The sequence below is a fragment of the Panthera uncia genome, chromosome B4 (genome assembly GCF_023721935.1).
Source record: "Panthera uncia isolate 11264 chromosome B4, Puncia_PCG_1.0, whole genome shotgun sequence".
Lineage (NCBI taxonomy): Eukaryota > Metazoa > Chordata > Mammalia > Carnivora > Felidae > Panthera > Panthera uncia.
In genome coordinates, this window is record NC_064809.1 from 127,165,751 (window position 1) to 127,234,336 (window position 68,586).

Genomic DNA, 68,586 nt, shown 5'->3' on the forward strand with positions numbered 1-68,586 from the left:
GGAAGCGAATCACTCAGTTCCACTCACACTCGGCAGGAGGGGAATTAGTCCATCTCTCTGAGGATGTATCAAAGAGTTTGTGACCCTGTCTTTAAAACCACCACGACACAGTTTTGGGGACGCAGTCAGTACTCAATAAATGACTAGAAGTTGGAATTGGTTTAGCAGACAAAGTCACGTCTTGGTGACTCAATTGGCTACGCCCTCACTTTCATCAGACCAAAGGACTTGGGGGCTCCACAGTGGGTTGGAGATTACACCCAGGGAACCTCCACAAGAAAACGAGGATTTTTCTCTTTCCTTTTCTACCACTTGGGGAGGGGGGATGCTTCCAGAGATCTCCTCTCTTGTGCTGGGTCAGTGAGTCTAAACACTGCAGGAAAGGAATACACATCACTTAAAATTCCCTTCTCTAGACTGGCCATGTCTAGTCCCTTGACACTGGGTGCAGGGGTTTCCCAACTTGGGAGAGGGATAAAACCATGGGCACCCCCGGGACCAGGGGCAGAGCATGTCCCCTGGGAGGGTCACCCCCCGCCCCCCCGCCATCCTCTCACCCCTAGCAATTTTAAATCCCAAAAGCAGAGATGATTTTTTATTTTTTAAAAAACGAGAGGGAGAGCGTGAGAGAGAATCCCAGGCAGGCTCTGCATTGCCAGCTGAGAACCCAACTCGGGGCTCAATCCCGTGACCTGTGAAATTGCGACCTGTGCTGAAATTGAGAGCCGGCTGCTTAACCAACTGAGCCACTCAGGCATCCCCCCCAGAGATGATTAAAAAGAAAGAAAGTATTTATTTCACTATAGAGTGTAACCACAAATTTGGACAAAAGAGAAAGGAAAAAAAAAAAAAAGCCTCCACAAGCCTAATACCACTACTGTTGACATTTTACGATCTGTCCTTGCCAGAGTCTCCCCTGTGGGTGGCTTTCTAGTTTTATATAGTTCTAAGTAGTTCACAACTATAATTTCATGTCCTGCTTCTTTCCGCTGGACTTTGTCACACGTGTATCTTTACCGCACGGTCTTCACCTCTGGGCGTTTTTGAGAGCCGCGTAGTATTTTGTTGGGTGAATGTCCATAGTTTGCTTGGCTAGTCCTTTTTCTCACTGGCACAGAGCCCAACGCGGGGCTTGAACTCACGAACTGTGAGATCAGGATGTGAGCCGAGATCAGGAGTCAGGATGCTTAACTGACTGGAGCCACTCAGGCGCCTCTACCCCTTTAAGAGTCCCATTAATGAAATATGGCTGGGGTGGGGGTGGCTGGCTGTCCTGGTTGGTGGAGAGGAGGACGCTTGATCTCGGGGTTGTGAGTTCGAGCCCCCCATTGGGTGTAGGGATTACTTAAGGAAAAAAAAAAAGGAAAAAAGAAATTTCACCTGAAACCAATATTACACTATATGTTAACTAAGTGGAATTTAAGAAACTTAACTATGGGCTGGAAATGTAAAACCTTTTCCTCTGGGGAATCATTTCATGGCTTCTAAACTTGGGACAGTCCTTTCTTTTGTCATAGCACCGCTTCTCCACCTCCAGTTTTTGTGTGGCTTTTTTTTTTCTTTTGTCTTTATTTTTGAGAGAGAGAAACAGTATGTGAGTGGGGTAGGGGCAGAGGGAGACAGAGGCAGAATCTGAAGCAGGCTCCAGGCTCTGAGCCGTCAGCACAGAGCCCGATGCGGGGCTCGAACCCACGAACCATGAGATCATGACCTGAGCCGGACTTGGATACTTAACCAAATGAGCCACGCAGGTGCCCCCAGTTTCTGTATGGCTTTTAAAAAATTCCTCAGGAATTAATTTCGAAGTATAGCATGAACTAGGGGTTTGAAATGAGATTTCTTTTTGAATTTTTTTTTTTAACATTTATTTTTGAGACACAGACAGCATGAACGGGGGAGGGTCGGAGAGAGAGGGAGACATAGAATCCGAAGCAGGCTCCAGGCTCCGAGCTGTCAGCACAGAGCCCGACGCGGGGCTAGAACTCACGAACTGCGAGATCATGACCGGAGCCGAAGTCGGACACTTAACCGACTGAGCCACCCAGGCGCCCCTATTTTCTTTTCCAAATTACTTATCAGTTTTACAAGGAAAATACCAGGGAAGGCATCTCTAATCAGCTAACCCATGAAACCATGTCTTATGAAACACAAACAAGGCTGGCTGAAATTCTGATGGAATTCACGATCTGGCAGATGATGGGAGCAGATGTCACACAGGCATCAGTGAATTATTTGTTGAAGGACCTTGAACTTTTATTGGCACAAGGAGCTTACCGCCGTTGGTAACTGGTTAGGTGTGTGATGTGTGTGACCTTACAGGACAGTCTGAATTCAAGGATTTGTTTTACAAAACGTTTTGGAAAAGGGCGGCCAGGCTGACGGGCCCCATATCTGGTTTACATGTAATTTGTATGAACTATGGCGAACCCAGCCCCCTGGGGTTAGAGAGAGATCCTTAGATGGCTCAGCCCTGGACAAATGATGCCAAGTATCGTCCCAGGGAAGTACTCCCCTCCAGGCTCAGACTGCCGAGTGTCACTACTGTAACTGCACGACTGGAGGGAGAGGGGTCTGCAGACAAGCAGTGGGCCTGGGGGCGGAGGCTGAAAGAGGAAGAGGATGTTCCCAGAAAAGGGCCCTGGATCCAGAAAGCCTGTGTCCCTTGAATTCTGAACACATACGTGGACAGTAAGAACCAGTGAAGAAGCAATCATTTAGGGTCCTGAGCTTTGAAAGATCACCATGATTATTTTATGTACAAATGCTTTCCTTTCCATGATCTACTCCTAAATGGGACGAAAATGCCTGACAGGAGTGTAGGAAGGGAGCAGATCTCTGGGGAGGAAGAAGAGCGAGAAGAGGTAAGAGAACCAGAAAGTAATCGCATTGTTTATTGTACAAATGCAGTTGGAAATGCCTCCTTGCTGAGCCAGGCTCCGTACAAACAGCAGGCGAATCACCTCAGAAAGAATCCTCTCTGAAAGATAGCATGGTGACAGTTTTACAAAACGTGCTCGGGCAGGCCAGAGGCAGAGTGTTGTTCGGGATGCCAGAGGGCAAGGGCACGGTGCCGAGCAGGAGGGAAGAGAAGAGAACGCAGAGGTTGAAGATTAAGTCGGGGAGTGCAGTCTTGGGGCGGGCGCAGCTCTGAATACAGCTGCTCAGGGAGAAACCTGTTTAGATAAGGTGGCTTGGCAGGAGCTGTCCCGTCTCTGCCTGGTGACAGCGGCTGGGCCTAAGATGATAAACTGGGCTGGCCCCCCTGGGTTCTGGGAACAGAGGCCGTGCTGAGGTGGGCAGGGTGGAGGCCTCAGGGCCACCCCAGACAGGGGCTCGTGGGAGTCACCTACCCTCTCTGGGCTGATATCTTCATCAAGGGTGACAGTCCCACCTGCCTGAGATGGTTGAGGACAATAGAGCGTCTGCTTTATAAAGTGCCTGCCACAAACCCTTAGGAAGATGAGGACAGTTCCGCCTGTGACACGATCTGCAGGCGGGATCCTGGTTCATCTGAAGAGAAGACCAGAAGGAAATGGAACCGCTGGGTGCTTGACGGGGACGGAACTGAGCCAGCCTGGTGCTCAAGGACAGTCCACTTGCGGATGGGCCTGGCTGTGGGAGGCGACCCCGCCTCCCAGGCACCAGACCGGAGGGGAGACCACTGGCTGGCCTCCCTCAGCCTTGACATGCCCCCTGCGTGTTCTCTTGGTCACTGTGACAATCTGAGTGGTCTTCGGCAACCACAATGGTGGGACAGAGGCGCAGCTATGGGCCTGGGTGGGAGAAGGCTGGCTGTCACAACTCTTCCTTGTTGCTGTCGTGGGGCTGGAGCAGCGGAGGCCCTGGGGCCAGGGGGCCACCCTCGGGCCCCTGGGCCCCGTCCTCACGGCGCCTGCCCACGGTGGCATAGTCCTGCGGGAACCTGCGCTCCGCTCCGTGCCGCCGGAGGCTCTCAGTTCCCACGAGCCCCTGCGTTCTCAGGTACCCCTGCTGGCAGAAGGGAGGCAGCTTCTGGTGTGTTAGGGCAAACAGGAAGCAGGACTCTACACAGAAGCGAAAGGAGATAAATGAATAAGATGGAAGAGGAGGAGGGGCTGCCGACGTCCCGGGGCCTCACCCAGGCCTTGAGCTGGGAGCTCACTTTTGTGGGTACCTCCCATCCGATCTGAGTAGCCACGGATCTCGTCCCTCCCCGAGGTTCCAAGAATAGGAGGCTTCCCGGACATTCTGGAAGAATAAGGCTCCAAATGGAAAGCAAAAACCACAGATATGACTCAGCTCCTAGGGGTCTGGGCCCAACATGGTGCTCTGCAGGGAGCCAGCCCCAGCTGGGAGCTCGGCCACCCTGAAGCAGACCCCTCAGCCTTTTCTTCTAGAAGCTGGCCTGGCTGGGGCCAGGAGCTGGGTGGTCGGTCAGTCCTATTCTGAGCTCAGAGCTGCCTGCGAGGATTTATCCACCTCAGCAATATCTGGGTTGCACATACCGTGTGTAAAGCACTGTGCGAAGCACGGTGTTCTAAGCACCATGCGGGGCGGGCAGAGGAAACTGGCAAACCCTCGTCTGTACCACAGCAGAGAGTTGGCACACAGATCCAGTCTGCTCTATCAGGAAACAGCTGTGGATGTTTATGATCCAGAGATATGAAGAAACCACCAGAAGAGCGAGAAGTAGTTCCTTCTGGGGAACGAGGGTGTAAGTGAGAAGTCTTTTAGCTAAGCGCTTATGTAACTTTCACTTACAAAACAGAAAAGACGAAACAGATAGGGGCTCAGTCTTCTCAGGGATTTAGAGACAAGATGAGAAGGAGCAAATGTCCAAAACTGTCTTGAGGCTTAGATCTCAAAAACAAAAAACAACCCCCTCCCTCCCCCCTCCCCCGCCCACCCCAAACAGGCACATTACAAAGGACGTTGTGAGGCTTGCATGGGTGAACAGGCTGTAGGGAGCTACACGGATAGTATTTCCTATTTTATTTCTGACTTATGCACGGACGGCCCATGGGAGAACGGCCCTGAGCAGGGAAGACCGCAGGTGCAGGGGAGGACGGCGGAGCGGCAGACTTTTGGCAAGCACCACCTTCCGGTGACATACGTCACCCCTTCTGCAGGGGCCAGGGGGCGGAGGAGCCCAGCAGAATCTGGGGCCAAAGCTAGCAGCTGCACATCAGCTAAGGGGGTCGAGGAGAGCCCGCTTCCCTGCCAGCTGGCCCCGAGGCGGGAGGACTCTTCCAAGGTAAAGGCAGTGAGGCTCAGTGGCTTGCAGTGCTGAGCAGGATCTGGGGGGTGGGAGCCAGGAGGCTGCAGGGCCCAGATGAGGCACTGTGGTGGCCGTGCCCCAGGGTGGGATACACTCCCTAACAGGCACGGTCGTCTTCGTGTACTCCCAAAACCTCGAGAAACAGGCAGGGATTTTGTCGCTGAGATCTTTAGACCTGTATCACGTAATTTCCTGTGCAAGCGCGTGGTCACGGTTGATAGTCTGCGGATGCCAGCCCTTCAAAGCTGCTTAGCCCTGCGTTACGAATTACCTCTGAGCATCTACGTATATTTAGACTATGAATTTAAACTATTGTTTCAAGCCATCCCTCTCTTTAAAAAAAGTGTTTTTTAATGTTTATTTTTGAGAGAGAGAGAGACAGACAGACAGACAGACAGACTGTGAGTGGGGGGCGGACAGACAGAGAGGGAGATACAGAATCTGAAACAGGCTCTAGGCTCTGAGCTGTCAGCACAGAGCCCAATGCGGGGCTGGAACTCATGAACTGTGAGATCATGACCTGAGCTGAAGTTGGATGCTTAACCGACTCAGCCACCCAGGCGCCCCAAGCCATCTCTCTTAATATATGCATTTTGATTTCAAAGTTGACTGAGGCTGTTGAGAGGACACCGACCATCTGTAACCTGATTTGATAGCAATAGTGCCTGATATACAACTGATGTTCAAAAGATGTTTGCTGAACACAAAAGAGTGGATGTCCTAGGCATTCAGGGGGGTTTAAAAAAAGACAAAAATTTGGCTTGTCTCCCTCTGGATCGTCAGTTCTCCCTCTGGATCGTCAGACTTCTGTCAATGCTATCTTCCAGTTCACCAATTCTCTCTTCACCTCTGTCTAAAGCGCTACTTTATCTTTAGGTTGAGTTTCTAATTACACATTTTTTTTCACTTCCAGAAGTCTTACTTGGATCTTTCTGAAAGCTGACCAGTCAATTATATTTTTAAGAATCTGTTTGTTTCCTTATATGTTTAATTTTTTAAAATTTATCTTAAAGTTTATCTATTTTGAGAGAGTGAGAGTGAGTGCACATGCATGAGCAGGGGAGGGGCAGAGAGAGACAGAGAGAGTCCCAAGCAGGCTCCATGCTGCCAGTGCAGAGTCTGACTTGGGGCTCAAACTCCCCAACCGTGAGATCACGACCTGAGCTGAAATCAAGAGTCAGATGCTTAACTGACTGAGCCACCTAGGCGCTCCATTTTTCTTACATATTTTAGACAGACTTTGTCTCCTCTGTTTGTAACTGTTCCAATTCCCACAGTTTTTTTTGGTTTGATCCCACAGTTTGTTTTTTCTACTGACGCTCCCTCATGGCTATTTGTGTCCTTATATGTTAAGTGCTTTTTGCTTGGTGGGGGAGGGACACGGGTTCACCTTAACCTGGAGCTTCATCTGTGGGAATGTTTTTTTGAGTCCTAGTTTTAAAGTGTGTTTCTTCACAGAAGACTTGCATTTACTTCTGTGATTTTTGCACACCGATGGTGTGAAGTTTGGCCCCAAACTCACATGAGCGAGGCTTAGTGGTTAGAAACTCTCAGGAGAGGGGCGCCTGGGTGGCTCAGTCAGTTGAGCGTCCGACTTCAGCTCAGGTCATGACCTCACGGTCTGTGACTTCGAGCCCCGCATCAGGCTCTGTGCTGACGGCTCAGAGCCTGGAGCCTGCTTCGGATTCTGTGTCTCCCTCTCTCTCTGACCCTCCCCCGCTCGTGCTCCTGTCTCTCTCTCTCTGTCAAAAATAAATAAAACATTAAAAAAAAAAATTAAAAAAAAAAAAGAAATTCTCAGGAGAGATTCTCCCTTACTCTACCCAGAGCCCAAAAGCATGAGTCTCCATCATCTTCTCTTGGGAGTGTTTTGTGCCTCCTAGTGGATCCACTGAGATCCAAGCTTATGTGAGAGTCTCTAAACAGACTTCCTACCCTGCTGCTTTACCTTCCCACCCGCAAGTGCTGTCAGTTACCCAGGCTCTAGACTACTGATAATTGGTGACAGACCATGTCCAGCAATGGCCTTATGCTTTTCTTAGCATCTGGCCTCTGGAGAGTTCCCTTTTTTTCCTGCCGGTTCTTTAAAAGTGACATTTGGGGCTCAGTCAGTTGAGTGTCTCTTGATTTCAGCTCAGGTCATGATCCCAAGGTCATGGGATCGAGCCCCGCATCGGGTTCCACGCTGAGCACAGAGCCTGCTTGGGATTCTCTCTCTTTCTCCCTCCCTCTGCCCCTCTCCCCAGCTTTCTCTCTAAAATAAATAAAATGAAAAAAAATTAAACAAAATGACATTCAATTCAGCAACTTCAGGTGTGCTGTCCTGGGAGAGATTTCTGCGGACATCTAGTCTACGCCGTGGATAACCGAATTCTCAAGTTTAGATTTCTAGATGTGAATCCTGAAACCTCAGGGGAAACGGATCTACCTGGTCTTCTTTCAACCTCCAGCTCACCGACTCTGTCCTTCTAGGAACTGAAGTTACCTGCATAGAAGCTTCGCAGATCGGTGTCCAAACAGTTCTCCAGGAAGCGCCTCAGAGGTAAGATGTGCCCCACCGGGGCGGTCCAGTCCGTCAAGAAATCTTCCACGATGTGGTGGATGGCTGTGGGCCGAGGCAGGGCCCAGTCGGCAGGGCGGAACCTCACCTCCTGCTCTGTGGGGACGAGAGGGGAGACGCGTCAGGGCCCGGTGGGCTCCCATCCTGGAGCTGACAGCGTGGTTCCCACACATCCCAGGTGCTTCCCGCGCTCCCTCACGCTCGGCTCGCCGGCCACACTCTGCGCTGGGCAGCGGCCGGCCTGTTCAACGGCCATCTCTGTGTTTGCAAGGTTGGCACGAGGGAGGGACTGGATCTGTTCCCTGTGGTATCGGAAAGCGGAACCAAGACTAATTACTTGCACTTGGTATTTTTCTAAGACGCGCATGGACTGAGGGCCACGGTGATTGCTTCAGAACTGCTCTTTCTCTGAGGAGACTCGGAGGCCCCGCGAGAAGGGTCTGGGGGCTCATCTAGTCCAGCCTCCCACCTGGTGTGGACTCCCTTCAGTGGTGTCCCGGACAGACGGCCATTAAGTCGTGACTCGACCATCCTCGTACTGGGAAACTCGATGTCCGGGGGCGACCCGTTCCACTGCTGGACAGCTTTGAGTATGAGTCACTCCTGATTCTGAATAGAAGCCTGCGCTCCTGTCACTTTGACCTGCTGATACTACCTCTGCCTGTTTTTAGAATACGTCTTCCCAGGGACAGCTCTTTAGTTTCTGGAGCAGGAATCGCGTTCCCTAGCGGGGAGGGGGGGGTTCATCTGTTGGTAGCTACTCTGTGCCAAGCACCGTGCTGACATTCTGTGTTTTCAGTTTTTGTTTTAAAGACCTTATCTTATTAAAAAAAAATTTTTTTTTTTTACATTTACTTGTTTTTGAGAGAGACAGAGAGACAAAGCATGAGCAGGGGAGGGGCAGGCAGAGAGAGAGACACACACACACCCCCACAGAATCGGAAGCAGGCTCCAGGCTTTGAGCTGTCAGCACAGAGCCCGATGCAGGGACTGAACCCATGAACTGTGGGATCATGACCTGACCTGAAGTCGGATGCTTAACTGACTGAGCCGCTTGGGTGCCCCAAGACTTTGTTTAAAAAAAATTTTTTTTAATGTTTGTTTTTGAGAGAGAGACAAAGCGTGGGCAGGGGAGGGGCAGAGAGAGTGAGAGAGCAAGAGAGAGTGAGAGATTGAGACAGACACAGAATCTGAAACAGGCTCCAGGCTCTGAGCTGTCAGCACAGAGCCCGACACAGGGCTCGAACTCATGAGCTGTGAGATCACTGGCCTGAACCGAAGTCGGACGCTTAACCGACTGAGACACCTAAGCACCCCTATTTTATTTTTAAGTAATCTCTACGCTCAGTGTGGGGGCTTGAACTCAAAACCTCAAGATCAAGAGTCGGATGCTCTACTGAGTGAGCCAGCCGGGTGCCCCACGTTCTGTGTTTTTTTTTTTTTTAATCTCGTTTATCTTCACACAATTCTACTGTTAGCCCCACTTTACAAATGAGGAAGCGGAGGCTCAGAGAGTGTAGGTAACGGTCCAAGGCCACACAGCAAGGAAAAGGGCAGCCTGGGAACGCTGCCCGGCTTTTCCGCGCTTTTTATGCTGCACGCCTGTGTTAATCATGTCCAGCTCCTATCCCTGCGCCCTCTGAGAGTCAGTCTCCAGGTCCCCTCCCTCTCCACGCTCAGCCTCCCTTGGAGACACAGAGCAAGACCGTGGCGCCTGGAGGAGATCACGACACTCCACGTGTGGCCTGCCCAGGTCACGGTATGCGCCAGAACCTGGGAACGTCGTTTCTCACTCGTGGACCCTGTGCCTCGTTTGCTCTGTGGGCGGAGTCCCCAGTGCCCTCCCCGCCCCGTGTCCTCCTGTCAGCTGAAAGTGCTGTGTGAGGGCTTAGCGGTGACGAGGTAACGGGCAGCGGGGGCCGAGCGGTGTCGGGGGACAGCAGAGGCCTGGCTCACCGGTGGGGAGGTGCCTGTAGTAGTAGATGACGGGGTGGAGGAAGTTGGACTGCCACGCGTCTTCCGTGTGCCCCACGGACCGGTCATGAAAGAAGACGTCCTTGTCGGGCCCAGAGAAATTTCTGCCATACTCCATGTTGATGACGAAGAGCCCGTGCCTGGCCCTCCTTCCTGTGATGGTCTCCAGCTGGGCCAGCATCTGCACGGGGAGCTCCTCCAGGTACTCAAATGCCGTGGCGTTCCTGGGGATAAGGGCAGCGCGGGCCGCCAAGACCCTCAGTGCCGCGGCAGAGGTGGGGCGGGCGCGCGTGTGCCTCTCGTGCAATTGCCTACGGGCTCCGATTGTTGTGCACACACCTCACTTGAGCCTTACTGTCACAGCTGAACCCCGACTTACACAGGAGACAGATCCCAGAAAACTCTGAGTAACCTGAAAGGTATCTGGGGAAAGGGTGACCCGGGCTGAGAGGCCAGTCACGGAAAAGCCCCAGGAGGGAGCCTGGGTGTCTTTGAGGGACGGGAGGCAGGCCGGCCTCGAGCGGAGGGGCAGGAGAAGGGCTGGGGGCAGGTCGAGGAGGGCTTGTGGGTGCCATGACGGGAACACTCGGTTTCACGTGGGTTCTCCCACTCGCTTTCTCCCTGAGAAGTAAAGGCCACCGGCCCCTAGAGAGTGCTGCGCAGAGATGAACGTGTGTGACTCAGGTTTTAAGAGGACCGCCCGGCCGCTGTGTTGAAAGCAGACCACGGGCAGAGGTGCGAGGCTGTAGGTGGTTCAGGTGAGAGATGCTGGGGGACTGGACCAAGGCGGCGCCACCGGGGCGGGTGAGGGGTGGTCAGATTCTTGACAGAATTTGAAGGCAGCGCTTACGGGGTGTGGGGCGAGTCGGAGTGTGGAGAGTGGGTATGGAAGAGAGGAGTCAGGGTGCGGGGTATCTTGTGCTGAGCACAGGCGAATTCCTCGCGTGTCCTTGAACTTGGCGAGCTGTCACCCTCCCTGGCTTTGGGTCGGGCTGCTCCCTCTGAGAGATGCCCCCTGCATGTGACCTGTCCTCTGAGCACCCTTCTCCATCCCTGCTCTGCCGTGTGTCGTCTGTGATCTGCCACCTGTCACTTAACTGATAAGGAGACAACACGGTCCTGGCCTGAGGGAGACCCTTCATCCGCATCGCTGCGGTTTACTGCTCATCCGCTCAGTGCCAAGTGCGGTCTACCAGTTACCTTTACTCCTGCCTGCAACGTAAGGGTTATTATCCCCATTCCGCAGATGTGAGAAAGGCTCAGAGAGGCTAAGTGACTTGCCCAAGGTCACACAGGCAGACGGCGGCAGAGCTGGGAGGCACACCCAGGTCCGTCTGTCTGTCGAGCTTGTGGTGTTGATTTCATTGATTTCCACCACCCCCCCCCCCGCCCCTGCCCCCGCCCCCTGAAGGCTTCACTTAGGAGGGAACCACTGGGCCACTCCATGCCAGGGATAGGCAGAGAAGAGCTCCGACCCGTGAATGGTGGAGCTGGGCTACTCACTCCTTCAGCAGGACGACATCGGCCAGCACGCCGAACATCTGGTAGAGCCCAGAAGCCTCGTTGATGCGCCGGACGATGGAGCTCGTCAGCTGTGAGACGGGGTGCTCGGTGGAGGGCCAGGCGACGCCGTGGTGGCGATGCTCCAGCAGGCGGTGGACGGCACGCGCTGAAACGGCCAGGGGGAGGAACAGCATGCCATACTTCAGATTTCATCTTTCACCACCCAGAGGGATGCACGGCCCCTGCCAACTTCTTGGGGCTCAATAACGCTTGTGTGCGGGGCTCCAAAATGCCTCCGGCGGGGCGCCTGGGAGGCTCAGTCGGTTAAGCATCCGACTGTTGACTTCGGCTCACGTCATGATCCCACAGTTTGTGAGTCCGAAGGCCGTGCTGGGCTCCGTGCTGGCAACTTGGAGCCTGCTTGGGATTCTCTCCATCTCCTCTCTTGCTGGCCCTCCCCAGCTCTTACTCTGTCTCTCAAAATAAATAAACTTAAAAAAAAAAAGAAAAAAAAGAACATGCCTTTGGAGCAGAGTCAGTCAAGGTTTCCCACCAAGGGCCAGATGGGCCGTATTTTGGGCTCTACAGCCCGGTCGGCTGCACTACTCAGTTCTGCTTCCGGCGTGAAAACAGCCCGAGTGGGTACCTGAATGGATGGGAGTGGCTGGATCCGGCTCCAGGCCAGAGTGGGCCCGGCCCCGCTTTAGGGCCCCTGCACGTGGATGTCCCACGCTACCCCTCACAGGTGCTAGGTCAACCCCGGACCCTGAGCCTCCCTCTGACCCCGCTCCCCTTCCCGGGGCTTTGTTCCCCTCAGAGACTCCCAGCTGGGAAAGCTTTCAGTGCCTCCCGTCCTCCAGAGTCTAAATCCAAGCTGTCCCTAAATTCTACTGATGGAAGGACAGCACAGTGACAGCTGTCTGAAATGACAGGGAGATGTTCTGCCGCATATCTGGGGCTGCCGTGCACAGTTGTGGAATTGGGCTTGCTCTTCCAAAACAAATCAACACGATATCCAAATCCGAGAAAGGCAAGAACACAGACAGACCACGCGCGTGACGGGAGACTCAGCTCGCCAACAGTCACGGGAGAAGCTGTTCGGCCTCCCCAGACACCCGGCTCTGGAGGAAACGATGGCTAAGCTGAGTTTTGCACAAGGTCGAGGAACTGCGCAGCCAGTGGGGTCTGGGGAGGGTGCCCTGACAAAAGGGGCCACAATCTTGGGAGAGCCTGGCACGTTCTGAAAAGCAGGCAAGGGACCAGGCTGGAAAGGTGAGCTGGCAGGGGCCTGGCAAAGCTTGGAATGGCACGCCAAGGAGCTGGAGCCTTCCCTGGGGGAGGAGGGGAGCCACTAAGAGCGGCTTAAGCTGTAAGCAGGGGAAAGAGAAGATTTTTTGTTTATTTCTAGAAAGGGTGTTTTGGCAGGCAGCTGGAAGAGATATAGGAGGGGGCCGGGCCGGGCGTCTGGCCTGTCCTTCCGTGTGGTACTGGTCTGTGCCGTTCACATTTTATCTTCTGTTGCTTTCCTCTGCCTTACTGTTTGCTTCTGGTCTCCTGTGGGACCCGTTTCTCAGGTCTGAGCAGGATATGTGGGCCACGTCACCCCTCCCCCAGCAGGATCCTCAGCCGGTAGTAGTGACCACACAGCAACCCAGGACTGCTTCCCATTTGCCTGGAGCTTCGTGGTCGGCTGTGAGCTTTAGAATCAGACACGTGTGCATTCGTATTACCCTTCTGCCAACTGGCTCGGTGACTCTGGGCAAGTTACTTAAGTTCTCTGTGCCCCAGTTTCCTTATCTGGAAGAATGGTGCAGAAATAACAGGGGTGCTGTGAGGATTAAGTATGTGAGCTGGGGAAAGGTCAGGGGACCAAAGGAAGGAGGTGGGGGGGGGCAGGATCTGTCAGGAGAGCAGGTGCAGGGAGGGTAACATGCATGGGAACAATGATGAAGGTTTTTTTTTTCCTGTAAGAAAATTTTTTTTAACGTTTATTTTTGACACAGAGAAAGAAAGCGAGCAGGGGAGGGGAAGAGAGAGAGGGAGACACAGAATCTGAAGCAGGCTTCAGGATCTGAACTACCAGCACCGAGCCCGACGTAGGGCTCGAACCCACAGACCGTGAGATCAGGACCTGAGCCAAAGTGAGATCATGACCTGAGCCGAAGTCGGACACTTAACTGACTGAGCCACCCAGGTGCCCCAAGGATTTCTTATCGGGGAGACACAGCTAAAGGGACAGATGCTTCTCCTTCTGGGTGTGTGTGTTTGTATTCGATCTGCGGATATTTTGGCTTATAGATGGCAAACACTCTCTCTGGTTTCCTTCTCCGACAACACCCATCACCCGTGGGCCATAAAATACATTGTCTGGAAATCAAACATGGTTATTTTTCCCTGCCAAACAGGAAGGATAGTCAAATGCAAAAATGAACATTAAGCCACTGGGAGTCATCAAATTAAACACGGAAATGCCAGGATGCGGGAAGCCTCGTGGTGTCCTATGGCAGAGTCAACTGGTCCACATAACACTCACCATGCAATCAAGTACCCATCCAATAGCCCGCCTGAGGTGCAGAGAATTTATACGCTCACGACTGGTTTAATTTGACCGCAATTTTGACTGAAATTTGTTGGTACCCAGAGAATCTGTGTGTAATGCTTCATAGCTACAGGTCCCCGGGTATTGCCTTATTTAGTCCTTACAACAGCCCCGAGGGCGGAAAGTTCACCTCGATTACATCTCTGATGTCAGGCCGTCCAGATGAGGCTTCTAGAGAGGTCATAAAGCCTCACCTCTCAGACCACCCAGCGGGGGAGGAACCCACATCAGCACCCCCCAAGCTTGGCCTTCTTGCCAATACCTGGTACCTCGCTGGCACGGGACTCAAGCATGTAACTTGCCAACTCCCAATGTACTTAACTTTCATACCTCATCTGACACTTTCCTGGACAAATTCTCAGACCACAAAAACATGCTGCCATCTGTCCCGGACAGATCGACCTATCGACTACTGATAAGCAATCTCATCGAGGCTGCTGGAAATCAGGAGTATGTTTATAAACCCTGGGGTTTATTCTCTCTGCCGGGCTCACCTGTGTATCGGAATCCATGAATGAAGCCCCCGGCCGATTTCCGGTAATCCACCGAGTGGCTGGCGGTACCCAGGACAAAGAGACCCCGGCTTCCTTTGGACTCATAGCTAGCTTTCACCAGTGGGTACTTCTTGCTGAACTCACCTCCAGAAGACAGTCGGAGGGACCTGTGAGCAGAAAGTGTGGTTAACAGAAATCACTGCTGTGTATGAAACACGTATGCTGCGCTCAGCCCTGAGCTAAGTCTAAGTGCTTTATATCCCTTGTTGCATTTAAACCACACCATGACCTTGGAAGGTGGGTATGATTATCTCCATGTAACAGACGAGGATAACCGAGGCTCAGGTTGAAGTTGGGGCGGGTCAGGGATGGGGCCAGGATTCAAGCCTGACTGGAGGCTTAGGCTCTGGGCTCTGACTTAATGGGATGGCAGTCTGGTTGAGGCCTTCCAGCTTCTCCTTGTCCGCCCGTGCTCTGGCCAGAGAAAAGTGAGACACTGGACGGATTCTTTAATACCAAACCTTGCCAAGGTACTGGGGCAGCGATGTCTAAAGCAAGGTAGTTCACAATCGTAAGTGACGTTGGCAGCCACCATTTTGTTAAGCATAGAACATGTGCCGAGTACTTTCTGGATTAATCCTCACAGTGGCCCTGTGAGAAAGTATGATCCCCGTTTTAGTGATGAAGAGACCGGACACAGCACGGTTAAGTAACTGTCCCAGAGCCCGCAGATTTGCTAAGTGGAGAATCTCAGGCCGACACCAGTGCCTGTGTCCTTAGCCACCTTGCAGCAAATTCACCATTTTATTCTGCCTCGGCTCATCTTCCCCTCTCTCCGGTGGAAGATCACAACGCAGAAAAAGACCCACTGTTGCTGCTGCTACCCGATGGAGGGCCTCAGGGCCATCGGTCCCTGTGAGGGCAGAGAGCTCATGTCCTGGGTGGGAGATGAGGCAGCAGCTACATCCACTGTGACGGCGCAGTCCTGAAAGCCGTTGCTGGCCCACTGGACGGTGACTCTCCACCCCTCCCCCCCCCGCCCAAGGGGAGATATCAGAAGGGATTTGCTAAGTGATCCCAGCTCCTCCCCCGTTTGGACTCACTTGTCGAAAATGGAGAAGTCGAAGTTCCAGCCCAGGCAGCGGATGACCCGGTCGTAGGCCACGCGCATGGCGAAGTTGTCATTGTCGTCCTGGGGGAGGGTGATGGCGTCGGCGCTCTGGTTGCCTTCCTCCAGGAAGAACTTCAGGGTGACGTGGAACTTGCCCTCACGGTCCTTCACGATGGCCAGATCCGTCAGGTCGGACTCCAGCAACCCGTCCAAGGACTTCAGCTGGTAGGTGTCCAGCAGGCCGTTGTTGATGGCCCTGGGGCCCAAGGGAAATGCCAAGAGAGAGAAAGGAGTCCATACAGGGGACAAGGAGGCTCAGAGGAAGGGGTGGTTGGTCCGGTGGGGTCAGGAAGGGCTTTCGATCCACAAGCAGCCACGCAGCATACCTGAGGTCTCCAACATAGTGGGTGGCCCAGGACAGCCGGACGCGGGAGCGACTCAGCATGTGGATGAAGTTGGTGACACCCAAGATGTTCTCTGCTGTCTCAAAGGCAGAGTTCCCCCGCCCCAGGATCAGCACATTCTGACCCTCGAAGTCCTTGGGGTCCACGGACACAGACTCGTATCCCTCCGTGTATTCGGAGCCCGGGAAGTCAACCTGGTTGGGGACCGACAAACCGGTGGCTACCAGAAGGACGCTGCAGGGAGGGGACAGAGGGAAGATGGCTTAGTCTCTCAGCTGTAAGACTACTACGTGAAAAGCATTCCTTGGATTAGCTGCCTGGCTCACCCGCCTCGCGCAGACTGCTGGCTCCTAAAAGAACACAGGAGAACGTCCATTCCTTCATCCATTTAGGGACCCATCCCCGAGTATCTGAGAGACGTGACCCCCACCCTCACTGAGCCCACCCTAGCGGACAGTCTCCTTTACATGTTCCTGGGATGATCCCAGACATGAGAATCAACCTGACTCCCTGAGGTGACACGTGAAAAATCGAATCGTTCACCTAATTTTGGACACAGCCGTTAGGGCCACTGTCACCCTCAGGGGTGACAATGAAACTCAGTGGTCTACTTTCTCTTTTCTGACCAGCCTGGCAGATGCAGTAGTTTCCAGGAACTAAGTGTTCCGTGCATCAACTTACTGCCTAAAGCAACCGTGAGTTGGAGTCATCTGGCTTGCTTTCCAGGTGAGGAGACACAAGCCCTGCAGGCCCACGACAGCGAAGCCAGAACCTGAAACTGGATCAGCCTGATTCCCGAGTCTGGCCCTTCATACTGGTGGGCATTACAGTCCAGTAGGGGCACAGCCGGGAGCGGGATCCTGCGGGGCCTGCAGGTTGGTTTGGTAACAGGTGGTTTCAAAAACAGAACTTCTGACCCTTGTTCACGCAGCTCGGATCCGACGCCCCCATGGTGTCGCTGGGTTGTCTAAGTGCAAGGGTCCAAGCTGGCACTACCCTTCTTTCCCCGGGGCTGTAACAAGCAAGGAGCAAGGCTGGGCCTCCGGCAAAAGGCATGAGAATTTGAACTCTGGGCACCTGCCTGGAGTCGGGTGTCAGGCTAATGGCCAGGAAGGGAGGGAGCAGTCTGGTATAGCAGAAACAGGTTTTGGGGGTCAGGAAGACACAGCCTGGGTCAGACTGCAGCTGGATCGCTTATAAACTGTGTGACACAGCGCCGGTTAATCAACTTCTCTGGGCCTCAATTCTTCATCTGTAAAACTGGGACCAGAGAACTCCCTGCCAGGGTCCTTGCGGGGATTAAATAAGGGCAGTGCGGTGCGTGACCCCGAGTTTGGGCTGTCTACACAATATCAGGCTTTGTCCCAAGCCAAAGCCAGCCAACACCGAATGCTGGTGGCACTGCCTGTTGGACCTCTCACTCTTGTTCAGTCCTGAAATCCCACTGGTCCCATCCAACACTTGCTGGATGTTTTTCCCACAATGTATTTTGGGGAACACCAGTTCTAGGAGATGCTCTGCCAAAAGAGCTTTGCGGGTACATATGTTTAGGCAATGCTGAATGCCCAGTGCCAGAGTGCCACAGTGAACACGAAGGTCTTAAACACTGACAAATGCTGCAGGAAAGAGCTGGTAAGTATCTTCCACGCACATTTGGTCATAATTTTTTTGGACACATTTGGGCAACATTGGGTGAGCTGAACCTCTTAGCACTGGATTTCAGTGGGAGCAAGGAGTGGCAGAAATGCGCGTATTCTCTCATTTCTTCCAAACTTACCAGCCAACCAAGGGGTGGCAGCAGATCGGCTCCGGGGCCAGGTTCCTTACCTGCACCGGTGTGCGTGGCCCATCTGGTCCGTCAGGATGAAGTAATGGCCGTTCCAGGCCTGCCGATCCTTGTTCAGAGTGATGTGGGCAATGGTCGTGTTGTACAGCACGTGGAGCCCCAGCCTGTCTGCGAAGTCATCCAGGTAGCGCACCATGTCGCCCGCATCGGGGAAGTAGGCGCTGGAGTAGTGTCTGAAGAGCAGCCGCGGGTCGTGGCTGAGCAGAGAGTTCCAGTCGTGGCGGAGGTTGAACTCGGCGTTGGCCTTGCCCGTGTGCCGCTTGTTGATGCTGATGAGCTTGCGGTGGCGTGGGTAGCGCGTGAAGAAGCTGCCGGGCCGCGGGGCGCGCTCAAACACCGCGTAGTCCCTCCCGGCCCGCTGCAGGAAGTAGGCCATCTGCAGGCCCGCGGGCCCGGCGCCCAGGACGCAGTAGTCCCGGTGCGGGGGCCCGGAGGTCGGGGCTGGGCGCAAGCACAGGGCCGGGTGCAGGGCGAAGGTCAGGAGCAGCCCGGGCGGGCCCCACAGCCCGGCCGCGGCCAAGAGGCTCATCCTGTGGCAGACCAGGGATGTGGGGCCTTGCACCCTGGTTGGTCCCTCCAGGACCGGGGAGATGGGCGAAGGGCTGGGGACCGAGAGAGGGGCAGGGGCTCGCCCACCGCAATCTGAAGTCGGGCCAGGACCACACCCAAAGACCCTCTGAGCTCATTTGCCTGCCTTCATCCTTTCAAGCTCGAATCTGGGGCTCCCCCCAGGCATCCCTAACGCCTCCATCTCCTCCAGGGCCTCGGTTCCCAGGGGCGCCACCCTCCTTCTTATTGCCATAGTAGTACGAGGACGGGTGTTCCCCCATTCCTCCCCTAATTTGAGGGTGCCCAGCACCCTTCCCGGGCCCTCCCCAGCTGAGACCCTCGAGGTACGCTTCTTTGGCCACGCCCCCGTCCTCAGGTCCTGGACCGGAGGAGGTGTGGCCTGCACGAGCCCCGCCCCCTCCAGGTGCCGGGCGCGCCGGGCTCCCCGGTCACGTGACAGGGATGCCCTAGAACACCTGTCGCCACGCGGCGCTAGGCCGCAGTCCTGCCGGCGCGGGCTCCCCGGGGGCCGCTCCCCACGCGTGCGCGGTGCCCACGTCTGCAGCACCCACTTCCCTGCACGGAGCGCGAACGTCCCAGCCGCACGGGAGGCAGCCCGCAGTCGACTGGGGCCGCGCTCTGCCCGCGGGTGCCCCGGCGGCCCCGCCCCTCCCGCCCGGCCAATGGCAGAGGGCGGGGGTCACGTGCGCGGCGCGCAGCACGCCGGGACGGGCGGGGGGGCCGCGGGCTCCCGGCGGCGCGGGACGGGCGCGCACGTGCTGCCAGCGGGCTGGAGCCGCCAGAGGCTGGTGGCGCTGGGGATCGCGGCGCTCTTGGGGCGCCGGGCTCTCGTTTTAAAGCTGTACGTCTCCACGTGTAGGTGAGGCACAGGGGCAGGTGACTTTTGGAGATAAACCCAGTTCTTACACTCTGCTATTAACGTCGCCAAAGACTTGTTGGCTACCCAGTTTGGGGAGCCTGGAAGCCAGGTTAGTGAAGTCAGGACAGAAAAAAGAAATTAACAGGTGTTTGCTACAGGGTTTCAGTCCGTTGTTTGCAAAGTAACATCCGTGATTGGCTGACTGTCCCACCAACCCGGAGAAGCAGGCGATTCTGTTTCCTACATTGTGTAGCCACTGGCCAAAATGGAAGTTTAGGAGCGATTTGCTTGAGACCACCCAGTTCGGTGGAACCTGGAATTCACCCCTCCCCTTTTACTCCAAATTATGAGCTCTTTCCAAGAAGTTTCTAATTCATGAGTCACGTGTTGTGTTCTTGGTAATGTTGTAAACAAAGGGGCCTGTGATAGGCCAGTATAGACGCAAATCCACTGCTAATTCACAGCAACTGGGTGTGGCTGAAGCACGCAACGTGGATGGATGGCCGGATGATGGAGAACCGCTTTTCAGGTGAACTGGCTGATGGAGGTTGGCTTTGCAGAGGTGGAATGTGGATTCTGCATTAGATTTACAGGGCAGAACATATGCAGTTTTGAGAATACAGGAACCTTCAAGGGGGCGTTAAGCAGTTCGGTGAGACGGGGCCAAGAGTGCTCCTGGTTAGGGCAGTCATGCCTAGTGTGGAAAGAACTCTGCGGTCTAGCTTCGCATGGCTGGAGCCTCTAGTTAAAAATTGGCCCTGGGTCCTCTAGAGAAGTCTCCCTCCATCTCTCAGAACAACGTATCCACTAAGGAATGCCACTCATCTATTTATAGGTTGTGTCCACATGAGAGAAAAGTTCCATAGAGCAGAAATGATCTTATTCACTCTGGTGACCTCGGTGCTTTCTCCAGTATCTGGCAAATAGGGAGCCATCAGTAAGCATTTGTTGACTAAACACCAAAACCAGACGGGCTATGCCAAGTACCTAACCAAAACTAAGGTAGGAAGGTCTGCTTCCTAGTGGTTGTGAAGACTTGAGAATATGTGCTGGCAAGTAACGAAGTACCTGAAATAGTTACTGGTCTTATTTGGGGAGTGGTGGGAAATCTGGCCCGATAAAGCAGGGCAGGGCCTTGAGAGTAGGCTGACCCTGAATTACAGGCAGCAGTGGAAGGTTTCGGAGTCGGGACTGAAGCAGTGCAGCTTGATGGCCCCAAGCAGGATGGACAGAGGTAGGGGATAGAGAAAATAAATGAAGCGTGTGGAAGCCAGTGCCAAGGTTTCAGAGACCAGGGCTGGAACGAACTTCCACCTGCCCCCCTCCCCCAGTGAATCCCGCTGGACTGCATCATGGGGTTGCAAGAGGCAGTTTGGGGGAGTACCAGGCCCAGGTCTGAACGCCCATGGCACTTGTCACACCACTTTTAACAATCTGCCTATTTCACAGACTCCCCAGGAAGCATGCTTCATGCACTAGCTAACGTGAACAGGAATAAATGTTTCATTGCCTTCTGAGGCTCAATTACTTTGGTTAAATGGTAACTTTAGGAAGGTTACTCAAAAGCTGAGCCTGTTTCCTCATCAGTACACTGATGTCACTTCAACCAGCATTACAGTTTGGGCTCAGGCTCAGAGGATGTATTTATAGAAAGCTTAGTATACCTGGCAAGGTAATTACTTCCTAGTGTCCAGAACAGAACACTATTCATTTATAAAAACTTTACAGGGACGCCTGGGTGGCTCAGTTGGTTAAGCGTCTGACTCCTGACTCTTCATTTCAGCTCAGGTCATCGTTCGTGGGACTGAGCCCTGTGTCGGGCTCTGCACTGACAGGGCAGAACCTGCTGGGGATTCTCTGTCCCTCCCCAGCTCGCATGCTCTTGCTGTCAAAATAAACATTAAAAAAAAAAAAAAAAGTTGGCATACCCTAAGCATCTGTGGCAGATTTATGACACATTGCTTTGAGGGTGCCAGCTTGAGACTGTCACCTGCCCGAACCAAACTTGAAAATAATTTACAAACCATTGAGCATCACCCACTGGAACATCCATCAGAATCTTGTGGGGCAGTCTTCTTCATAAACAGCACACCCACCTCGACCTTCCAAGACCGTGCCCTGCTTTACCTTTCACTAGGGAGTTATGTCTCCCAGGGGCAACAGACGGGTCTGGCGCACAGCTAGCAGGCACCCACGTCTGTGGAAATGGACCTCCTACGGGGACCTCCAGGAGGCCCCTCACAACTGACGACACTCCCCAGCAACGGTTTGTGTCAGGGGGGGTCCAGGAATGAAAATACCTAGGGCGCTCACCCTTTAACAGCGGTGTGACACGAATATCTCTCAAGAACAAATGAAGGAGCCGTGATTATGAACTCCAGGTAGAAAACTGCTGTATCTCACCTCCCTCTTCCAAGGGCTATGGGGGGAGGGGGGGTGGAATGGCTGCCGGTCACAATGTCAGCACGTGATGAAGGTAAGAGACTGAACAGTTACGCTTTATTCTCCCTGTTCAACTGCAGAGAGCAAGCAAGCAAACAAGCATCCTGCTAGGCATCCAAGGCCCTTCTAGGCTCAGTGGGACAAACTCCAGCTCCGCATCACCGTCTGGTTTAAGTTTCTTCCTCTGAAAGACACAAAAAGGTTAGAGAAATGAGCCGTGCCGTACTGGTGAGCTGCTTAGGATTGTCACCACCTCCACTCCGAAGCCTTTTGGTTCCTCGTGGGGCCAACGCGTTTCTGGTGAAGCAGGGAGAGGCGGCTCTGGGCCCACGTGACTAGCCCAGAGCCCATCTCTCCTCCTCAGACCCCTGGGATCTAAAGGCTCCTGAAAGCAGCTCCCAGTGCCAGACTGGAGGCTGCCCCAAAGTCCGGTCTCGGAACCGTCAGCAAGTTTTACATCAAGGCTACAGAGAGAGATTGGTGGCCACGAGGCTCGGGCCCTAGCCAGCCTACAGCTCACTCTAGGCTTCAGAACGAGGCCTGCCACACACCTTCTTCCTCCTCTTCCTCCTCCTCCTCCTCCTCCTCGTCCTCGTCAGAGCTGAACGTGCCGTCGGGCAGGCTGTAGACGCGGATGACCTGCTTGTTGGGGTCCTTCAGGATGAGGTACTTGCCCTCCTCCAGCTTCATGCAGATGTCGATGACACAGCGCAGGATGCCCCAGGCGTTCTCGACGCTCAGGTTGATCTGGCTGGCAAACTCATTGGGCTTGAACTGCTGGGTGCCCAAGATGACGTGGCGTGAGGAGTCTTTCACGTGGTACCGGGACACGTAACTAGCGGGGTGGGGGGGGGGGAAGGGGTGTTAGTGCCGTGGGGGCGGGGCCGCACTGAGACACAGCAATGCCTGGGGCCAAGTGCCAGTTCTTCCCAAGGGAGGGGGAAAGGCAGGCACGGGTCTCTCCGCGCGCACCCCTCCTCTTGGCAGACTTCACGGCCCCCAGACAGAGTCTCACCCAAGCTTGAGATACTCCGACCCGGCCAGCAAGGCGCAGCAGGTCCATCGGGCCAACTTGTAGCTGTTGTTCTTTAGCTCGGTGGCAATGACAGCCCCTCGCTGGGAGTCCAGCTTCTGACGCCAGTCTACGCCGTTACAGTGCTGCAGGAGGAGAGCCCGGGCACAAGAATGAGGGTGGGCTCCTACCGCCCAAGGCCTGGAACCTCCTCCGGCCGAGAAGGGACTCCCCGGGGGGCTTGACTTGCAAGTGGGGGAGTCTGCACGTAAATCACGGGTAGGACTGTCATCACCGTAAAGGCAGAGACGTGCCACCCGGCAGACGGCAACTCCTCTCTCCACAAGAGCTTGTCTAGACAAGGACACAACGCGTGCACAAGCCGACCGAGTGCCAGATGAACGGCGGGGACAAGGGTTCACCGTGCGTTGTGTGGTAAGAAGGGCTTCGTGGGGGGAACGCGCTAGCTGACCAAGGGGAGGCCAGTGACAGAGGCTGGGAAAGACAGGCCGGGTCAGCCCTGGGTGGGGGGTGGAGGCTGCAGAGGGGGAGGAGGTCAGTTTGGCCTTGTGGATATACATGTGCCCACGAAGGAGGGACCATCTTCCCCAGCCACCTCTTTCTGAGACTTGGGAACTCGAGGCCCAGAGTGAAGTGACTGCTGGAAGTTCGCGTGGCACAACGTGCTCAGCCTGTCTCGGTTCATGGCAACCACAGGCGAAAAAAAAACAACTACTAGAGTTCAAGTAGTTAGACCAAAACCTTTCAGGAGCAGTATTTGGACACATGTGTTTCTTCAAAATTACCCTTGCGAGTTTGCTGTGGCATTTTAAGGGCCTCTCCACAAATCTGTGCTGCTCGACAGAATTAATTGGCAGAGATCAACCGGGTGGGGTGGGGGGGGGGGGGGTGGGATGGAGGAGGGCACGAGGGTCAGTTAGGAGACGAGTCAATGCACAGTAACAGGCATAATCAACAGCGTCGGAAAGCAGGGTGACCGAAGAGTCTGTGTGGGGGAGGGGGACGCGGCGGGGACCATTCGAGGCCGAGCCTGAGGGAGCAGGAGAGACCCAAAGCTGGTACACAGCCGAGCCAGAGATGTGAGGAATCACTGTTAAGAGTTCAAGGCTGAGGCCTGGGGTAGGCCGAGTTCTACGGTGGCCCCCTACGGCGCCTACCCGAGTGCGGGTGGAGGCCGTATGGATGAGGAAACCCTGCTCCGGTGCTTACGCTCCCTCTACGTCAGGGATTCTGCACGCGTAATTAAGGTCCCTTAAGGAGACTATGGGTGGGCCTCACCTAACCCCGAATCTCTTAAATCTGGGCATAAGCCAGACACAGAGAAGTCGAAGACTGGAAGAACCTGCCGTGCTGTTTCTGCCTGGAAGACGGAGGGGACCCATGGTGCGGGATGTGGATGACCCCCAGGGCACGGGGTGTGGTGACCTCTAGGAGCCGAGAGGCCCCAGCTGACGGTGGCAGGAGAACGGGGACCCCAGTCCCACAACTGCAAGGAACTCCGAACTCTGCCAACTAGAATGAGCTTGGAAGTTTCTTCCAGAACCTTCAGATTCACTTTAAGCCTCTAGGTTGCTGTCATCTGTTATGGAGCAAATGGAAACTAATACAAGGCTGTATGAGGAAGTCATTATGGCAAAAACAGCCGCGTCGGGAACTGACCCTGAAAGAAGGCTCCACTGGTGTCAAAACAAGTGAAGGGAACCAAGAAATGTACGGGACTAGAGTGAGGGAACAGCACAGAGGGCAAGGCCACACGGCTACAGCGATGCTGAACGCTACAGGGAGGCCTGGAGGACAGTCGGAGAAGAGGCCACTGGCCTCAGAGCTAGGTCTGCAGAAATGCTTCTGGAGTGCTCTTCCGTCAGCTGACGGAGGCGAAGGAACACCCAGGGAGTGGGAATCAGCAGCAGTTAATGTTAATCCTGTGCCTCTAACGAAGTCAGAAGGAAATGGCCCACAGGCTCCATCTCATCAGACCCTTGTTCAACACTGGCTTAGCCCGAGCCGTCCTTCCTTCTGAGGACCCTTTGTTCTATAGCAGCACCCAGGAGCACTGCCACCCACTGCCAGTTCAGGCACAGAAGCCTGGGCAACTTCAGAAAGGGAAGCAGCCCAAAACTCACGGAGCACCAGCACGAGAGGGAAGTAGAGAGTGGAAAAATGAAGGAAGCGCATTTCTTTCAAGATGCCTCCCGAAGAGCCAAATCTTAGCTAACCTAACAGTCTCTGAGTTCAGTAAGTGAAGGAGTTGGAAAAAGGAATCAGAAGGTTGAAGAAGGTAGTGGCTGCAGTAAATGAAAGAACAGCTCAAAGAGCTCCCAGGCTTAGAGGAAACCCGCCAGCCCAGATGAGAGGTCAAAACCAGACGCCTGCAGGGAGCAGACGCCAACGGGAGGTCAGCGTGGAATAGAGAAGGAGAGAGTCCTGTCAGAAGGTAGTTCCTACTGGCTCCCATGTGCAAAGTAAGCAGAAAAGTTCTTCAACCATAAGCATGTTCTGTTCTACACACACACACACACACACACACACACACACACACACACACACACGTTCTCTTTCTCAATGAGGAACTAGGTGGAGAAAAACTCTGAAGACAAAAAAAATCTTGGAAGCTCTGTAAGTAACGCACGCGGAAACGAAACCGAGGTTCGCAAACACCAGCCGGGGACAACACGCTCGCAGGAACTACAGACAGGGTGACGAAGCATGCCTCACCCGGGAATCCCACTCGTTGAGGGTCTTGATGTTGATGAAGGACACTTCCCCGTTGGCTCCGGTCATGACACCATCATGCTCACAACGGACAATAAGGTCGATATCGTCCCCGAGCTTCCACCTGCGGTAACTGCAACGCACAAGGAGCTTATCTGGTCACTGGAGACCCCCCGTTTCAGAGAAGCCACCCCACGCAGGTGGGTTGACATACCGGTATGCGACGGAGGCGACTTCATTCTTGTCCATGTCGTCCTCCACGAACGGGTTTGGGTTGGGGAAGTTGTATCTCTCCTTTCCCTGTCAACAGACAAAGGTGTCACCAGACAGCAAGTACTTGCTTCCAAGCCCATCGGCCAGACCCTGCGCTTTGCTTAGTTACAGCCGTGGCCGGCTCCCTGGGGCCCTCGAGGGGGCTGTGGGCTCCCTGCGTGGCGGGTGGCTATTTACCCCTCCTGACCTTAAGCATGAACCCCGATGGATCTTGAATGCTTATACGTGTTGCCGGCGAGCTTCGAGTATCTCATTTAATTAGCGGCCATGCCCCTCCTGTTTCATTTTGCCCCACAGCACACATCACCGTTTGTCACAACCTAGGTTTATGGTCTTTCCTCCTCCACGATAACACAGCCTCTTAAGGGCAGGAACTTTGTGTACCGCTATATCCTCAACACCTAAACGCTGTATTTGTATAGATCAGCGTTATCTGTCCGACACTGAAGGTATCTATACGGCCTATCAGTGGAAGGTAAGTATTATTAGTATCCTGACTTTCCAGACAAGAAACCTACCCCACACCCCAAAGCTCCAAAGCACTGCATCTAAGGTTCGGTCAGGCAGCCTGACCTCAAAGCCCCAGCCTGGAGCTCCTCTGTGACAGGCGGGGACCCTGTCTGTCCTGCTCGGTCCCACACCCCCGGAGCCTACCACAAAGCAGACGTTCAGTAAACGGTAGCTGACGAAACAGAAGCCGACGCCCAGACACTCTCACCGCCTCACCATTCTCAAGCACTGCTGGGAGAAGTTGTGGTTGATGTAGGTCGCTTCCATGGCCAAGTTGCGGGGCGAGTTGAAGGAGTTGCCTTCATCTTGTGGGGGCTCGTTGGCGGTCTCACTCACCGTCAGGAGGTCTGCAAAAGCGGCGGCGTGTCACGCACCCGTGAAACCGGGTCGCCCACGGTGTGCCGGGCACTGCAGGGAGGGGCCAGCGACGCAGGCCTGTCCTTCCAAGACCCGCCACCTACTCACATGGCTCCGTCAAGTGCGGGCAGGCTGGGGAGGGAGTGGGGAGTGCTGCCGGGTAACTTTAGATCCCCTCTAATGTCACAGTCGAGCAAGCTGTAAGAAGCCTACCCCATTTCAATCTGTTTGGATTCTTCAAGAGCCTGTCTGATTTTGTTAGCTTTTTAACAGAGAGAGGGCCCCAAGGCTCAGGCGTAGAATGTAATTGTATCATTCTGTCTCACTGCCGTTAGTTCTCAGCGACCTGGTTTCCCCCCATGGCGCGCGCGCGCACACGTCTGTGTCGTGTGAAATACAGGCAAATGTATTTTTCCCTGTATAAACACACCGAAGTGAAGAAAAAAAGCATTAAAAAAAAGTGAAGGTAACGTTAAAGGTGCTACGGAGAGCTGAAAGTCAGTAAAGTGCCATTCAAACGGGTAACGCTTGCCAGCACAGCGCTGGGGTCCCGGGAGGACTCAGGAAGCTGGCACCTCGAGCTGGGACAGCAGGGACCGTCCTTCCCTCTGCCAGGCCTCTCAGGGGGCCGGGAGGGCTTTGGCCATAGCTGTCACTGCCCGTGGGGAGACAGGCCACCTCCCAGCCCTGCTCCAGGACCAGGGACTTGCTCTGAGCCCTCAGAACACCCAACCCCGTCGCCTCGCTCCCAGACAGGCTTCTTACCAAAGTCAGAGTTGTCTCTCTTGTCGAAGAAGAGCTTGGACCCAACTCTCTGCACAACGATGTCCCAGGAGTACACAGAGCGGGTGCAGCTCATCAGCGTGGCCAGAATGGCATCGGTGGCAAACACGTTCCCCTGAGTTTTTGCCAGCTGCAAAGAGGGCAGAGGGCAAGATGCGAAGACACTTCGGTCTCACTGCCCATTCGCACAGAGGACTCGTTTGCAAGGGGCCCTCACACCCTCCCGCGTGCACGCGCCCTCTAGCCATGTGAGGAGCGTGTGTGCGGCAGGTCTGCCTGCTGGCGGTCCCCATCCCAAGGTACGAGGGACCCCGCGGCTCTCTGAGCGCCCGCAGTGTTCCGGGATGGCACCTCACACCCCTCACCCCGATGGTGTGCGGTAAGTGCCTCCGACCCACTTCAGAGGTAGGAGATGCGAGGGGGTGGTGCCAGGAAGTGCGGCAGGGCTGGGAAGCGGGCCCGGCTCTGCTCTATTACCAGCATCAGGGGCTAACCAGCAAGGGGCCCGTACTTCCACCTAATCCTGTCTGATTCAGGAGCGTCGCATCTAAAGGGCTTTCGGAGGGGCGCCTGGGTGGCTCAGTCGGTTAGGCGGCCGACTTCGGCTCAGGTCATGATCTCACGGTCCGTGAGTTCAAGCCCCATGTCAGGCTCTGTGCTGACAGTTCAGAGCCTGGAGCCTGTTTCAGATTCTGTGTCTCCCTCTCTCTCTGCCCCTAACCCACTCGCATTCTGTCTCTGTCTCTCTCAAAAATAAATAAACATTAAATAAATAAATAAATAAAAGCAAAACTAAAAACATGGAAACTGGGGGTGCCTGGGTGGCTCAGTCGGTTAAGCGTCTGATTTCGGCTCAGGTCATGATCTCACGGTTCGTGGGTTCGAGCCCCACGTCAGGCTCTGTGCTGACAGCTCAAAGCCTGGAGCCTGATTCAGATTCTGTGTCTCCCTCTCTCTCTGACCCTCCCCCGTTCATGCTGTCTCTGTCTCAAAAATAAATAAACGTTAAAAAATAAAAAAATAAAAAAAAAATAAATAAAAAATAAAATAAAGGGCTTTCCAAGGCTCAGATGATTCACGTAGGTCCCCGCGGGCTCTGTTCCTCCCGAGGCCTCAGCTGTAGAGGCCGGCGGCACTCCCCACACAGGGGGGTGGCGAGCGGCGGAAGGGGGCGCCCACCTTTCGGATGACCGGGTCGTCCGTGGTGGTGACGGTGTGGAAGATGCGCTTGATGCTCCGCAGCGGCTTCTCACTCCTCGTGGTGATGCGGTCAAAGGCCTTGTCGTAGTATTCCAGGGCCCCACAGCACTCACTGAGGGCAGGCGGGGAAGACACGCAAAGCAAATGGGAAGGAGATCAGCTGTTTGTTTGAATCTGCTTCAGGTAAGCAGCTCTTTGAAACATCGGGAAAAGCTTTCCTGCGGACGACCTGTGGTCTTTCTCGTCCTGCGGAAAGAGCTACGTAACTTAAGTTTCTCTTTTGCTCGTGAGGTCAGGAAGCGGAAAGAAATCTCAAGTTTAACTTCAGCGAACTCTCTGCTGGTCCCCTCTTGGCCCTGAGTTTTAAAAAATGTATCCGTTGGGCGCCTGGCGTCTGACTCTCGATTTCGGCTCAGGTCATGATCTGGGCTCAGGTCGTGATCTCACTGTTCATGAGTTCGAGCCTCGCATCGGGCTCCGCGCTGGCAGTGTGGAACCTGCTTGGGTTTCTCTCTCTCTCTCTCTCTCTCTCTCTCTCTGCCCTTTCCCTGCTTGTGCTGTCTCTCTCTCAAAATAAAATAAACTTAAAAAAAAAAATAAAGAAGTGTCTGTTAATCTTATACAATGTATTTAAGCGCCTGCCAATCCTTTCTGGAAACACTAAGGCTTGAGAAAACATTCACTGCAGCCGGTCCACGCGAGTGCATGGCGGAAGGTAGCGAAAGGCGCCACTTACATGTCCTGAGGCTCTGACACTTCCAAGTAGCGCATCTTCATTAACTGAGGAAAGTCCATTTCCTCTTTCACCTCCCAGTCACTACGGACTTCCACTGAAGAGTCTCGGGGTTTCTGCGGTGCAAAACCAGGGGAGGGAAGAGAGTTACAGCCGGTGCGAGGCATAAGCAAAAGGCAGCTTAGCAGCACGAAGGGCTTTTAGCCAATAAACGTGTCCAGAACGTTTACCACGTGCTGGGTGCTGTAGGAGCCGGAATCCCTGACCCCGAATTCAGAGTTTACAATCTCGAAGGGTACCGAAGAAGTCAAGGGGTCAAAAACAACCCGGAACTTGACTCCCACGTAATGCCGGCGCCCAGGGAATGTACATATGTATGGGTTCTTCCTAAAGAAGCCGTGGCAGCTTCTTTTATTTCTCTCTGGACGTCAGCTATTTACCCTTAACATACAAACATCACATCCGGCAAAATCTAACCGCTGCAATCTGGAGCTCCTCACTTGCCCTCACGTGTTCTTCCATTATCACAGTGTCCACACGAGCATTTGTATGTGAACGTTCACGGCAGCGTTTTTCATAATAGCAACAGGTGGAAACCACCCGGACGGCCATGTACTGGTGAACGCGTACACAAAACGCAGCGTGGGGGCACCTGGGTGGCTCAGTCGGTTAAGCTTCCGACTTCAGTTCAGGTCATGATCTTGCCTTTTGTGGGTCCAAGCCCGGCATCGGGCTCTGTGCTGACAGCTCGGAGCCTGGAGCCTGCTTCAAGTTGTGTCGCCTTCTCTCTCTCAAAAATAAATAACGTTAAAAAAAAAAAAAACAAAAAACCAGCCACAAAAACGCAGTGTGTCCACACAACAAATTCAGCAATGTGCCGACACACGCCACAACAGGGATGAACTGTGAAAGGAGCTACACAGAAGACCACACGTCGTAGGATTCTATTTATGTGAAATGTCCAGAAGAGGCACATCCAGAGACAGAAAAGACCGGTGGCAGCCAAGGGCTGGGGAGAACCGGGGCCGGCTGCCCAAGGGTATGTGTTGTTTTCACAATGATTCAAACGTTCTGAAACTGACTGGCGCGTATGTGTGAATATACCAAGAGCCACTGACTTGTACACTTTCAATGAGTGGATGGTGTGATATGTGAATTATGTTTCAATAAAGCAGTTACAAAACCAAACACATACACGAAACTGAATTTCTAGACAGAACTCTGGTGTGGATACACTACCTGTGACTTCTGGTCCCATTTCTGCCTCACTCCGAACTGTTTCTGAAATTTTTTCTGCAGTCGTATGCGTTCTCTAGAAAGACAAGAAGACTGTGCTGTTGGTGCAGATCTGTGAGTCACTGGCTTTTCAAAAGGCAGAAAAGCTGCCATTCTCTTCGGCTGAACCTCAGCATCATTAGTGACTTCTCTGAACTAAGAAAACAGGGACTTCGTGAAAAAGAGGAGACCTTAAGAGTGCTACAGGAGGCATACTGCCCCCCAGCACCCACCAGCTGGGTTTTACTCGCCCTATGGACGGTCCGATGGCAGCACCAGCCTGGGTGTGGCCGCCGCACCGCACAGCTCACAGGGCCCAGCGTGACCTGTGCCACAGCAGAGCTGAGCCTAGCTGGGCCCCACAGCTCATCTTACCTACCCTCGCTTCCGGCCAGTGCACACGCCCACTGCCAGGGACCTTCCCACCATGCTGTCTGCCAAGAACTGGCCCTTGGAGAATGAGGCCAGGCTACACCAGTGGCTTAACGGCCTTCAGGAAGGAATTTTTGCTTGTTTGGCAGTGACGGGGAAGACCACCGTTGGCCTAGTGATTTCAGAGCACAGTCAGTCCCGGAAGAACAACTCAATCCAGGAGGATGTGGGAAACCTCACCTCTCCTTCTGCTTGGCGCTCTTAGGCAGGGTCTGCAGGTTGAATTGCAACATGTTCCGTCGATCTTTGTCTCTGCGGAGGTTCCGCTGGGAATCAAGAAAAAACAGCCACGCTAAAACCTTGGGGATCTGACCAACAGCAGGGAGTGCCCAGGGGTAAGTCTGTACTTGGAATTGGCTTAGACGTTCACACATTTTTTATTGAAGTAGGTTTATGGGCCCTTGTCAGAGTTGTAGTTTGCCTCTTTATACATAGGAAGATGCAGCCCGACCAGACCATCTACTTAATAAAGCCTGCACACAGCAATTAAATGAGGCATCAGGCATCTTTTCACCTGGCACAAACACCCCACTCTCAGCACAGAGGCATGAGGTCCTGGCCACTGGTCAGCAGAAAGCTAAACTATTTAGACCATCTCTGGACCCAGCCCACGTTTACTTTAGTGCAACGTGTCACCGGTCAGCTACTTGGGAGTCACTGGAAGACCTAGGAGAACACACTTTCCTCCCGTCACTATGTGCAAGGAAGCACTTTTAGCAGGTGGCAGCCACGGATAATGGCCCCAAGACGGTGAGATTGCTGGCTCTTGGCCTACCTGGGCAAATCGCATCCGATTCCGCTGGTAGGCGGTTTTCTGTGTGCGTGCTGTGTCCACCAGCTGGAAACTGGTTTCATCCTCCTCGTGGAAATAAGCATACTGACTTCCACCACCAAACTGAGAGGAGTACTTATCTGCAGGCAAAGGGGACGACGTGTAACAGATACTACCTACAGACTCTGCACGCCTGCTCTTCTAAAGCCCTGCTAGTTCTTTTAAAACTTTTTTTTTTTTTAAACGTTTTTAGTTATTTTTGAGAGACAGAGCACAACTGGGAAAGGGGCAGAGAGAGACAGAGACACAGAATCCGAAGCAGGCTCTGAGCTGTCAGCACTGAGCCCGACGTGGGGCTTGAACTCACGCACCGTGAGATCATGACCGGAGCTGAAGTCGGATGCTTAACCGACTGGGCCACCCAGGCGCCCCTAAAGCCTTGCTATTTCGAGTGTGCTCTCAGGACCCTTAACGGAAGTGCACGTTGATGGACTCTGCCCAGCCCCACTACGTCAGAATCAATGTTTTCAGAAGATCCCCAGGTGATTCTTGTGCACATTCCAGTCTGGAAAGCTCTGGTCTAAAGAACTTTCTAAGTTAAGACAGAGTTTGAGTTCCTTAAGCCCATTTCACACCCTGCCTTACTCTATGAGGACCGGAATTAAGGTTTACTACTCCAGAAAGGGCAAATATGGGGCATGCGTTATGCAAATATGCAACCACTTACATCATCTGGTACCCCAAGCAGACAGGTCTAATGGGTTATGATATACTTTACTGTTGACCCTAGCCTCAGATCATCCTAACTGGGTACTCACTGCAACTAAGCCACTTCCAACAATCTCAACTGGCACAGGAAAAAACGAGACGACAACACCAACACCACCAACCCATCTACTGTAACAAGATCTTAAAATCAGGGGTTGTAGACCTGGAGTCCACCGATTGGCTTCACAGGTTCGGTAAATCCCAGGCACTAGGGTACCAAATGGGAAGGAGTTCAACAGATCTGCGAAAGGGTGTATGGCTCCCTAAACGTGGAAGGAAAAAAAATCCCACTATAACAGGTTAAACCTCTTTAATGACCAGTCTTTAGTTTTGGGACCGTTTCAAAAAAATGTATGTGGTTATTGTCTACAGTTCAGATCCTGCCCCTAAAAACTATGTGTTATCGTTAGCATTTTGTTCCCATCCTGGAATGTTTTTGGATGGAGGTCACTGGAAAAAGTAACAATCCTCCCAAGGCCTTGATCTGGGCGGTCAGTTGAACACTTACTCGTGTACCTCTTATCTTGATATGTGGCACCTGTCCAGTCTGCAACCTGTGAGGCAACAAGAGAAGACAGAGCACGCAGGTCAATCAGGCAAGTTTCTGCTGACCCAGAAGCCCCTGTACGCGAAGACGCAGTCTGGGAAAGTGTAAGGACTGGCTCACGATGCCTCTGCCAAGTGCCCAGCTCTCCCGTGACTACTGGAAGGACCCAGACACTATAGCTGTTCCCAGCCAGCGTCTCCGTGAGGAGCACAGGAGTTAAAATTCTTTTGAGAGAATAAAATCAAAACGATCTAACGGACGACAGCGGTCACGGCTCGAAAGAGTCACCGTCACTGACGGGCCAAGTACCTTTCCTAGTCGATCTCCTTTGCTGAACGGCTGGTAGGGCATATCCCGAAACTGCTCAGGAACCGCACAGGGACCCCAACCCGAGGGGTTGTCCTGGATCACAGGTGTCATGAACTTTGCCATCTTCTAGAATCTTAAAGATACAAATAATGTGAGGAGCTTTGTGAAGAAAGGCCTCCAAGCACAAAAAGCCTTCCATTCGAGGTAAGCTAAGACAGAATGATAAAATTAGAAAAGCGACACACAAAATGGAACAGTCACAGATAATACTGTGAGTACTTCAAACTCAGAGGACAAATACGAAGACTCATATACTGTATTGTGCTGCTTGTGACACCCACTTTTTCCACTATAATATCTTTGAAATAAGGCTGCATCTTCCGCTTGATGGACTGTCTCACCTTAATGGCAGTTTTTCTTTCTTAGTCTACATACGACAGTGGTGCTTCTTAAACTCAGCGGGGTCTTAGATTTGATGGAATGCAGTAACCTTTTCTCAAGCGTAATAACCACGATCTAGTTTCCAGAAACACCTTCACCAAGGCAAACAATCCGTAGCGTCCCTAAGCCTCAGTCTTTTCATCTGTAAAGTGAGTGAGACCCTTGTCTAATTCATACCACAAGACCAGGGTCAGAGACTTAATAGTTACGCATATGAAAATGCCTTCGCTGTAAAATGCCACACCATTACTACTTAGACTTGCAAAAATACATTTACAGAGAGTGCCGGGAAAGAGTCCGTAAGTATATCCCGCTATTCAACTTTTCTTTCTCGTTCTCCCAATTTTCTGCCATCAATGCAAACCCTCATGCAGAGCAAGTGGACAGAACCTGTCAGAAAGCTGACGTTACCATGAACCTTAGGTCGTAGAAGTGGCCAGTCATCACATGTTCATAATGATACGAGTACCAGGTACTGTTCTTAGTGTTTACTCTGCACCAATTCCGTAAATCCTCCCAACGATCCTGGTGTAGCGGCTAGATCATCCCCACTCTTCAGGTAAGAAAATTGAGGCACAGAGAAGCTAAGAAGTTGTTCAAATCTGCAATGCTAGTTGACGAAAAAATCTGAACCGAAGCAGTCTGGCTGGAATTCACACTCTGTGTGAGGCTACAGCTCCTCTCGAGAGAGAAAAAGCCAGGGGCTACAGAGCACATCTCTGCCTGACGGTTTCTATCAAAAACCTCATCATCCATCATAATCCTCAGGTGAGCTCCCAGAGGAACATTCACCACACGAGTATTTCTGGAGGCAGCCATCAAAGCACACAGGCACAGTGCCCTTAGTAAGTTCTCAGTGTCCCATGACGGGGAGAGATTCAGGCTTCCTCCAGAAGTGACACCTGGGTGACAGCAACAGGGACCTTCGTCCTTCAACTCTAAGCTTAAGCTACACTACAGAAAGGGGACTGAGGGCAGGCGTGGCAGTTTCAAGACAATTCACGCTAAAATATGTATTTATGGAGCTCCTACAATGTCAGACACTATGCTAAATTAAAAATTTGCAGCTCAGCTGTCGATCCGTCCATTGTTTCAAAAACAGACTTGATTTCCAGGGTTGTCTGCACCAAGTCCAACATTCTTGCCATTACGTTATAGCTGGGCAGCAGGCTGAGAAAACACGGGGTGTTACTTTTTACAATGTTTTATTTTTGAGAGAGAGAGAGCATGAGTGGGGCAGGAGCAGAGAGAGAGGGAGACACAGAATCTGAAGCAGGCTCCAGGCTCCGAGCTGTCAGCACAGAGCCCGACGCAGGGCTCGAACTCACGGTGTGTGAGATCATGACCTGAGCGGAAGTTCGATGTTCAACCAACTGAGCCACCCAGGCACCCCGAAAAAATGAGGATTTAGACTATACCTAGTAACCCAGTAATGATGTCTCAAAACGTTTAAGAAATCGAGTCCTCTCTCACAGCTCAAGAAGGAAACAGATCCAAGGCTTGGCATACATTTCTCCAGGGGGAGGAAGTCCCCTGGCTTCAACCCATTCAAAATAAGAGTGAGCAGAACAGAACCAGAAGCAGGAAGAGCCACTCTGTTATATCGAAGTGACAGCTGTACTGGCTACAGGGACAGGGTGGGGAGGCCACCACAGGGCAGTCAGAAGGGGCCCATGGCTGGCAGGGCACGGTATTGTGCAGATTACCGTGGCCACCACAGATCATATGCCATCAGTCCCTGGGGGGAGAGTTTCAAATCAGAGATCACACCTGCTCCACCACAGCCTTCCATTTCACAGAAAAGGAAAGAAAACCTTCGGACTGCGGACTCCTCAGAGCAGGATCGAACACTGCTCAGCTTGGTACAGTCAGTACCTCCTTCCACGACAGCTCAGAGAGCCTCTGATCGCTTTGAAAAGACCCTGAGACCCAAAGGGGTTACGTGGTATTATCAAAGTCGCTCAGCCCGTGGCCGCAAAGCGGAGCCCAAGGTCAGAGAACCTTACCCATAAGGCCGTGCCCCGCATCTCTAAGTGTGTCGGGCCTGGGGTCCTCGAAAGGCGGATTCGTGCCCCGCCCAGCTGAGCAGAAGTGGCCGGAGACGTACGAGAGGCCTCTTCCGGAAGGCCCCCGAAGGCTGCGCCCAGCCCAAACCGGCTCCAGAGATACGGAGAACCTTAAGGGACACTCCACTCACCTGTAAAGGCCTCGGGCGGCCCCGATGGCGAGAGATGGTCCAGGCCGAAGACCACACACCCAGCAGCCCTCGGAGGAACAGAGAGGGAAAAAGGAGAGAAGATGCGCGCGCAGCGGCCGGCGCCGTAAACACAATCGACGCTGTCGTAAACTGCGTTCTTGCTTCCTCCGGACTCAAGGGCGGAACGCACGAGTCGTAAAGCGACGGCAGACCCGGAAGTTCGTCACAACTCTCTGCTAGGTGGCCCGATAGGTCTCTGAGGAGCCGAGACGCCGGAGGTGTGTTTACAATTACGTCACGGGCGCCTCCGGCGAGGCCCCGAGAGGGCGTTCCGAATTATTGAAACGTGGCTGCCCGGCAGTGGAGGCTGGGGGCGGGCAGCGGTGACCGCCCTTCTGTGTCCCCCCGTGTTTCGCGGACGCTTCGGCCCCTCTGTATCGCACCGTGACCGGGGCTCCGGTCGTCTCCAGCTAGTCGTGTGGCTCGAGTCTCACAGCTGGGGGCAGGTCGAGAGTCGGGGCAGAGGTTATAGTTACCATCCCCTACCCCCGCCCCCTGTACCACCCCCGCCCCCCGCCTTTTAGTCTCGGTAACAGGCCCAGAGGGGGAGGTTATATTGCTAGTGTAGAGGGCGGCCGCCAGGATTCAAGCCACACTCCACGGTTCTCAAATTTTGTAGGGCAAAGATTTCTGGGGCGCCGAAGTGTAGGATGGAGACTGCGGGTCTCACTTCCCTGGACGGGTTATTTAACTATGTTTAAGCTGGAGGCAGCTTAGCGATTGTGATTCTGAAGTGGCGACCGCTTTGCTACGAAGGGCAACCGTGCTGTCCTTTCAATGACTGTCGGGTCTCCGGAGTTTGTCCTGAAATCTTATTGGGGGATTTCAAAGCATTGAAAGAGGATCCGAGGACGTGCTTTTATTCAAACCTCACGTCCTTTTCTACCTGGTCTGGGATTCCTCCCAGCGTGTCTCTTCTGTCGGAAAATGTATCTATTGTTAGATCTGATATCTGCTTGGCTCTGCTGCTACTTGCAAGCTATGTAGGCTTCTCATCTCTGGGCTCAGTTTCCTTATCTGTAAGTTAGAGGTAATAAAATTATATTGGGTGCAATGAGGGTAAAAATACATTCATGTGAGAACAGTAATTCCACTTACGTGAACTTGGGACAGGCTCTTCGATCTCTCTCTGAAGCTGCTTACTCATCTGTGAACTGAAAATACTAACAGCTGTTGGGGCACGTGGGTGGCTCAGTTGGTTAAGCGTCCCACTCTAGTTTTTTGCTCAGGTCATGATCTCAACGGTTTGTGGGATCGAGCCCCCAGTCAGGCTCCTCGCTGACAGCGGGGAGCCTACTTGTGATTCTCTCCATCTCTGTTTCTGCCCCTTTTCTCTCTCATGTGCACGCATGCTCTCTCTCTCTCTCTCTCTCTCTCTCAAAATAGTAAAAAATATTAATAGCCTTGTTTGTTTCTATAACTTTTCTCCCAATCTGCTCCTGTTCCAGTTTTCCTAATTTTTATTGATGGCACCCAGGTAATGGTGTTCAGCCGAAACCTTGTAGTCCTCATTGGTAATTCCTTTTCCGTTTCCCACCACATTCCCACATTTGGTCCTTTACCAAGTCCTCTTGATTCTGTTTTCAAAATCCAGCATGAGTGCTACCACTTTGCCCCAATGTATCCAGGCTCATGCTCAGACTCCCAGCGTCCACTTCCTGCTCCTCTGGGCTCCTTCTCCACATGGTGCCCAAAGCAATCGCTCAGTCTTCTAGCAGCTTCCCAAGTTTTTTTTTTTTTTTTTTTTTTTAATTTTTAATGTTTATTTATTTTTGAGGGAGAGAGAGAGAGAGAATGAGCAGGGCAGGGGCAGAGAGAGAGGGAAACACAGAATCTGAAGCAGGCTCCAGGCTCTGAGCTGTCAGCCCAGAGCCCGATGCGGGGCTCGAACCCACGAACTGTGAGATCATGACCTGAACTGAAGTCGGACGCTCAACCAACTGAGCCACCCAGGCACCCCTTCCCATATGTGCTTAGAGTTGAAACATGAATGTCTTCCTGTGGCCTGTCTGGTCCCTGCTTACCTTCCAACTTTACATCCTGCCTTCTATACTGACTCGGCTATAGGTACCATGATCTTTCTGTGCCTTAAGTACATCCACCTCTTATCTATCCCAGCAGGGCCTCTGCACTTTCTGTGCCTCCCGCCTGGAACAGTCTTTCCCGGATTTGCCTGTGGCTGGCTCATCATTCGCGTCTCCGTTCAGACTTCTCTCTTCAAGGAGATCTTCTCTGACCACCATTCCTAAAGAGGCTTCTCCTCCCTCCTCCCTCCTCACCCTCTTACTCTGCTTCTTTGTAGTTCTTATCATGCCCTGAAGTATTTTTTTGTTTCCTCGTTTGGGTTCTGTCTCTGCCTCTAGCGTATAAGCTCCATAAGAGTAGAGGTTTTGTCTGTCTTACCTAGAGCAGTGCCAGTAAGACATATTGGTTGAATTGTTGAATGAATGGATAGGGGTTTTATGAGAATTGAATGAAAAAATAAATTCAGTAGATTATCCTGGGCACATAAGTAAGTACTCAGTGTCAGTGTAGGGAAGATCAATATTAATTGTAATACGTTCTAAAATGTAAAGGGTGGGGCGCCTGGGTGGCTCAGTTGGTTAAGTGTCCGACTTTGGCTCAGGTCATGAGCTCACGGTTTGTGAGTTCGAGCCCCGCATGAGGCTCTGTGCTGACAACTCAGAGCCTGGAGCCTGCTTTAGATTCTGTGTCTCCCTCTCTCTCTGCCCCTTCCCTGCTCATTCTCTCTCTCTCTCTCTCTCTCTCAAAAATAACATTAAAACATTTTTAAATGTAAAGGGAGATGTATTTTTTTAAGTTTATTTATTTAGAGAGGGCACAAGCAAGGGAGGGGCAGAGAGAGAGAGAGAGAGAGAGAGAGAGAGAGAGATTGAGGCTCACAAGCAGGCTCCACACTGTCAGTGCAGAGCCTGATGCGGGATTCGAACCCGCAACCCATGAGATCATGACCTGAGCCAAAATCAAGAGTGGGATGCTTAAGTCACTGAGCAATCCAGGCGCCCCAAGGAGATGTATTTTTGCTCAATTGCTTAATTTCATTTCATTTCTTTTCTTTCTTCCCCTTTATTTCTTTCTTTCACTTGGGTTCACAGGCCATCTACTGCAGTCTCTTCCTTGTGTCAGAGTTTAATCATCTTTCCCATATTTTGGCCTCAACATGTCCCCAGATGGAGGAGGGTTTGGAGAGTCCTGCCTCATTGTGCACAGTGGGTCTCTGGCCTTGGGTGGCAGATCTTGCCTTCATTCCTTCTTTCAACGGACACCCTTGCTGCCTCTCTTTCTCTCCACCCCGCTGTCCACACGCAGCTGGAATGACCCTCCTTTACATTAATTCGGAGCATGCCTGGCCTCCCCCTCCCCAACTGTTTAGTAGCTTACCTCTAGCCCGAGGAGAAAATCCCACACTCTGTTCTGTGGGCTGCAAGTTTCTAATGCGTCTTCTCATTGGCAGCATTCTCTTTCTGCGTCATACCCAGGTTCATTACTGCCTGGAGACCTTTTTACCTGCGGTTCTCTGGGGCTTGGAATGCATCTCCCCTAGATCTTAATGCCCTTGTGTCTTCATCAGACAGACATTTCCTGATCGCCCCTCTGTGTTGCCTCACCCTGTCCTCATTGACTTGCTCAGTGGCCCCGTGCCTGGCACTATTCCAAGTATTTGCATTACCTCACTGAATTCTCACCACAGCCGTGTGAGGTCAAGCCTACTGTCCTTCCCGTTTTAGAAATGAAGATATCGAGGAATGCTCTAGGCTCAACAGTGCATAGTGAAACTGGGGTTTCGAACTCAGGAGGCCGCCTGGCTCCTGCTTCCTTTGCTTCTGCTCTGGTGTTTTGCTGGATGACTAACATTTGCCTCGTTTATCTAGTTGTTTGGGTTTTTGTTGCTGTTTGTTTGCTTACTTACTGTCTCCTTTAGAATGTAAGCCTCATGACAGGTGGGATCTTACATGTCTCGTTCACTGTCGTATCCCAGCACCTCGAATTACCACATAGTTGGTGCTTAGAAAAGGTTGGGGGCACGAAGGACCTCTGCAGACGGGTCCTTCCCTTTACGTGTCTGCAGCACTTGGTGGAACCCTCCGTGGCTGTGCTTACAACATGTGTGGTCTGTTACCAGTGTCCCCCACCTCTGGTACTCCAGACCCCGCGTTCCCCTAACGTGGGGTCGCGTTATTTCTGAGGAGGCCTCATGGCCCAGCGCAGTGCCAGGTACACAGAGTGTACCCAGGAAATGTTTATTGTATTCATGGCCTCTGGATACTGCTTTTAGAGGCTGTAAAATAAAAACCTTAACATTCTTGCTGGAAAAATGTAGGTTTGGGGGCAGATGCCCACTTCTCAAAAGATTTCACAGCTTCTTCACACTTTGAAGAGAAACAGACACTGTCTTTGGGCAATTGAGTGACTAATTTTTCATTATTACTAACAATGGCTAACATTAGCACTGCAGTTTATAAGTGACAAGGTCCGTAATTTCATTTGAAGATGAAATGTATATTCATGACTCACGACTATGGTCTTTTAACACGAAATTTGCCGTTGGTAGAATGAAGAAGCTCAGAGAGGTTAAGGCACTAACACAGGTCACACAGCTAGTGGGAGACAAAGCTGGGATTTTATTTACTCATTCAGCAGACATTTGTGGAGCACCTTCCATGTGCCTTGGATAGGCCAGGTGTGGAGGATGCGGCAGGGAGCAAAGTGACCGAGGGTCTTGCTTTCAGGGAGGGTACCTTTTAAGCAGGGGAAGGTAGACGCTGGGCAGGTGTATGGAGAAGTGACAAGTAGGTGAAGACACCGCACCAAGGATCTGTGTTAGAGAATGATCTGGGGTGCAGCACTTACAAGGCGGGAGTTCGGGGAGGCCCCTCTGGGGAGGTGACATTTGAGCAGAGGCTGGAGGATGAGAGGGAGCAGGCAGGGGAGAGGCAGGGGAACAGCTTTCTGGCAGAGAGAACAGGCCCTTTCTGTTCCCTTATGTGACCTTCCGAGGAGGAAGGACCCATTCTTGTGTGCTGGGGCGTCAAGGGAACCTCTTAGTCATTCATCTGCTACAGCCTTCACTCCAGACCAGGTGTCTCCTTGTCTGGCTGATTGCCGTTCTCTCTGCTTGGATGTGCCCTGTGACGGGGAGCTCATTCCTCTGCCGATGCCACTTTACCCTCTATGGACTTCTGTGTGGTAAACATTTTCAGCTCCTTAGTCTATTTCTTGGCGTCACCTCAAGTGCCACTTGGTCCTCGTTTCCCCATTGTCAGCATTCTAACAAAACGGCCACTTCGGAATCGCTCTTCTCCTCTCCTCTGGGACCTCTCTGATTCCTGCTTGGTTTCCACCCTCCTTTTTGGGGATTTCTTAACCTCCTTCTGTTCACACCCACCCTTCATGCGAACACATTCTCTCTCCTCTAACCTCTCTGGCAGCCCCATCTTCTTGGAGCCAGGACGGATGAGCCACTTCTCAGCTGCTGGCTGGGGCATCTTCTTTGAGTCGACCAGCCCACATTCTTTCCAGGGTCTGGATTCTGGAAATTCTGGATTCTGCCCTTCCTTCTTCCTCAGAGCCTCCCCTCAGGGCCTGCTTGGAAGGCATGTATGTTCTTTGCTGAGTTTTCAGCTGTGGGTCAAATGTCACTTCTTCGGGGGCATCTTTCTTCCTCTTCCTACCCTGTGCTTCCCCTTAACACTTGTAGCAATGATAATTAAGTGATTATGTATGTACCTATTTGATCCACGCGTCTCTTCCATCACATGGAGCACCCCGAGAAGGTGGAGAGAGGACTCATATCCCCAGTTGCTAGAACAGGGCTTGACATGGAGTAGGTGCCCATAAGTATTTGTTGACTAAGTCAGTGGATAAGAGGGTCAAAATTGGTATGAGACCATTCATTCAATGGGTGTCACTGAGAGCTACCCCTTTGCAGCAAGATCCTGTGTATGTAACGATTGGTAGTGAGATTCTTGTCTCCTGGTCTGAGTCCGTGACTGCAAAACAATTTCTAGACTGGAGAAAGGGAAAGCTGTAGGTGACTGCTGGACCCTCCATATACCTGCCCCCATGTCATGTCTAGAAGTGAGAGGCGCCCTTGTTACTGTTTTCTGATCAGCCTTTTGTGCTATCCTGCCCTGTCCCTTCCAGATAAAGCAAAGGCATTTTCTTTCTTTCTTTTTTTTTCATTTGAAAGAGGGAAAGAGAGGGAGAGAGGCACAGGGAGAGGGAGAGGGAGAGGGAGAGGGAGAGAGAGAGAGAGAGAGAGAGAGAGAGAATCTTAAGCAGGCTCCATGCTCAGTGTGGAGACAGACACGGGACTCAATCCCATAATCCTGAGATCATGACCTGAGCTGGAATTGAGTCAGATGCCCAACTGACTGAGCCACCCAGGGGTCCCACAAAGGCATTTTCTAATAGGAACCTCTAATATCTTAAAGAGGAAAGTAGTATTTTTGACTGTTGACTGTATATGCCAGGCGCTGTGTTAGTGCTTTACGTAATTAATTAACATGATTTTTATTTAAGATTAAAAAATTTTTTAATATCCATTTATTTTTGAGAGGGAGAGACACAGAGCGCAAGTGGGGGAGGGGCAGAGAGAGAGACACAGAATCCAAAGCAGGCTCCAGGCTCTGAGGCAGCTGTCAGCACAGAGCCCGATGCAGGGCTCGAACCCACGAACCGTGAGATCATGCCCTGAGCCAAAGTCGGACACTGAACTGACTGAGCCACGCAGGCACCCGTGATTAATTACATAATTAATCATCTCTTTGATTCTTTCCAAGAGTTCAACCCTCCCATCAATGTGGGTAGGGAGAAGCAGGTTCTGCCCAGTTGGATACTTGGTCCGAGGAGTAACAGCCACTGTTTGAGAGCAGTTTTGTGGCTTCAAAAGCTCCCATCCCTGGGGCACCTGAGTGGCTCAGTCGGTTAAGCATCCGACTCTTGATTTCAGCTCAGGTCATGATCTCAACAGTTTGCGGGTTCAAACCCCGCATTGGGCTCTGCACTGACAGTGCAGAGCCTGCTGGGGATTCTTTTCCTCCCCTCTGTCTGCCCCCCTCCCACTCACACTGCCTCTGTCTCTCTCAAAAATAAATAAACATTAAAACAACAACCACCACCACTTCCCATCCCTTACAGGGTAGTGGGGAAGACCTTCCCTGAGGTTTGGGAGGTTCTCTTTCTCGCTCCCTCCCACTGTCTCTTGCCTCTGCGATCTCTAATTTACTCAGACCCTTCCTATGCTGAAGATCAGTGAGGGCTCCAGAAGTTCCCCACAGGAGGGGCTGCGCAACAGGGATCTGGTCTGGAAGCTGTGTTTGTACCATAGAGGCCCCGTTTTCACTGAGGCACACTTACCGGGGGAAGGCACCCCGGAGCTTGTGAAGGGGCTTCCCCCTAAGACATCTCTTTGGCAAAACTGCTGAGCACCCAGACGGAACGAAATTGGAAGGAGAGGAAGGGACGAGTGAACAACCATTGATTTCTTGAATGCTGCCTCCGCGCGAGCGTCTTGTGTGTTTCGATCATTCTAGACTGTGAGGGAAAGAGTTGTCAGGGATCCGTGGTGTGCTCCGGGATCTCGACTAGATGTAGGGTGACCATGTAATTTACCATCCATGTTGGGGCCCTCTGGGGAAACAAAGGGGCCACTATCGAAAATTGCACCGGACAGAAGGTATAAATTGGGACCGCCCTATGCCAACTGGGAGGTCTGGTCACCCTCGGCAGGAGGGAAATCAGATGCCCTCTGTTCTGGTTATCTATTACTGGGTAACACCTCCCTCCAAAATTTGGCAGCTATAAGCCACAATAATCCTTTTGTTTTCTCTGTTGGCTTCTGTAGGCCAGGAATTTGGGAAGGGGTTGTCTAGTTCTAGCCTGGGGCCTCCCGGGCCGTATTAGTTAGGTGCAGGTGGGGCTGGAGTAGCTGGAGGCTAGCTAGAACCTTCTCTCTCTCTCTCTGTGTCTGTGTCTCCATTTAGCCTTAGAGCCTCGCTATATGGTGAGTCCACACAGAGAGCTGAGCTTTCTCACAACATGGCGGCCCCGGGGCAGTCAGACGACATACAAGGGGGCCGAAGATGTCCGGAACAGGTATTCTGACTAACAAGCTGGCAGCTGCATGGCCCTCTACAACCCGGTCTCAGAAGTCAGGCGGCCCTTCTGTTGGTTACCAGCGAGTCACAGGCGCAAGGTTCTAGAAGAGCGCGTGGAGTGAGAGACGTTGTCGTGACCGTCTGAGGAGCCTAAAATCTGCTACAGATGCACCTGGCCTTTTCTAAGAGTAACCAGTTGGTTGTCTGCAAAGGTGTGACTGAAGAGTTTAGGACAGAGTAAAGCCAGAGTTTTGGAGGAAGTCTGGTCGGGAGGAGGCCTGGGCTGTGATCGTGATTTATCAAGGGAAATCTGCTCAGAGGGGTGAATGAACTTGTGGGAAGGGGAGAGTCACAGAGCCAGAGGCCTGGTGTTGTCCAGGGCGCGGGCTCTTGGCCGCACTGGCCGGGGCAGCAGCCACCGCCCCCCGCCATGTCCCTGGGCAAGACCGTCCCCTCGAGCCGCCTCTGCTGAGAAATGCTTCTTCTGAATAATACCGTTATTTGTTCCCACTCCCTCCCACCAAGCAGCCCCGCAAGACCATGGACCCGTACGGAGCTTTCGCTGCCGGGAAGCATAGGCTGGTCAGGCTAACATTTCTTGTGCCCTCCGTTAGTAGACGGATCGTCCGGTGATGTGTCAGCCTCACAAGATTGGCTAAGGGGAGTCTGGCCCTGCCTGGCGCGCGGGCGTATCCCACCCAGACTGTTCTGACGGATTCACCAAGGTCGGCTGGTGGCGATCTGTCCGCGTGGCCGGTGCTTTTTCCGGCGCGCATCCACCTGCACCTCCTCGTGTGCCTTCTGTGAACCACCACGGGGGGTTATCACCCCACTTTCTAGATGAGCAGGCCGAGGCGCAGTGAGGAGGCACGTTTTGCCCGTGGTCAGGCCGCCGGTAAAGGTGCAGTGGCACAGCGGTCCAGGTGGGCGTGCAAACCGCAAACCCTCTTCACGAAGGTCGGGGCACGCACCTGATGGCAGACCTGTCGGACGGTGTGCTGGGAGGAAGGGAAGCCTTGAGTCACCAGCTCGCGCCAGCCTCCTAAGAGCCCTGCGGCCCCGACAAATTCGTAAAAATAGAAAACCTGGAGGGATTAAAGCCCCAAAGGACGCTTCGAGTCCCCCGCGGGAAAGGGAGGCTTGCCGTATGTTTTGATGGTCTGCATTCAAATTTATTTTTTTTTATCTCGGCTGGATGTACACTCACCCATCACAGGATCAGCTCTCAGAATAGAGAGGTACCTGTTGAATCATCCACCCCACTTCCTGCCTCATGCGGGCATCTCTCCAAGTGCTGAGCCATCCGCTTCTCTGCTGGGGCCTGAGATATATCAGGATTTGCAGCCCTGGTGACAGGAGACAAAATAGACTCCCATTTCCTTTGGAACCATTTAGCTAGTTGAGAGAGTGCTTGATTGTTTCAATGGGATGAGCAATGAGCGATAACCAGGTCTCTCCTTGGCTCCTTCTCTCTGCCCTGTGCTTGCTCTTCTTCCGGAAGCTGGGAGGTGGTGGGGACAAAGGCACACACTGGTTTTGGCTCAGTCTGGCTCTTGAGCTACTAGGCGCCCCTCCCAGGACCTCGGGCCCACTTTCTGCAACACGGACGTCGTTCTCTTTCCTTCTGCCCGTCCTGGCTCCCGCTGGCCTTAGGACTAGAAACTGTGCCTGGTGGGTGCCTGCAGAGACTTGTTGGGGCTAAGTGACTGCAGGTGATATTTAAGGAGGTCTCATGGGAGATACGGCTTCAAGGCAATGAAAAACAGACATCCGTGGGGACAGACTGTCTGAATTTGAATCCAGGTCACCACTAGCTTCATGGCCTTGGGCAAGTCAGGCAACTGAGTCTCGGCTTCCTCATCTGTTAAATGGGTGGAATCAGAGGAAGTAGGTAGTGAGAATTAAGTCAGATAATACGTACAGTGCTTGAGAGAGTGCCTGTTGTGCAGTAAGCCCTTAATCCAGGCCAGCTGAATTAGCATGGTCACCAGAAGCCTGTGGGGCTTTGACTGTAGCGATCGATGGCCACTTGTGGGGACCCAGGCCCTGAGTTGGCCACTCAGAGTTCAGAGAGAGAACCAGTCATGAGCTCAAGTAGCTCAAAGTCTAGTGGGAAAGCAGATGTGGCTGATGCAGGGGTGCTTAACGAAATATGTTTTGAGTAGACTTTTAAAAAGCAGATTTCGGGGCGCCTGGGTGGCGCAGTCGGTTAAGCGTCCGACTTCAGCCAGGTCACGATCTCGCGGTCCGTGAGTTCGAGCCCCGCGTCAGGCTCTGGGCTGATGGCTCGGAGCCTGGAGCCTGTTTCCGATTCTGTGTCTCCCTCTCTCTCTGCCCCTCCCCCGTTCATGCTCTGTCTCTCTCTGTCCCAAAAATAAATAAAAAACGTTGAAAAAAAAAATTAAAAAGCAGATTTCACATGGAAATCCAGATTTGTGGCTTCTCTTATGATCTAGCAACACTGGGTTGGCTTTCCTGCACGGTGATAAGAAGCCGGAGCAGAATAAGTGTTGTAGCCTAGGCCAGGGTTTCTCTACTTTGCCCCAGTCCCCACTCTTCCCTCCTGCATCCTGTCCGCCCGTATTCATGTTCAAGTGTGCTTGCTGCCTGGCCCTTTGGGAATTTGCAGACAGATTACAATGCAATGCCGTGAATGCACCGGGAGCACGATGAGGGATAATAACTCATCCGTGGGCAGTCGGGAAGAGCTTCCCAAAGGAGCCGAAGTCCCAGTTGCCTCTCTGTAATACCCGCCAATGCTGCAGAACATCCTTGTCTTTATGGCTCAAGGATGTGAATAGAGGACACAAAGTCCTCCGAGCTGGCGGGATCTCTGCCATAAAGCAACCAAGGCTCAGTGGCTTGTGTGGTCATACAGCCAGCTCGTGGCACATCCAGGCTGTCAATCAGAAGCAGCCGTGGGCCTCGGGAGTCTGCAGTTTGTACTCTGGGATCTTGATTCCCTCTCTCTGCCACCCTCCTGCGGCGTGGCCATGGGTAACTCATTTCATCTTCAACCTCGGTTTCTTCATCTGTAGGGTAGGGCTGGGGATTCTGACCTCAAGGGAGTGCTCTGGGGCCAGATAGTGAGAAAATGGGTAGGGGACACTCATAAGCTCCGAAGCGCTCTAGGCCTGTGAGAGGCATCACGATGGTGGAGAAATAGCCACCTTCTTCGAACAGATTTGGCGCATCTTTTCGATGTTACGGGGACCTTGTCCCCCACCTGCTTTTGCCATTCTCTCTCCTTTGCATGTAGGAGCGTGCACAGCCTTCCTCCAGGCGTGGACCCAGAAAGGGAACGTTTTGGGATTCTCTGGCCTTGGCTGTGAACAGGATTCCAGGCGCAGAGCCCAAGGGCTCCCCTCTTTCACGAGGCTCCCACATCAAAAGGAGATGCTGAGATAGAGCTGGGAAGGAAGCCGACCTCCCTGGGAAAAAGAGGAGAAATGTCGGTAGTTACTTTGTTTCCTTTAAGACACCTGCCACTGCGCATCAGGGGCTACCTTCAATTCCCCGTTTAGTGCCTGGAACTATTGAGACAACATGGCATTGTGGTCGACTACTGGATTTGGGAGTCCCGCTGTCCTGAGTGCAAATATTGACTCCTCCTTAATTAGCTGAGTGTGCCTTTGGACCAAACTTTAAACTTCTCTAAACCTCAATGTCTTCATCTGCAAAATGGGCTTCTTAAAAGTACCTGTTTTTTTAGAGCTTTGTAGGAGTTAAATGACATTACGTGGTGAAGGGTTTAGCATATAGTGAACAGCTTAATAAATGCCGGATATGAATTCCTGTTATTGGAAATGGTAATAAGAAATGTACATCATGTTTGTACCGCGTTTTACCGTTTAGGAACTGGTCGTGTTTTCCTTAGCCCATTTGACATTCCCAACAACTCTTTGAGGTGGTCAGGGCAGGGATTATGACCTCGCACAGGTGAGAAAACGGGAGCCCAGGGAGGGCAGAAGTCTGCTCAAGGTCACACAGCTTGTGAGTGGTAGAGCCAAGCTCAAGTCTCCTTGGATGAAGGATGAGCAGTGTCATTCACAGGGCCAGGCCAGACCACCTGCACGTGCCGTCGGGCTGCTCCTTGGGCACTCTGGTTCTTCCAAAGACCTGTTTATAGAGAAATAATCCAGTGGGTTTACCTATTTAAACCCTTGTCGTACCTATTTATACGCTGAGCCTATACCAGCTCCGGGGGCGAAGAAACTTGTCCTTGTGCCCTGGTGTCAGACTGACTTTCTTGGCGTCTGTCCCCAAATGACCTCCGCGGGGGTTTCCAGCTGCCCCCTCGCACCCTGATCCGTTTACCAGAATAGCCATGTGTTCTGAGTTCTGGCCACAGGATGGCGCTGCTCCCCAAGGCATGAAACGGCCAGCCCCTCACCAGGACTGCATTTCCAGGTATGAAATATCTAAACAGCTCCTATGTGCAAGTCACTAGGTTGCTGAGGAGAGGGCTTCGCTTATCCATTATTGTTATATAAACGACGGCAGCAAAACTAATAACACCCGTACGGGTTGTCACAGTTTCTTGAGCAGTTTACAGAGATCACCCGGTTCCATTTGCTAAATAATCCTGGTACGTGAGATGAGGCGAGCCTTCCCACCCACGTCTGAGGAGGAAACTGAAGCTCAGCGAGGTGACAGGGCTTGTGTAAAGGCCCCGAGCAGAGTGGCCGGCGGCAGATTGAATGGGAGAGACCAGGCGTCTGCTTCCTCCGTGCCCGTACTTGTCGGTGAGGACAGGGGCTATCTTAGTTGCCTTTCTGCCCCCATTCCTTCCTGTCCCCCTCACTGAGGGCTTCAGCTGACGTCTGTGGCGGGCAGGGGAGAGGCAGGCGGGCTCCCTCAGGCCACTCAGCCTCTAGAAGCCGCAGTGCCGAATAGCTCACCAGCGCTCTCTGGACGCACTCAGGCTGAGAGGTGCAGCGTCTGGGTTGGAGCCTGTGAAGAGACTTCAAAGAGAGGCCACTGCTTTCACTCCGAGGCCCGGGCAGGGTGTGAGTGACTCACCGTGATTTGGCCCCCGAAGGCTGCCGGGTGACCAAGTGGCCAGGAATGATTCATTCATTCGTTCACTCATGTATTCGTTCAACAAACGCTTCCTAAGTGCCCGCCGTGTGCTAAATACTAGGGACGCAGAGACCAAAAGCACAGCCCGTGTCCTCCTGGGACTTTCAGAGCAGCGGGGGAGACAGAGGGCAGAGAGTGAACAATACAGTTTGGCAGGCGTTTCTCGGAGGTCTAAGTGTCATGGGGTTGAGTGAGTCTACCAAGGGCAGGGGAGCAGGCCACACGGAGGAGGAAGCCTTTGGCGAGATCTTGAAGGATGAGACAAGTTTGCAGATGACCAGGCAAAAGGAGCCTGGAGGTGGGGTGGGGTGGGGTGGGGTGGGGGCGGGGGGGAGAGTCGGGGGCGATGTGCGTACAGAAGCAAGAGCTGTCAAAGGTCATCACGCACTTGATGGGACAGGGAGGCAGCCGGAAAGATGGGGGGCAGCCAGAGACGGGCCTTGAAAGCCATCGTGGGGACAGTGAATTTGTGTGTCATAGATGGAAGAAAACACATCAAGACTTTGAGTGATCACTCCAGGAGCTGCGCTAGGCTTGAGATCCGGAGTTGAACACTGTGGTTCTTGCCATCAGAGTTCAGAATTTCAAGGAGAACATGGCCACAGAGAAGACCCGCAGTCGCATTTGTTGAGCGCTGACCCTTTGCCGAGCATCGTGTCAACCGCTTCCTGAGCGTTGGCTGGTTACCTACTTTGCAAGGCAGGTGCTGTTATCATCCCCACTTTTTAGCTGAAAAGCCTGAGACTTGAGGTGCTTAAGTAGGTTGTCCAAGGTCATAGAACTAGTGGTAGTAAGAGTCAGGACGTGTCTTTTTTTTTTTTTTGCTTTTTGTTTTGTTTTGTTTTTTAAAGCTTATTTATGTCGAGGGAGATGGAGGCAGTGCCAGTGGGGAGAAGGGCAGAGAGAGAGAGGGAGAGAGAGAATTCTAAGCAGGCTCCGTGCTGTTGGTGCAGAGCCCGATGTGGGTCTTGAACCCATGAAACTGTGAGATCACCACCTGAGCCGGAACCAAGAGTCAGACACTTAACCGACTAAGCCACCCAGGCGCCCCGTCTTTTTTACTTTTTAATGCTCAGCTTTGCTAAAACTAATTCATTAATTTTATGTGGATTTTTTTTATGCATGTGGTACAAAATTCAGAAGGTGCCCAGTGAAGGCGCTTGTGGTCACATCCCTGCTTCCAGCCCTCCCTCCCCAGAAGCGAACACTCTTACTGGTTTCTGGTGTTTTCTTCTAGAGAGGTTCTATGCAGACCCAAGCCCAAAAGGTAAGAAAAGACAAGTGCGTGGCTAATCACAAGCATGGGCTTTGGGAACAGCCTGCAGGGAATTGAGTCCTGACTCTTTTGGGTGATCTTGAAGAGTGTTACCACTAAATTGTGGTTTGAGCAAGGGTCAGGAGGTCTTGGAGGGAGCGGGGGACATGCCAGAGGGCTGGACTTGGTGGGGGAGGATGCGGTGACAGGATGGAGATGAGAGAATGAGGACCAGTGGGGCCTGGAGAGAGACTTGGGTGGGGGCCAGGCTGTGGGGTGGGGGGGCCGCCACGACAGGTAGGTGTTTGGCAGGACTGGAGGTGCGCTGAGAGGGAGACAGGTGGCCCGTGGGTCTGGGACAGTCCCTGTCTGAGGTCTCAGGCTGACACCTGGAGGAGTTCCAGCTCATCTGGTGCACCCCGGAGCTGGGCCTCGGTCCCTGGGCTGACAGCAAGGCCGTGGACTCAGGAGTCCGGGAGGTCCGGCCTGAGTGGCCAGCAGGGAATTCTGGGCAAGCCACTTCCCTCCCCAAGCTTCAGTGCCAGTGAGCGCTTCCCAGAGGTTCATCGCCCCGTTGTTCCTCACTGTGGAAGTAAAGGCAGAGTCGGTGGCGGGGGATGCGGGGGGTGGGGGGAGCAGAAGTGCCCTGGCTGGAATGGGCTGGGGGCACAGGATCCTTCTCCAGAGGTTTCCAGGCTGCATCTGAACAAGCATTCACAGTGTGCAGAGTTCTCCCAGGCAGGTGGGAGCCTGTACGTAGATACAGTCTTACATGTTCGATCTAATATGTGTATAATGCGTGTAATAACATGTAACACATACATTATTTTGTTTGTCCCCTGCTTCTGTTTTGAAACCAGTTTTCAAAATAACAAGCAGGTTCTCTGGTGTCCTCCCTTTTTCAGTGCTGAGATGCTCTCATCTCCGGCCCTGGGAGCCCCTTCAAGTCGACCACTGGGCCTGTGACCCAGCCTGAGTAGTCTTTGATAACTTCCTAGCTTTCTGGAAGAACAAATGTTCCAGATTCATCTTGTACTTTCCCTTTCCAAGTCCTGGAATCCGCCATTTCTCCGAGGAGCCCTGGCCCTGGTTCCCTTCCATGAGAAATGCCATTTGGAGGCCCCAGTCTGGGCTGGGGGGATGTGGGAAGCAGCAAGCTCGGGGCCAGGAGCCTACAGTCTGGCAGCTCCCTCCTCCTCCCCTGGGGATGGGGGATTAGAGGTCCAGTTACGTCTTTCCAGACTCATCCGAGGCCAAGAACAAGACATGGGAAATATTTGTGCTGGGCACCCCTGGGCTGCGATGGCATGGTGGGAGCCCACGGACCTGGATTCCGCCCCAGCTCGGCTGCTCTGTGTCTGAGTGACTCTGGGCAAGTGACTTAACCTCTCTGAGCTACGGCATCCTCATCTGTCAGATGGGGACAGTAGCACTCACCTCATGTCAGCTTGAGGATGATGTGAGACAACGCGTTTAGGTTTCTGACATACGTCGCCTAGAGCAGGTACTCAGTGAATGTGAATTCCCTTCTTATCCGTCCTCGGCCATGTAACTTCAGCATCCCCGGAGGTGAGAACTGGATTACTGGATGATTTGGGAAAGGGACAAGGGAAGAGGAAGAAATTGGGAAATAGAAGTTTGTGGACAAATAAATGGGAGGGGAGGTTCATTCAAAACAGGGAAGGTGATTTTAGTGGTCAGATCTGTCCAACAAAGGAAGGTTCTGTCTGCTTGGGGAAGGTGGGGAGCCTCCTGTTGCCGGAGGTGTACAAGTAGAGGGAGAGAGACCATTGCCAGAGAAGTGTTCTTTTGAGGACTCCTGCATTGGCCGGGAGGTTGCTCCATTCACTCGGCACACTTTTGGAGTCCTACCGGTCCTTGCCCAGCCCTGTGATGGGACAGGGGATGCCAAGGTGAACGGGATACCATTCCTAGCCCAAGGAACTCCCAGTCCAGGGAATGAACTGATCTCCAAGGTCCCTCCTACTCTGCGGTTCTGGGCTTTAGAGTGTCCAAGCCTTGGAGGGAGTTGGCTGAGGATTTTCAGTGTGTGCCTTTTGGTATTGATCCACTGGAGCCGGAGCTGGCAGGAGAGGACTCCGCAGTGTTATTAGTGCGGAGGACAGGCTGTAATCTGTCAGTGTCACCCTGGTCGCAGCTGGCGGGGGATCCATCCCGCTGTTAACTCCTCCCTCCCCAGCAGCCACTGAGCGCACGACTTGTATAGCATCCCCCACCCCCGCCCAGCACCCCCATCTATCCCTTTAGGAGGGAGAATTTCTTTTTCTATTTCTCCTGGTATGAGCCCTCTGCCCCCACCAAGGACATTCCTCTGTACCTTTAGTTACCAGATTTCCCTACCAGGAGCCCGTGGGAAGAATCCTCCTCTTTCATGGCCAGCTTTGAGTCTTACCTCCGTGAGCCCTTTGCCAGTCTCTCAGGCAGAGCAATAGACTCTAAAGGACTGTCCTTGGGGAAAAAGTTTAGCCTGGTTTTCCAGCTAAGACAAGGAGAGAGACAGAGCATGGGAAGGAGGTGTGAGGTGAGCGAATGGGTCAGGGATTTGGTTCTATGGTAAGTGCTCCTTTTCAGCTGTGAGCGCTCTAGCAGACTGAGTGGGTATGTACTGGGGGCTGAAGATGAAGTGAAGGGGGCCAAGAGACCACTGTTAGAGAAGTGGATTAGAATGGGGTTAGAATCGCGGTGCCAATAGACTGCCCGGCTTACTGTCCCAGCTCCACCATATTCCTGCTGTGTGACTTTGGGCATTGATCTTAATCTCTCTGATCCTCATTTCCTCTTTTGTAAAATGGGGCTAATAAATAGGACTTACCTCACAACGTTGCTGTTAGCATTAGAATGTAAAGTGTCTACATTAATGCCTGGCGCGAAGAGGGGGGCTGGATAGATTTCAGTCGTGATTATTATTACTCTTCATTGAGCACCACCTACATCCAGGCACAACACTGGGAGCTTTCACGTTCAAGGTCTCCTTGGAGCATTCCCGCTGCTAATCCCGTGTAGGGATTATTAAACCCATTTTGCAGGTGAAGAAACGAAGGCTCTGCGAGGCTATCTCTTGCTTGCATCACCCAGCTGGTAAAGGGTAGGGCTGGGCTTCAAACACAGGCCTTTGTAACTCTCCTGTCCGTGCTCTCCCACCTGCCCTTTTCTGCTGCCCTCAAGGGACGTCCGCCCTGAGAGGCAAGGATGCTGAGACTTCCATGTCGGCTCTGGCTGGGGTGCTCTTTCGGCTTTCTCTACTTTTATTTTTTTTAACATTTTTTATTTTTGAGAGAGAGAGAGAGAATGAGCAGGGGAGGGGCAGAGAGAGAGGGAGACACAGAATCCAAAGCAGGCTCCAGGCTCTGAGCTCTGAGCTGTCAGCACAGAGCCCAATGCGGGGCTTGGAGCCACGAGCTGTGAGATCATGACCTGAGCCAAAGTCAGACACTTAACCAATTAAGCCACCCAGGCGCCCCAACTACTTTTATTTTTTTTAATATATTCTTTTAATTGTAATTTTTTTTTATTTTAGAGGAAAAGAGAGCTCGTGAGCAGGGAGAAGTGCAAGAGTCGGCGGGGGGGGGTGGGGAGAGAGAGAGAGAGAGAGAGAGAGAGAGAGAGAGAGAGAGAGAGAATCTTAAGCAGAATCCACACTCAGCAAGGAGCCTGACATGGGGCTCTATCCCATGACCCTGGGATCATGTCCTGAGCCGAAATCAAGAGTCAACCGACTGGCCCACCCAGGCTCCCCTGGAGTTCTCTACTTGTAGCCTCGAGTTGTTAATTATTAATTTCATGCGTGTTTTCTCTCTTCTTCAGAGAGCGTGAGATCGAGAAACATTTTTTCTTCTCTCTAGCAACTGAAGTGTTGACTTGGACCATGAAAGCTACAGAGTTGACGGTGTTTCCCTTCTTGCCTTGCTTGCCAGGAAGCTTGTACTTTTTGTCATGCTGTTTCTTTCTCCCTTCCAGGGTTTTCATTTTCTACCTTTACTATTGTCTTTACTTACGGGTTTTTTACTAAAAGCTGTTCCACTCATAGAAGGAGCTGTGTAAATAGAGCTTAACTGAATGGAAAAGGGCAGATTGCAAATCCCAAGTACATAATTCAAGTAAAACTATGAGCTTTAGGAAAGGGACGTACCTTCTTTTTTTTTTTTTAATTTATGTTTCATTAAAAAATGCTTAAAATTCACATCCAAGTTAGTTAGCATGTGGTGCAATGATGACTTCAGGAGTGGATTCCACTGATTCATCGCCTACGTATAACACCCAGTGCTCCTCCCAACAAGTGTCCTCCTTGGTGCCCCTTGCCCATTTAGCCCATCCTCCCACCCACAACCACTCCAGCAGCCCTCAGTGCGTTCTCTATATCTAAGAGTCTCTTTTGTTTTGTCCCTCTCCCTGTTTTTATAGTATTTTTGCTTCCCTTCCCTTATAAACATAAGGGAACATTTGTATCTTAAATTCCACATATAAGCGAAGCCCTATGATATTCGTCTGTCTCCGAGTAACTAATTTCGCTTAGCATAATACCCACTAGTTCTATCCATGTTGTTGTAGATGCAAGATTTCATTCTTTTTGATTGCCGAGTAATACTCCATTCTATCTATGTACCACATCTTCTTTATCCATTCATCCATCGATGGACATTCGGGCCCTTTCCGTACTTTGGCTATTGTCGATAGTGCTGCTATAAACGTGGGGGTGCATGTGTCCCTTCGAAACAGCACACCTGTATCCCTTGGATAAATGCCTAGTAGTGCGATTGCTGGGCCGCAGGGTAGTTCTATTTTTAGTTTTTTGAGGCACCTCCATAGTGTTTTCCAGAGTGGCTGCACCAGCTCGCATTCCCACCAGCAGTGCAGAAGGGTTCCTCTTTCTTCGCGTCCTCACCAGCATCTGTCATTGCCTGACCTGTTCATTTTAGCCATTCTGACGGGACATACCTTACTTCTATTCGCCCTGGCTCTGGCATGGTAAATTTTGCACAGAAAGCTCAGTGGTGATTTTCCCTGGCATGTGTGGGTCAGCAGCTCTCCTTGCACTAGAATAAAATCCAAAGTCCCGTCCCCCGGGGACTGACCCCTGCCCACCTCTTCCCACTCATCTCATGTCCCTTGTCCCTTGTTTATCAGAGATAACCATCTTTTAGTTATCTCTAAGACCATCTTTTAGGTGTACTCACAGGCCAAATTCTTTCCTGTGAATTTCTGTGAAAGGAGCTTTGCACATTCTGTTCCCTCTGCTTGGGACGTTCCCTCTTCTCCCATCCCCTGTGTTTGCCGGGCTCACCCTCCTTATGCTGCAAATTTCAGCTGAAAGTATCAGTGAGAGGCCTTCACTGACCGCTCTATTTAAAGGGGTTGCAGTTTCTGAAACCACAATTACACTATATGTTAACTAACTTGGATTTAAGTAAACTTAAAAAAAAAATATGAAAGCACTGCTTTCAAAATTAAAAAAAAGGGGGGGGGAGTGGTTTGCAGTATCTAACCTTCAAAGATGGTGCCTAATGTTTCTTCACCTCTCAGCTGCATTCTACTAATCCCATCAGGAGGTGGACTCAGTTTCTCTTCCCCCTGGAACTAACCTTGGGGATTTGCTTTTTGTTTTGTTAAAATTTTTTTAAACATGTTTATTCATTTTTGAGAGATGGGGAGAGACAGAGCATGAGTGGGGGAGGGGCAGAGAGAGAGGGAGACACAGAATCCAAAGCAGCTCCAGGCTCTGAGCTGCCAGCACGGAGCCCCACGTGGGGCTTGAACTCATGATCTGCAGATCATGACCTGAGTTGAAGTCTGACGCTGAACCGACTGAGCCACCCAGGTGGCCCCGCTCTGATCACCAGACTATAGCAGAGGGACCTGCTGAGGCTTCTGAGTCTAGGCCCTCAGATGGGGAGCAGCTTCCAGTTTCTGCCACTTGGAATCCAGCTGCCATGCTGGGAGAGGCCCAAGACGCCTGGAGGGGCCGCAGGGGGCAGAGATGAGGGGTTCGGGTCGACAGCTTCCCTGAGCTCCGAGCCAACAGTCAGCATCCACAACAGTATTGTGCGTGAGCCCGTTTGTTCGTCCCAGCCCAATCAAGCCCTCAGATGATTGCATCCCCAGCCATCATCCTGTGGAGCAGAACAACCACCCGGCTGAGCCCTCCGAATTTTGAGGGATAATAAAATAGTTATTATTTTAAGCCACTAAGTTTTAGATGACTGAAGGAGAGGTCAACTCCTGTTTTGTTTTGTTTTGTTTTGTTTTTTATATCCTTGCCCCACCTGGGTGGCTCGGTTGGCTGAGCATCTAACACTTGATTTCAGCTCAGGTCACGATCTTAGGGTCATGGGATCGGGCCTCTGTCGGACTCTGCACTGACAGCACGGAGCCTGCTTGGGATTCTCTCTCTCTTTTTCTCTCTCTCTCTCTCTCCCCCTCTCTTTCTCCCCCTCTCTGCTTGTTTCCTGCTCACACATGCATGCGTGCACACACACTCTCTCTAAAAAATAGATAAATAAACTTGGAAAAAAGAAATCATTGCCCCAATGCATTTACTTCATAGCCCTCATGAAAATTTGTGATTATGTAATTATTTGATTCTTGCTAATTTTCCTGCTTCCCCTCTGGAACAGGAGTTACAGGAGGTTGGGACCGCGTCTGTCTTGATTACCACCGTCTCCAGCATCGAGCACAGAACAGCACGTAATGGGAGCTGAATGAATGAATGACTGGAAAGCATCAGGATGGTCCTCTAATGCCTCTGGGAATCAGGCTGGGGCATCACCAGGAAGGAGGTGGGTATGACTCAAGCCTTAGCTCTGGAGGGCTTTTGCAACTCAGAACTGCGAAGCCTTTCCTGACACGACCCTGGCACCCCAGACCCCCTGGTCCCTGCCAGCGAGAACTGCCCCTCCCTCCTCCTTGCTCTTCTGTGCCCTGTGGGGCCGTCCATTAAGGCACCTGCGACTCTGTGTGCTTTTGTGTGTGTAGACGATGCAGACAGGACAGAGTAGTCGGTGTGGTGTGGGACTCTGGACCCGGAGACCCCGATGTTTGACCCCGTGCTCTGTCACGCTGTGGTATCTCTTTGTGCCATGGGTACATTTTTTTGAGTGTTCACTTACGTGTTTATGGGTATCAGGCACTGTTCTAATGCTTTTAATTCATTTATGCCACCTAGCAATCTTATCAGATAGGTGCTGTTATTATTATTTTCCTTTTACAGATGAGGAAACGGACTCATAGGTAATTTGCCCGAGGTTAGGCTGCGAGTAAGTGTCCAGAGCCTGGCAGTGGATTGAACCTGGCAGTGAGAATCCAGGACCTACCCTCTTAACCCGCATACGTTTCTGCCTCTCTGGGCCTCAGTTTCCATATCTGTAAAGGGGGTAGTAACACCTGCTTCACAGGACTGTGACGATACATGATTTGATAGTGCCAGGCGTACTGTAGGCTCTCTATAAATGCCAGTTTGCTGTGGTAAGACAGACAACTTAAGCTTCCTGCAGGAAAGTACCTGTCCTTGTCTTGTCTGTACGCTGGGGACCAAGATCAAGGACTGGTAGAGTGGGCGTGGTCAATAAACCTGACAGACCGAACGAATATGTTTGTGTGAGTCGTTCTAATTCCAGAAGCGCGTGCCGTGTGTGTGCACACGCCCATAAAAATACGTATGTGGACACACATAGGCTCACGTGCTGTGTGTGGCGGGGGGGTGGGGTTGTGTCTTGAAGGTGTGCATGAGTGAACCTATATGCACACACCATATCTACACATTTGTGGAATGATACGCCGGCAAATGTTTGATAATCAGCTCTTTGTTAAAAAAAAGAAAAAAATCCCTGGGGCGCCCGGGTGGCTCAGTTGATTAAGCGTCCTGCTGTTGACTTCAGCTTTTGGGTCATGATCTCACGGGTCGTGGCTTTGAGCCCCGTGCCGGGCTCCATGCTGACAGTGCAGAGCCTGCTTGGGATTCTCTCTCCCTCTTTCTCTGCCCCTTCCCGGCTCATGCTCTCTCTCTCACGATAAATGAACTGAAAAAAAAAATCCCCCACTTACAGCATTTGCCCACTCCCTTTTCAAGGTGCCAGGGTGGCCTCCTGGAGAGCTGAGAGGGGATACGCGTGGCCCACCTGTAGGAGGCAGTCCCAGCACACCACTGGCTGCTGGCTGTCCGTCTGTGACAGCCTGTGGCTGGGAAGGCAGCCGGCAAAGTTCCTCGGGCCTGAGAGAAGTCTCCGCACGTGGCCCAGAGAGGCCTCTTTCCAGAGCCCGTGCACCAGGGGAGCCAGTGGTCGTTGGCACCCAGCCAGCTCTCTCTGTGATTGGCCTGGAAGCCAGTCCAAACTGACCCTCCTGGTTAGTCAGGTCTCCTGAGACAGCAGCCTTCCCTCCCCTGCCTCCACTGCCCTCAGAGTTCGGTGAGGTCAACACTCTAAGCCTGGAGCGCGAATGGAGAAGGGAGGAGAAGGGAGGAGAAGGAGCCCTTCAAACCTCCGTCAGGAGGGGTGGCTGGGGACTGCGGAGGCCAGGAGACCAGGGCCTGGAGCCTGCGGGAAGCGAGTTCCCTGCGCAGGTGTGGACACGTTGCTTGCCCTCTCTGGGCTTCAGCAGTGCCCTTTTGCACGAAAGGATAGGTCTTCTGAGCTCTGTGACCTCTTGCCTTGAGGGCTGGACCTGAGGATTTGAAATCTACATTGAAAAGCCAGAGAGAGTCTGTGCTGACCTCAGACTTGGGCAAGAGGGGCCCCTGTTTTGGGCATTGGGCTTCGGGGAAGCTAGCTGTGGCCCTCTAGGCCATGCCCCCCTCCGTAGGGGGAAGAGTCCATAATCCAAGGGCATGTGCTTACCCTGAGCCCACACCCCTCTCTCAGAACTCTCTCTCTGGGGCCTGCTACTCTAGAACTTCTGCCCAAAGGATCCTAAGCCAACCTCCAGGGTTGGCTGCCATCTGTCTTGAGGTTGGGTTGGTGTGAGGGACGGTCAAGGAGTTGTTGTTTGGGTGTCTGTAGCTGGAACTCGGGAGTGCAGGCTGGGATGGACACCCGCTTTGTGCTGAGCAGAGCTGGAGGTGGGAAGGGAAGGGGGCCAGGCTTGGGCTAGGAGCCAGGCTGGGTTTGCCCCTTGCCACTTTTGGGTATAGCATCCAGACCAGGCTGAGAATTCCAAATTCCAATCTAGTATTTTAAGTCACCACGAAGAGATGTTTGTCAGGATGGAAGGATGGAACATATTTTAAACTTTGTTTGTTTGATTTGTAGCCTTTAAATATTCAAGTTTATGCTTTGGGGGCTCTGTGTCTACTCCTACCCTGGGGCTTGCAGATGTTAGGGGTGATCTTGGGGGAAGAGATGTTTGGGGAGGGGGTGGCTTGGTGGCGTGGCCGGACGGGACCTGAGCTGAATGGAGCAGGGAGTTCTGAACATGGGCCAATTCCAGAGTGGAGTTTTCTGGGGCCTCATGGTGTGGGGATGGGCTTCTCTTAGGTCTGGGTCACTTGGGTCTCCTTTGTGTACATCTCCTTTCTCTTGGACCCCAAGGAGACCTGTACAATGACTATGCTTCCTCCCCACGTCTTATACACTGTCTCCCCTCCCAGGGACCCTGCCTTCCAGAGCTCATGAAGAATCCTTGATCTATGTCAGGACTGGGGTCGTGACATCTGGGACATCGTGACATCTGGGATCCTCCCCAGTTCCCATCCCTGTGTATTATCATGGCTGTGTCGAAGATCACATATAGGTGACTCTTCTGGCTTTCCAAATGAAAATATTCAAATAACCAGGCCAGTGAATCCCAGCTATTGTAACGAATGAGATTTCCGTGGGGTTTTGTTTGTTCGTTTTGTTTGTTTTTTGGTCTGCAATGTTGGATATCAGTAGGACAGAATGAAGCTCTTTTCTCCTTTCAGAACAATGTGTTATAATGTTTTCATTTTAAACGAGCTTTGGTTAGCTTTCCCTTTTCCTGTTTGTCACACATTTGGTTGTGAGTTTGTACCTGACCTTCCTCATTAAGGATAATAAATTCAGCAAGGTGGTGATGGGCAAGTGGGCCCAGAGAAGCAATAGAAGGAGGAGGAAGGAAGCGGTTTACAACTTGCCAACGGATGAGTTCCTTTTTGTTTGCTTTTTAAATCTTGATTTGATTTTGGAAGACCTTCTTTCCTCCCCTCCTATTCAGTATGACAGTTTTTCTCAAAGTTAAAAGGAACTAAATGAAATGTGTTTAATGGATTTTAAGAGGTGTTTACAGTGCTCTTTCAAATAGCTGATGTTGGCAGTTTGACCAGACCAGGGCTGGACATCGGCAGGCTGGCTCTTTAGCTGCCTGCAAATGGGGCCTTTCTCCAATGTCAAGGGTCAAATTCTCCTGTTGGCATCTTGTTATGGGCTGAATGTTTGTGGCCTCCTGAAATACATGTATTGAAGCCCTAACCTCCAGTGTGAGGCTATTTGGAGGTGGGGGTCTTTAGGAGATAATGGGTTAGATGAGGTCAGGAGGGCGGAGCTTCCATGATGGGATTAGTGATCTTTAAAAAAAAAGATTTTTTTTAACGTTTATTTATTTTTGAGATAGAGAGAGACAGAGCATGAATGCAGGAGGGTCAGAGAGAGAAGGAGACACAGAATCTGAAACAGGCTCCAGGCTCTGAGCTGTCAGCACAGAGCCCGACGCGGGGCTCGAACCCACAAACTGTGAGACCACGACCTGAGCCAAAGTCGGACGCTCAACCGACTGAGCCACCCAGGCGCCCCAATGGGATTGGTGATCTTATAGGAAGAGAAAGAGAGACCAGAGCTTGGTGCCCTGTAAGCACACAGAGAGAAGGTGACCATCTGCAAGCCAGCAAGAGGGTTCTTACTGGGAAGAGAACCTGCCAGCACCTAGATCTTGGACCTCCCAGCCTCCAGAACCTGGAGAAGTAAATGTTGTTTAAACTTCTCAGTCTAGGCCTTGTGATAGCAGCCTGAGCAGACTAGGACACTCCCCATTTTGTCTCTCCTGTTAGGAGAGACCCAGGGCTTCCTGCTAGACCCTCCTCATTTGCCTCCCAATCCACAGTCCCCTCGGAGGAGCAGTTCCATGCAGGGAGCCCTCTGAGTTCACTTGCAGGGTCACGTTCATTCCAGGCTGTACACCTTCATGGGGAAAAATTGAAACCCTGGAGTGTCACTGGGATATTGAGTGGGGCTGGTTTGTTCTAAAACAAAGAGCTCAAGGACATCATGCTTGCCATCTTCAAATATCCAAAAGGACGATTGTGTTCGAAAGGGAAGGCACTTGTTCATTGTTGCTGGATTCAAAGGAAGAAGTGGATTGAAATTCATCTTGCAGAGGAGACTTTGACCAATGAACGCTGCCCAGCACAGGCTAGGCTGCCCATGGAGGGGATGAGCTCCCTGTCGCCAGAGGTGTGCAAGTATCCCTAAAGGATACTTACGAGGAGACTCATGACCTGTGGAGTGGGGACATTCTACTGCATGGCTTCTAAGCCTCCCATCCCCCAGCTCTGAGACTGCACAGCTTCAGGATTGTTTAGTTGGGAAAGCAATTAAAGAAATCCACTGACGTGAGGACCAAGCTATAAAAAAAAATCTTTATTTCATGTACCAGGATTTTTTTCTTTTTTTTTTCTTTTTTAAGTTTTCTGCTTTTTAAAATTTTTTTTTCTGTTAACAGTCTGAAAAAAAAAAAAAAAAAAAGGACCCACCAAGAAAATAAATCGGAGGTTGGTTTCTTGAACTGGTTTGAGCTGGGCATGAGCAATCAGCTGCCCTGGCGAGCAGTGCCCTTGACAGCCCCCCTCCCCGCTCCCTCCCTTCGGGCCCCCTAGCCCTTTCTCCGCAGTGCTGGCTTCACCCTGCACCCAGATGGCCTTCTTCAAGCGGACCCAGGCCCCAGGCCCCAGCCTGGAAAGAAGCGCCAGTTGCTATCCCACAAACACTCTGCCAGAACCCAGAGAACTGGGGCCAATTTTCCTCTTCCGACAGCACCCGTTTGTCTGCTGTTTTCCTGGGGCCTCTCCTTCTCTCTAGTCCTTCATCTTTTTCAGGTTTGGAAGCTGGTGGGGTGAGGGAGGGAGAGAGACTGCGATTTCTGCCCAGACCGAGAAGCGCTGTGTTGCCACCGCGCTAACCTTGGCCGCCTTGGCTCTGCCCCCGGGGGGGCGTGGCCTTCTGTGCGCTCGGGGACCGGCAGATGTTCTGCCTTGTGGCTCAGGCTGAGTTTAGGGTTCCAGCTGCAGCTGACTTGAAAAAAGGGCTTTCCTTTCCTACTCCCCGCAACTCTCCAGAGCTCAACTTTAGGAACTTCAGGCCAGGCCAGTGCGAAGCAAACCAAGTGGGGGCCAGCAGGGGCCCCCCACTTTGAGCAGAGTGGCTGGCAGGCTGGGCTGAAATCCACACTTGACAAAGCTGTTGGGTTTCCGTTAGTCGGAAGAAGGCGGGGGAGCAACGCGGGACGCCCCAGACTTTAGTCCATGGTATCAGCTTAATTTGGGGCGTTGGTCCTCAACCTGCGATCCCCTCCGTCCCCGCAACCTTAACCCCTCCCAGCAAACCTCAGAGGATCCTCTTTTTCTCTGACCCCCAAAGGCAGTGGGGAAGGCCTGGCGGTTGTTAATCTCTTCTCTCAGAGAAGCCCCCTTCACTCTCTGTGACTGGGTTATGGCACTAAAGAAAGGGGACACCAAATGAAGAGTGACTTTAGGGACCTCTGGTGCCTTTTCCCTCTCTGTCTGAATGGCAGGATATGTTTGCTCACATGTATGTATTTTTGCTCTGACATTGGATGTGGGGGCAGGGGCTTGGGAGCACAGTGAGGAGGCATATGGGGTGTGTGTGTGTGTGTGTGTGTGTGTGTGTGTGTGTGTGTCTGAGAGGCTGACTGATGATTTGGGAATGTTCTCAATGTCTGGGGGCTGGATGGCAGCTATTTTGGTCATCCCTGGCATCTTCCTCTGGGCAGGTGGCACATCTTAAAAGTCATCGACACCAAGAATAAGAATGGGCCTTTGAAACTCATGTAGGTCAATCCTTATGCTTACATAGGGGAAAACTGAGGCCCAGAGAGGCCCTCGCAGCAAGGGATTCCAAAATCCAGAGCTAGATTTTAGACTGGGGCCCTTTCCATGCATGTGAGTGTGAGTGTGTGTGTGTGTGAGTGTGTGTGTGTGTGGTTGTTGTCAATGGCTTTGGAGGGCATGAGTGTCAGTGTTCTCTGAGCCCTGCCTCTGGCTATGTATGGGAAGGAAAGGGTTTAGGCTGAGAGTGTATCCCAGTGTGTGATTGGAGCACAGGGCCCGGAGGAGTGTGTACGTGTGCGTATGTGAGTGTGTGTGAGTGGGTATTCGATCTCCTTCGTGTAGACCGGGTTCTCCGTCGTGATTCTCTCTCTCTTCCACATTAGCAGCACCTTCCTGGTATAAGGAAGAGATCTTTCCTCACAGAACCCCCTGTCTCTCCCCCTAGGGCCCCCCTCCTCTCCCTCCCCCTGAGCCCAGCCCTTATCTCTTGCAGCAGTTTGGTTTTGTTTTGTTTTTTAATGGATTTGTATATTTGTTTTCTGTTTTCTCTTTACGAGTTCCCTGCTAAATTTTAAGTCCCCCACCCCACCCCATTGTTTTGTTTTCACAGTTTAAAGCTGGAAAAGAATTAAAAGAAAAATACTATCTGATTTTCTTGCAAGTAAATCCACTTATTATATATTTACATTTATTTATAGTCTGTGGTTTTTTTATTAAAAAAAATCACCACTTGTTTTTCCTTTTTCTTTTGTAAAAAGAAACCTTTTTGCAGTGTCGTTGTTGGACTCACTGGGCCCCCGGGAGGGGGGCTTCAGTGAGTCCAAGGACCCCCAAAGGGTCAATGAGCCCCCCCTTCCCAGGGGGCCGGGGGCCTATGAGTCTGGGGGTCCACCATCGCCCCAGGGTCATCAAGTGCCCTGAGGTGAGAGGTGAGGAGGGAGAGCTGCTTTATAACCCCCCGGGGGGTGAGCATCTCCCGCTCCTAGGGACAGGAGCTTGGGGTGGTGACCCCAAAAGCTCACCCTGAGGATTCCAGGGTTTCTGGGCATCTTGCAAGCCAAAGGCAGCCATCCCCTCTCCTTCCCCTCCCTCAAGGCCTAGGAAGTCATCACAGTGGGTTAAGGACCATTAAGGACTGGGAACTTGGGCGCTACACAAGCCCCAAGTGCACCCCCCTCCAGGCACCTTTCCGACAGGAGGGACCAAGGACTCTAGGGTCACCTGGAGGCCTACAATTGCCCCATCGATGCTGGGTGGAGCCGGCTCGCGAGCCTCGCGAGGCTCGGAGCTTGCCCAGCGTTCCTGGGGCAACCATCCAGAGGCTCCAGGGACCTGGCAGTGACCGAGGGGCTCACCCGGCCCCGGGGCCCCTGAGTCTCCACCCCCCACTCGCCCAGGGAGGCAGAGCCCACTTGGGGTTAAAGAGAACAGAAAAGTTAACTCTCCCGCATTAAAACAAAAAGTAACATAAACCCCTGATAAATGCAGAGAACATCCCCCTTCCTTTCCGCTCCTTCTCATTTTTTTGCTTTAATGTTATCTTGGTTCCCTTTTATTTTTTCGTTTAAATTGGTTTTTATTAAATGTTAAAATAATGGTACATGGGAAATCATGCATTTTCTTTTAGATTTATTTTCTATTTTAAATTTTTTATCCTCTCTCGCTTTTTTTTTAAAGTTTGTTTTTCTTTCCCTCGGTTAATATTTTTTCACATTTCCTGTCGTTTTGCTTCTGTGTTCCTCTTATATTTTGTTCTTTTTTTTTCAAATTTACTTGTTATGTTTTTCTCTTTTTTTGTTTTTTTTCGGTTTTTTTTGTTTTTTTATTTTTTTGTTTTTTTGTTTTTGTTTTTGTTTTGTTTTGTTTTGTTTTGTTTTTTTTTTGCTCTTGGAAGGTTTCCCCTTCCCCTTGGATGGTCGGGTTCCCGCCCCCTCCCCTGCTCGCCCCACCTCCCGGCGCACGCGCCCCTCCTGCGGCGCTGCCAGGCCCCTCCCCCACCCCCTCCCGCGGGCTTCATACGGGGGTGGTCCGGCGGTTGGCTGTGTTGGAGTGGAGAGAGTCTTTGTTCTCCTTCTGGATACAGTTGTGGACTTGGAGGAAGCTGTTATCCCTGTCGGAGTTGTAGGTGGCGGTGGGCGTGGTGGCGGCCTTCAGGGGGTCCCTGCTGAGGGTGTACATGGAGATCTCCGTGGACGGCAGGGTGTTGAAACCCTTGATGCCCACGGGGGAGGCGTCCCTGGAGTGTGAGGGCTCGGTGGAGCGGGAGCTGGAGCGGCTTCGGCGCTGGTAGCGGTAGCGGTAGCTGGGGATGCGGGTGATGGCGGAGGCCTGGAGGTAGTCCGTGGCGCGGGCGGTGGCCCGCAGCTGTTTGTGCCGGTCGATAAACATGTGCACCGCCAGCACCCCAACCATCTCGGCGATGATGAAGGACAGGGCCCCGAAGTAGAAGGACCAGCCGTACGAGTAACTATTCTTTTTGGAGTCGCTCTTGGAGGGGTCTCCGGCATTGGCAGATATATACACGATGATGCCAATGATGTTACTCAGACCTGCGGGGCACGGGGACGGGCGCGGAGGGGTGGGAGTCAGAGAGGGGGGGCGGTTAGTTTCCAGCAGGATATCAGGCCCTGGGGAGGGGGGAACCGAAGGGCAGGGGCAGCTGGGCGGGCTCTCCCTGATCCGGAGTTTTCAGGGTCAGTGCTCTACAGTGACATGGGCAAGCATCACCTTAATATTTTTGTCACGCCACCGAAGAGAGCCACAAAGGGGAGGGCAGTTGGAGACAAAGATGCGGGAGTGGAGGGGGAGAAGAGAGAGGCATTCTACAGCGCGTTGAGTCATGATAATGGACACTGTTTATTGAGCGTCTGCTACCTGCCTTCACTATTGAGCGCTTTTCAAGGGGGTTGCAAACTGAGGAAAGGGATCACAGAGAGGTTAGGTAACTTGCTCCAGGCCGCACAGAGATTTGAAGCTGGGATTGCAGGAGGTTCAGATTGGCTCCTGGAGCCAAGACTGCCTGGAATCAAAGCCCTTGGCAAAGTAACCTTAGAGTTTCCAGATCTGTAAAATGGGGAGAAGGATAGGACTGGCTCTTGTGGGAGTGATTGATTAAATGACTTAATACCTGTGAAGCTCTTGGGGGCCGGGGTGTGGTAAGGACTAAAGTGTTCCTCATTCTTGTTAAATGGCTCATCCCACAGCCGTGTTCTTTCTCTGGCATCTGTAGCAATGTGACTAGTCCAGTAATGGGGCTGAGGGACGTGGTTTTAGGTGCCTGCCTGCACCCAAGTGGGACAGTGAAGGGACAGGGCAGTGAGGACAGGCCCAGTATTCTGAGAGGGACCCGGGATTTGGGCCCTTTTCTAAAAGGTAGGAGGAAGATGGGCCATTTGGGCTGAGAGACGGGGTCTGGGGATGTTCCTGGGGGCTCCGTGGCGGCGGGGGGCTTGGACGTTGTTATGGGGCAGGAGCCCCAGCACAACCCACCTGCCCTATGACATGACCTGTTGCCAGTCCTGGAGATCCCTCTTCCCCCTCCCCCCTCCCTGTCGAGTCCTCCCTCCCGGTCGCTGAGCACCCCAGCCTCAGCCTTTTCCCCCCAGGCGGGCCTGGGCTCTGGCCCGCGCAGCTCCGTGGCCATTACCTGCAGACACGAAGAAGATGCCGGCACTCAGGATGATGTTGTGTCGAGTCTTGTAGAACTCGCTGGCTGCGATGCAGAGTCCACCCATGAAAAGCAGAATCACACTCAGGATTGGGAAAATGCTTGAGGCCCTCACGGCCCCTGCAGAACACAGAGGGTCAGGGAGAGAGAGAAGGGCACAGCTGTGAGCCAGAGGGACGCTAGGGGGAGAGAGCGGCCCAAGGGAGTGGGAGTGGGGTAGGGGAGCGGGCGCAAGCCACTGCCCACCTCGTGGCCCTTCAGGGGCTCCTCTCTGCCTACAGGACCAAACCAGGGCCTCATGAGGCCCACAGGGCCCTGTGTGACTTGACCTCTGCCCCCCTCAGGCTTCATGCCTCCTGGTCCCCATGTCTCCTCTTGTCAAGCCACAGCACCCTTCCCATGTCATGTAATTGCATGCTTCTGACTTTTGACGCACTGACTTTTCTTACTAGAATGTTTCTCCTGTTCCTTTTGACTCAGCAAATTCTATTCATCCATTAAAACTCAACTCAGGGGCGCCTGGGTGGCTCAGTCGGTTAAGCCTCCGACTTCGGCTCAGGTCGTGATCTCATAGTTCGTGAGTTCGAGCCCCGCGTCGGGCTCTGTGCTGACAGCTCAGAGCCTGGAGCCTCCTTCAGATTCTGTGTCTTCCTCTCTCTCTCTCTCTCTCTCTCTCTCAAAAATAAATAAACATTAAAAAAATTTAAAAAAAAAACCCTCAACTCAAATTCGCCTCTTCTGTCAAGCCTTCCCTGACTTCCTTAGGCAAAGTTATTTGTCCCTTCCTCTGTGCTTTGGGGCACAAGGAGAGGCAGCGTGTTATAGTGGTGAAGGAGCCGCACAGCCTGGATCTGGATCCGGCTTTACCATGTGTTAGCTGTGTAAATTTGGGTAAGCTGTCGCTTTGCGCCTCAACTCTCTCATCTATAAAATGGGGACGGTAATAGTGCCTACCTTGCAAGACTGCTGTGAGGATTAGATGCTTTGATTCTGATAACGCACTGGGATGAAACTCGGAGCGTATGTGGTAAACACTGGTTAAATGATAGTTATTACAGGAAAAATTCGTTTCTACATATGCTGCTACCATAAGCCGTGGGGTCCCATGAAGGCAAGGACTGCGGCCTTTTTTTTTTTTTAATTTATTTCTTTTTATTCTCTCTGTCCCCACCGCACCTCTGTGCCAAAGACCCAGTAGGTCCCCAATAAAGGCTCACTGAGTGAGTAAGTGTGGGGAGGGTTTCCAGAAAGAAGCAGCAGCAGACATGTTACCAAGAAAAGAAAAAGTAAAAAACAAAGAACAACAACAACAACAACAAAATGCCTTCAGGATAAGATAAGAAGCAAGGACTGATAAACAGGCAAGAGAAAAGAGTATCTTCAGGAACATTTGCCACCTGCAGGTGAGAGGAAG

The 68,586-nt window shown here is 52.3% G+C and overlaps 3 protein-coding genes and 2 long non-coding RNA genes across 6 annotated transcripts in view; 2 read left to right on the top strand and 3 right to left on the bottom strand.

Moving 5' to 3' along the window:
- Window positions 1–920: 920 nt before the first annotated feature.
- FOXRED2 (FAD dependent oxidoreductase domain containing 2) lies at window positions 921–18,973 on the bottom strand. The gene is made up of 8 exons (XM_049626264.1): window positions 17,730–18,973; window positions 15,885–16,136; window positions 15,491–15,754; window positions 14,388–14,554; window positions 11,295–11,460; window positions 9,774–10,015; window positions 7,743–7,913; window positions 921–4,043 (listed from the first exon to the last, which is right to left on the bottom strand). The coding sequence occupies exons 1-8, from the start codon at window positions 18,275–18,277 to the stop codon at window positions 3,796–3,798; spliced, it is 2,058 nt and encodes a 685-aa protein (XP_049482221.1). The 5' UTR covers window positions 18,278–18,973; the 3' UTR covers window positions 921–3,795.
- LOC125919550 (uncharacterized) lies at window positions 5,067–9,206 on the top strand. Its single transcript, XR_007456828.1, has 3 exons — window positions 5,067–5,233; window positions 7,730–7,799; window positions 8,177–9,206. It is a non-coding gene; the product is annotated as an uncharacterized LOC125919550 (long non-coding RNA).
- Window positions 9,904–10,629, top strand: LOC125919552 (uncharacterized). The gene is made up of 3 exons (XR_007456829.1): window positions 9,904–9,993; window positions 10,155–10,210; window positions 10,421–10,629. It is a non-coding gene; the product is annotated as an uncharacterized LOC125919552 (long non-coding RNA).
- A 2,675-nt stretch (window positions 18,974–21,648) lies between the features above and the next one.
- Window positions 21,649–36,074, bottom strand: EIF3D (eukaryotic translation initiation factor 3 subunit D). 2 transcript variants are annotated; one of them, XM_049626265.1, is made up of 15 exons: window positions 35,962–36,074; window positions 33,324–33,456; window positions 32,976–33,021; window positions 31,703–31,839; window positions 31,108–31,193; window positions 30,460–30,532; window positions 29,224–29,336; window positions 28,467–28,599; window positions 27,270–27,417; window positions 26,364–26,494; window positions 25,579–25,664; window positions 25,368–25,497; window positions 22,635–22,777; window positions 22,171–22,454; window positions 21,649–21,803 (listed from the first exon to the last, which is right to left on the bottom strand). In XM_049626265.1, the coding sequence occupies exons 2-15, from the start codon at window positions 33,444–33,446 to the stop codon at window positions 21,790–21,792; spliced, it is 1,647 nt and encodes a 548-aa protein (XP_049482222.1). In that variant the 5' UTR covers window positions 33,447–33,456; window positions 35,962–36,074; the 3' UTR covers window positions 21,649–21,789. The 2 variants fall into 2 exon arrangements, with proteins under 2 accessions (XP_049482222.1, XP_049482223.1); XM_049626266.1 differs by lacking the exon at window positions 35,962–36,074 and adding an exon at window positions 35,771–35,789.
- Window positions 36,075–65,518: 29,444 nt separating this feature from the next.
- Window positions 65,519–68,586, bottom strand: part of CACNG2 (calcium voltage-gated channel auxiliary subunit gamma 2) — a 19,510-nt gene continuing 16,442 nt past the window's right edge. Inside the window, exons 4-5 of the mRNA XM_049626726.1 lie at window positions 67,152–67,292; window positions 65,519–66,054 (exon numbers count right to left, since the gene is read on the bottom strand). Of these exons, the coding sequence (XP_049482683.1) occupies window positions 65,519–66,054; window positions 67,152–67,292 (677 nt within the window). The remainder of the gene's footprint in view (window positions 66,055–67,151; window positions 67,293–68,586) is intronic.

What these genes read in the sequence shown, in the direction of transcription:
- EIF3D (XM_049626265.1), bottom strand. Translation starts at nt 33,446, where the DNA reads ATGGCAAAGTTCATGACACCTGTGATCCAGGACAACCCCTCGGGTTGG. An exon ending in GAGAGACAACTCTGACTTTG is followed by an intron (nt 26,495 to 27,269) that starts GTAAGAAGCCTG and finishes CCGCTTTTGCAG; the next exon opens with ACCTCCTGACGGTGAGTGAG. An exon ending in TCGGAGTATCTCAAGCTTGG is followed by an intron (nt 22,455 to 22,634) that starts GTGAGACTCTGT and finishes CCACCCCGCTAG; the next exon opens with TTACGTGTCCCGGTACCACG.
- FOXRED2 (XM_049626264.1), bottom strand. Translation starts at nt 18,277, where the DNA reads ATGAGCCTCTTGGCCGCGGCCGGGCTGTGGGGCCCGCCCGGGCTGCTC. An exon ending in GGCCACGCACACCGGTGCAG is followed by an intron (nt 16,137 to 17,729) that starts GTAAGGAACCTG and finishes CCCTCCCTGCAG; the next exon opens with CGTCCTTCTGGTAGCCACCG. An exon ending in GACTTCTCCATTTTCGACAA is followed by an intron (nt 14,555 to 15,490) that starts GTGAGTCCAAAC and finishes TTCTGCTCACAG; the next exon opens with GTCCCTCCGACTGTCTTCTG.